Source organism: Megascapheus bottae, chromosome 24 (genome assembly GCF_031878675.1).
Source record: "Megascapheus bottae isolate mThoBot1 chromosome 24, mThoBot2.hap1, whole genome shotgun sequence".
NCBI classification, from domain to species: domain Eukaryota; kingdom Metazoa; phylum Chordata; class Mammalia; order Rodentia; family Geomyidae; genus Megascapheus; species Megascapheus bottae.
Genome location: NC_143532.1, coordinates 1,941,459 through 2,009,943, shown reverse-complemented (window position 1 = coordinate 2,009,943; position 68,485 = coordinate 1,941,459). Strand labels below are relative to the sequence as shown.

General features: G+C 55.7%; 4 protein-coding genes across 7 annotated transcripts in view; 2 read left to right on the top strand and 2 right to left on the bottom strand.

The window, feature by feature from the left end:
* Positions 1 to 1,342, bottom strand: part of Clmb (calcimembrin) — a 9,853-nt gene extending 8,511 nt beyond the window's left edge. Inside the window, exon 1 of one of the 2 annotated variants that reach the window (XM_090357184.1) lies at positions 1,293 to 1,342. The gene's annotated coding sequence lies outside the window, so the exon portion shown is untranslated. Of the gene's footprint in view, positions 1 to 704; positions 1,209 to 1,292 lie in introns of those variants that run through there. The other variant, XM_090357183.1, reaches the window with a different exon arrangement.
* Positions 1,343 to 8,221: 6,879 nt separating this feature from the next.
* Emc8 (ER membrane protein complex subunit 8) lies at positions 8,222 to 19,569 on the bottom strand. Its single transcript, XM_090357182.1, has 5 exons — positions 19,200 to 19,569; positions 12,302 to 12,378; positions 9,576 to 9,645; positions 8,973 to 9,067; positions 8,222 to 8,666 (listed from the first exon to the last, which is right to left on the bottom strand). Exons 1-5 carry the CDS (start codon positions 19,419 to 19,421, stop codon positions 8,507 to 8,509), a joined length of 624 nt encoding a protein of 207 aa, XP_090213308.1. The 5' UTR covers positions 19,422 to 19,569; the 3' UTR covers positions 8,222 to 8,506.
* A 129-nt stretch (positions 19,570 to 19,698) lies between these two features.
* Positions 19,699 to 25,380, top strand: Cox4i1 (cytochrome c oxidase subunit 4I1). Of its 3 annotated transcripts, none has more exons than XM_090357178.1 (5): positions 19,699 to 19,788; positions 20,466 to 20,539; positions 23,834 to 24,001; positions 24,508 to 24,639; positions 25,141 to 25,380. In XM_090357178.1, exons 2-5 carry the CDS (start codon positions 20,467 to 20,469, stop codon positions 25,275 to 25,277), a joined length of 510 nt encoding a protein of 169 aa, XP_090213304.1. In that variant the 5' UTR covers positions 19,699 to 19,788; position 20,466; the 3' UTR covers positions 25,278 to 25,380. The 3 variants fall into 3 exon arrangements, with proteins under 3 accessions (XP_090213304.1, XP_090213305.1, XP_090213306.1); XM_090357179.1 differs by lacking the exon at positions 19,699 to 19,788 and adding an exon at positions 20,231 to 20,325; XM_090357180.1 differs by lacking the exon at positions 19,699 to 19,788 and adding an exon at positions 20,308 to 20,332.
* Positions 25,381 to 61,841: 36,461 nt separating this feature from the next.
* Positions 61,842 to 68,485, top strand: part of Irf8 (interferon regulatory factor 8) — a 16,421-nt gene continuing 9,777 nt past the window's right edge. The window contains exons 1-2 of the mRNA XM_090357177.1: positions 61,842 to 61,904; positions 64,805 to 64,979. Of these exons, the coding sequence (XP_090213303.1) occupies positions 64,806 to 64,979 (174 nt within the window). The 5' untranslated portion in view covers positions 61,842 to 61,904; position 64,805. The remainder of the gene's footprint in view (positions 61,905 to 64,804; positions 64,980 to 68,485) is intronic.

Sequence of the window (68,485 nt, the reverse complement as noted above, 5' to 3'; positions counted from 1 at the left end):
CTGGAGAGGCTGTAGGGATGCAGTTTCTGCCTGTAATCATTCACCACTGGCCCTCAAATCTCACTGGGTCTCCTTGTTTCGATTTGCTGGACCTGGCCACCCTTGCCACAGCCCTCTGTCTGGCATCTCAAGGTGGAGCTTGATGCCCGGCTGGCAGCCAACTGGCCTCAACCTTTCTAGTGCCACCTCCCGGATGGAACCTGGACACCCCAGCAGCACAGGAGAGGCCTGCGTCACTTCACACTCCCCAGTGATGCTTTTTCCCGCCCCCAAACAAGACCTCGTGAAACAACTGGGCAGGGCCAGGGCAAAGTCAGACGAGGGGACTGTGAGCATTTGTGGTGGACCTGAGAGGCAGACCCAGGTCCTCTGGGCCCCAGCCTGTCCAGACACAGCATCTCCCTCCAGGCAGGGACCCACAGGCCCTGAGCCTCTTCCCTCTTTACAGAGGCCCTCGCTCTGTGCAACAGAGTCAGAACTCCTGCAGGTCGGGCCGCAGAGCTGTGCTGGGAGCAGATGCTGGCTTTAAGGTGCTTCTCTGGGACAGAGCAGAGCCACCTGCCACATCAGCTCCAGCCCAGGGGCTGCAGCCTGAGCATGCAGAGCAGCCGGCCCCGCAACAGGGGCCGGGCCAGCACACTGCCTGGGGGTCCCCTGCCCACAGCAACTCCAGGCCTTGGGTGTGGACCCCTGCCCCTCCCTACCTGACAGTCCACAGAAGCAAGGTTCAGGAAGGAGAGGCCCTGTGCGGCTGTGTGCCTGAGTGGTGGCTGGGCTGGGCTGGGGTTCCGGTGATGAATGGGTGAGCACGAGGGGCGGGCCGAGCCCCTTTCTCAGCCTCCTCTCTCACGCTGAGCTTCACACCCAAAGCCACGGCCTGGCCATTCCCCGCTGGGTCGGGACTCAGCCCTGTGGCCGTCACCGTGTTCCGGGTTCAGGGGCAGGGCTGGTGGGGCCCGCAGGGGTGGGAAGGGGCCCCGGACGGCTCCGCACGGCCCCTCGGGGCCTCCGCGTCCTCATCTGCTCGGCGGGCCTCCAGGACGCGGGCCGGGGGCCGGGGTCCCGCTGCCGGCGCGGGGCGGCTCGGGAGCGACGTTCCGGGGGCGCTGGGCGGAGGGGAGGCGGCTCCGGGAGGCCGCCCCGGACGCCGGGCCCAACTTTCCCGGCCCGGCCCGCGGCCGCCAAGTCAGCCAGAAGTTGGGGGAGGCCCGAGCCCACGGCCCCGCCGGGCCACGGCTCCGGGGAAGGCGGGACGGGGTCCCGCGGGGGCCGGGCTGCGCGCGGGCACTCACCGCGTCCTGGGGCGCTCCCGACCGACCGGGCCGCTCTCGGGGCTGCCCGGGCGCTGCTGGCCGCGGGGACCGGGCTCGGGGGGGGGGGCGGGGGGCGCTGCAGGGAGCCTGCAAGAGCCAGCCGCGGGGGTCACGACCCGGCGGCGCTCCCGGGTCCTGGGCGCCGCCGCCGCCGCCGCCGCGCACGCCTCCGGCCCCCGCCCGCCCCGCCCCGCCCCGCCCCACAGAGCCCCGCCCCCGCGCCCAGCCCCGCCCCCGGACCGCGGGGCCCCACTCCGCCCCGCCCACACAACCAGCCCCGCCCCCTCTGCTAGCCCCGCCCGTGCCCGGCTCTGTCCTTGCACCTAGCCCCGCCCAGCCCCGGTAGCCCCGCCCACCCCGGGATCAGCCCTCTCCAGCGGCTCCCTCGGGCCAGGCTCTGGCTGCGGTCCTGGCAGAGCACAGCGGCCTCCAGGGAGGCCCGACTCCCCAGCCCGCCTGTGTCACCTCTCTTGGCTCTCTCTAGGGGGTCCCAGGAGCCGCACACTTAGGTGGCCTTGTCCTGCAGTCCTGGGCTGCCAGCCCGGAGAGCAGGGGAAGGGGGTCACTGCAATGTGGCACCCCTTCAGCCTCTGGTGCAGGGTTCAGATGGCCCTGTGTCCCTGGGGTTCATCACATGCTCTTCACAGGGCTCTACTGCTGACTGCCGGGAATAAACCTGGGGCAAATCAGAGGGTTACCCTCACCCCCCGCACACACTTCGATTTTCCATGACTTTTTGGATTCGCATCACTTCCCAGGTATGGTGCAGAGGCCTTGTGTGTCAGCATGGGCCTCTCTCAGGAGCCCTGCCTCCAGCCCCCCTCCCCCACCAAGCCTCAGACCTCTGCATCCTGTACTTGGGGTACTGCTAGAGGCTTAGACACTGGGCAGACAGAGCATGATCTGCTATGGTAGCCCCTGCAAGGAGACCGGATGAGGAGGCAGGCAAGAGACCTACGGACAGTGGCCCCTGTGGGCAGTTACATCTAGGCACTGGGCTTACATGCCTGGTACCCCGCTCCCTAGCTGGCTTTCCACAGAAGAGAAAAAATAGCTGTGTGGGGTCACCTGCAGGGAGGGGCAGGAAGAGGAAAAGTAGGTACATAAGAACTAGAGGAAGGGCGGTAAAAGAGGAAGAAGATGGAAAGCAGAAGCTGCCACTGAGCAGAGAAAGGAGTCCTGTGTGCAGTAAAGGATAAAAGACACCCTCGTTGCAGGTGCCTCTACTTGCAGGAGAGAAAGCCAGGCCTTGGTAGACGAGTGGATGCCCGGGTCCCTTACCCAGGGCCTGTGTGGCTCAGGGCTCAGTGTGGGGTGTCCAGTCCCTCAACCACTCCCTCCCCACTTGACCTTCTATGCACAGCATGTGGCAGGTGGGGGCAGCTGGGGACAGGCAGCCAGGTTCTTTTCCTCCAGGAGCCCAGGGCCCAGCAGGGCAGTGCCTGAGCTGAATGAGCGACGAGGGACACAAGCAGGAATGAGAGAAAGGGCTGTGGCTGGGCTCCGGCACAGGCTGGGTTTAGGGATGGAGACCTGGGCTGGGAATGTGGCCTAGCATGCATGAAGCCCTGGATTCAATTCCTCAGGACCCAATCCACAGAAAAGGCAGCGAGGGGCACTCTGGCTCGCTCAGGGACAGTACCCAAGCCCTGCGTTCAGTTCTCAGATCTGGCAAAAAGCAAAATCAAAAATAAAGGATGGAGGGCTGGAATGACAGAGGCACCAGTTTGTTATATCCTAGTACTCTCAGGGCGGGAGACACCAGGCACAGCCTCAGGAACTAGGGAGGGGGATGTGTACATGTGTTTGCTTCTGTGTGTGCCTCAGGCCGTCTAGGAACTGCCACCAGACCCCCACCCCCACCGCACCGCTGCCTGTGAGGAAGGGGACCCTATGCTCTGCCACCTCATGAAACCTGGGCCAGGAGGATGTGTCACCCAGCCTAAAAGAAATGAGAAATCCAGCCATCAGTGGCTTCTAAAACAGAGACAACTGCAAACTAGAAGCTAATCGAGCTTACTTAGGAACATCATCCATTTTAGTTCCCGCAGTAATGTCAGCAGAGGTGAAGTTCCGCCTCGCCCTGTGACCACCAAGCACTCCGTAAACCCAGCAAGTTACATACAGCCAAACAGACTTCATAAACCGACTCTACACATTATTTTAGAAAAGAATGTTCCAAGCTAGGGCCTAGGCCACATGCCTGTAATCCCAGCTATTCCGGGAGGCAGTGATAGGGCCCCAGGCAAAAAGGCCTCAAGATTCCGTCTCAACAGCTGAGCGCGAGGGCGAGTCCTAGTCACCCAGCCAGGGAAGAAAGAGCACTTAGGAGGAGCACGCAGGAGCCAGGCCAGCCTGGACAAAAAGTCCCCATCTCAAAAATAACCAGAGCACAGCAGGACAAAGGTGGTTCACATTTTAAATTCTAGATGCGCAGGAGGCTGAGACCTGTACTGTCCTGGTTTGAAGCTAGCCAAGAGACTCCATCTCCAGTTAATTCTGAAAAAACCCAGCTAGAGCTGTGGCTCAAGTGTTAGGACACTGCTCTAAGCAAGCATAAGGCCTTGCGTTTAAACTCTAGTACCACACACACGGTAACACAGTAACATAGTATTGGGCAGTGGGTATGGGTGGTCGTTTTCGTAAGGGCTTTGGGCTTCTGGGCTGGGACTTCGCAAAGCCAGAAATATGGAGGTCCCCACTGGATGGGGTGGAGGTGAGGTGAGTGTGAGAGTGATGGGCAGGAAAAGGGAAGCGGTGGGGAGGATGGCAGTGAGCCTGCAGTCTCCTGGCCTGAGTGGACTGGTACCAGCCCTTCAGCTCAAGGCTACCACTCTGCCCCTGGGCCTGGGCATTGTCCCGGAGCTCTTCTACTCAAAGCTACCACCTTATCTTTGAGCCAGGCCCCAGTTCCCCATTTTCTAGGGGTCAATTGGAGATGAGTCTCAGGTCCTTTTGTGCCCGGGCTGGCTTTGAACCTTGATCCTCAGATCTCAGCCTCCAGAGTAGCTAGGATTACAGGCATGAGCCACCACACCCAGCTAGGTTTGTGATGTCTAATTGGAGATAAGAGTCTCATGAATTTTGTCACTGGGGCTGTGTTTGAATGGTGATCCTCAGAATTCAGTCTCTTGAGTAGCTGGGATTATGGGCCTATGAAGCATATCAAGCCTATGCTTGATATACTTCAGAGCAAAACGTGAGGAAGGAATTCATGAGAGACCGAGGAAGTGGACAGCCTTTTGCAGCTGCGAGCAGGAGAGGCACAGACACCTCTAAGCCGCCGCCGCAGTCCTGAACTTTCACCAAGTGCTGACTTTGTGCTGGACACAAAGGAACCCTCACAATCTCAGTAGAGAAAAAGGTGAGATCAGACCCAGAAAGGGACACTGGCACCCTGTGTGTGGAACCAAGTACATCGTCCAGAGTGACTGGCCGGCTACAGGCTGTAGTCACAATTCGGACTTAGCTGGCTGGGTTTAGAATCTGTCCCCACTCCCTGCAGAATGTCTACCTCCTTGAGGTCACTTCTAAAGTCTGAAGGTGCTGGCTCCTCTGCCCCTGGTGCCAGGCGATCCCTGAGTGGCTGGGGCAGTGCTCTGACTGCTGGCAGGCCACAGCTGGCCCATCCAGCAGGGATGACCTGCACAGGTGGGGGACAGGGCTGCTCTGACTGTGGTGCATGCAGGGAAGCAGCTTACTGACAGGGGCCACAGCCCTGCAGGCAGGTGTCCTTCCTCTGTCTCTCAGCCACAAAGGTACACTTGCACCGTCTGTTCTGGAAGTGAGCAGGCTGGACTGCCTGGCATGCCCAGAGATCCTCCTGGGCACTCTCCATGAGATGAGGAAATCAATTGTGCAGTGTGAATGCCATCCCCCGGGCCACTGCCAGCCAACAGTGGCAAGGAAGTGATCTTTTTTCCTTCTTCTGCCATTTCAATGTCTCCCTTAATTCTGTGGGCAGAGCTGGCCCAGCGGAGGGGAGGGATAGGGAGAGGAGGGCGGGCTGCAGCACACCTGCTACTTTCCAGTCATGGCTTTCATAGTCTTTAAAAAAAATACCACCACAGTGCAGTGCCTGGCTCACGTCTGTTATCCTAGCTACTCAGGAAGCGGAGACTCATCTCCAACGAACCAGCAAAAACCCAGCAGTGAAGCTTCAAGTGGCAGAGTGTCAGCCTTGAGTGAAAAAGCTAAGGGCCAGCAGCCAGGCCTTGAGTTCAAACCTCCGGTCTGGAGTGTGCATGGGTGTACACACACACACACACACACACACACACACACACACACACACACACAAATATGAATCTGAATCTGACTTCTGAAAGAATAGGGATCTCACTGATGAGAGGTTCAGGTACCCTGGACACCAGAGGACAGAGGCTGAAGAGCTACCCACCCCACGTCTTCCAGGACCTCCCCTCCCTCCCCACCCCATGTCCTACCTCTAGGATAGGCTATCAGTGGCTGGCTTGTGTCTCAGGAACTACGGTCAGGCTGGGGACAGTTGTCAGCTCCTCTGGGGTGGCCATCTGTGTTTCCAGTACTCCAGGTCTGCTCCTGGCTGAGTTTCTGTAGATTCTGCCCATTTGTTCTAAATGCCTGGCCTCTGCAGAGAAGGGAAATTATCTCTAAGCTCAAGCCCTGTGCGTGCCCTGTGGCTTTCTGAGGCTTTAATCCCTGGCTTCATACCCCACTGTCTGCCCAACCAGAGGCAGGCAGAGGGCAGAAGTCAGTGAGGTGGCATGGCCCAGATGTGTGGGAGAAGGCCACTCCTAGGTGTTTGTCTGCCTAAGGCATCTTTCCATTTATCCACATTTCTGGTAATCAGCTGTGGTGGCTGAGCTCCGGGTAGCACGCATGAGCATGCAGAGCCAGGCGGTGGCAAGGCTGGGAGTCCACCACACAGACCCAGTAGGCTGGCACAGTTGTGGTGACACATGGTCTCCTGGAGCCATGTGCAGGGGTGAGGTGGGGGGACTGAGGCACTGCTGGAAGCAGGGTTCTTCTTGGAGTCACCGACTCTAAGCAACACCCAAGTCTGTCCCAGTGCTGGTAAACACAGAGGGGAGCCTGGAGGTGTCGCTGGAGTCCTTGAGGCGGGAGCTCGGTGGGGAGCTTGCCAGACATCAGGCACTGCCAGCCTGTTGAATGCTGACTTCCTGCTGCCGTGGGCTCCGGGGGCCTGGAGCCTTGCTCATGGCGTTGAGTATTCTGAAGTGATTTACTGATGGCATCCAGAATTTCTCCAGCCAGCACTAAATACAGCAAGCTAGGCCCTTTACAAGGTCAAGTGCAGACTCTGCTAGCACTTGGCACCTCGCTTTGAAAGCCGAGGACCAAAGAGAACAGGATTCGTGGCCATTCTGAAGCTGGACTAGACCTCATATTTCAAAGGGGAGAAACCTCTAGAACTCTCTGCTCATATTTCAGAATGCGGAGGCAGGTGTCTCCTCTGAGAAGAGACCCTTAGGCTAAGGCTGAGGTGACAACCTGCTCCTGAGGGGCAGCAAGCTCCATCAGAAGCCACCAATCAATGTACACGGGTAAGAGGCACCTTCAGGCTCTGCCTGCCAGAGGCAGTACAAACCTCTCCCCGTAAGTAAGGGTGATACTCAAGGAGCCATTTCTGAAGCTCAGACTTCACCTTTTGTTTGTGTGTGTGTGTGTGGGGGTGTCATGGGGCTTGAACTGGCCTGGGCACTGTCCCTGAGCTCTTCAGCTCAAGGCTACCACCCTACCCTTGAACCAAGCCCCACTTCCCCGTTTGCTAGAAGTTAACTGGAGATAAGAGTCTCAGGTCCTTTTGCACCTGGGTTGGCTTTGAATCTTGATACTCAGATCTCAGCCTCCTGAGCAGCTAGGATTACAGACGTGAGTCACCAAGCCTCAAATGCCAGCTCAGACTTCACTTTTTAAAACAAAGATATGGGGCCAGGAGTTTGGCCTAGTGGATAAAGTGCTTGCCTAGCATGCATGAAGACCCGGGTTCGATTCCTCGGTACCACATACATAGAAAAAAAGCCGGAAGTGGTGCTGAGGCTCAAGTGGTAGAGCTCTAGCCTTGAGAAAGTCCAAGGACAGTGCTCAGGCCCTGAGCTCAAGCCCAGGACTGGCAAAAAAAAATTAAAAAAAAAAATAAAACAAAGATAGATGTAGAAGGCTGAGAGATGCTACTTTGCAGAGATAATGTTTCCTAACACATCAGAAAAACAAGGGATCAAGTCAAAAGCCAGGAACTGGTAGCTTATGTCTGTAATCCTAGCTACTCAGGAAGCTGAGATCTGAGGATCATGGTTCAAAGCCAGCCTGGGTACAAAAGTGGACATTCTTATCTCCAACCAACCACCAGAAAGCCGGAAGTGGAGGTGTGGCTCAAGCGGGGGAGTGCTAGCTAGCTAGGGCTGGCACAAACAACAAAGCAAAACAAAACAAAACCCAAAACAAAAGCAGCTCTTATTTTGAACAAGCTGGGCTGGGAAACCTTCTGCCAGGGGACATCTGCAAATTCTGCCATTCCCAGACCCCACCAAATGGATACAGACAAACCACTGGAAAAGCACGCATGCCCATCCCGCTTCACACAGCAAGGCCTCCCCCTCCCTAGGCTGTATGGTGCTCTAAGGCCCAGCAGCTCAGCACTGTGCTCTGCCAGGCCCTGCTTGCCAGGTGCACTGGTGCTCACCCCACCATGCAGGTCTGTCAGGAGACAGTGTGCAGTTACTCCTGGACACACAATGGCTCTGAGCTCAGGTGGAGTAGGGCATCCTGGCTGCTGGCACCAGTGTAGCCTCTCAGGCACTGCTGGGCACTAGGGCTCCACGTGTGTGCCCCTCCCCCCGGGGTGTGTGGAGAACAACTCAGTCAAGGTTAGAAACACACACACACTCAGTGGAGTATGATTTTTTTTTAATAGTTCATAAGCCTTAAAAAGTATTCTCTCCAGATTATAAAAGGTTAGTTAAAACAGTTTAATAGGAACAATCTTGGACAAGCATAAACAGCTTTGATTTGGAAGATTAGAGTAACCCATGGCTGAGGACCCGCAGGACGGGTGGCCTGTCCCTCTCCCGTGCCCTGTACCCGCAGACCCCATGCCCCGCCTCCAGCGTGGCACACGTGTCAGCCCTCAGCTTCCCGCTTCTGTTCACTCCAGAAGCAGGCATCCCTCTGCCCGCAGTCATGCAGCCGGCCTAGCACAGGTGCAGCACTGCTTTATTGATCTCGGGGTTTGTCCAGTCGTTCCGAATGTCATCCAGGTGGTTATCGAAGTCCACGAGTGTCTCGTAGGACCGGCTGTCCAGCAGGGATGCCGAGATCCTCTGTGCCTCGGGCCAGTCTTCACAGTAGTCACTGCGGGTAGACATGGAGAAGTCAGCCTCTCCACAGCGCCTGGGCTGTGTGGAGGACAGGGCCCGGTACTAGGAAAGACCGGAAGGGGAACCCTCCAAAGGCTGGGCTGGAGAAGGTGGAGGTAGATAGTGGTTACAGATGCCCAGCACGAGCGTGGTGCCCTGGACATGGGGCGGGAAAGCCCGCAGTGCCACCCTCGCTCCCTGAGCTGTTTGAAGTCCATGGCCTGCAGTCCCAGAGGGGGTGGGGAGGATACCCCGGCAGTGCATGCCAGCACATGCCCAGCAGGGTGGGGGCTTCACTCACTGGTGTGGGTCTCTGCACCGCCACCTGTTCTCGTGATGCTCATACACGTGGATCGTGGGTGCTACGCAGTCCATTGTGAACCTGGTGTTGTCTACCTGATCACAGGCGAAGAACATAAGCATGAACACAGCACTGTGCCAAGAGCTGGTGCCTAGATGTGTGTGCACGTTGGAGAACCTTGCTGAGGAAGCATTCAGGCTTCAATGCTTTCCCAGCAGAAGGGAGGAGAGGGGAGGGGAGGGAAGGAGAGGAGAGGAGAGGAGAGGAGAGGAGGCTCCCCAGCCAGCCTTCTCCCTCACTGTTGGAATGGAGATGGCCTGGCCTCTGGTTCATTCCACTGGGGCTCAGAGCTACCTGCAGAGGGTCAGTCCACTCCATTGTTCTGGAGTCAGGTGATCTGGTCTGGCCCCTGAGAATCCGTGTTTCCAAGAGGTTCCCAGGTGACGTAGCAGTACTAGGCCTTCACCCGTGACTGCAATGGCAGCCGGCGGGTGCCATGCAGGATTCAGCAAGGGGCGCCCCACCCCTAAGGCCACAGATTGAGAGGCTGCAGCAGAGTGCCTGTCAGAAAGACAGTGTGAGGGCCACACACAAGTGACTCACCATGATGAGCGCAGGATCACTGAAGCCCTCGGCGATTCTCGATGCCACCTTTTCTGCCACCTGGTTTGGACTGCAGAGAAGGGACAATGAGTTCTATCCGATTCTGGTCAATGTCACCCACTTGTCTCCACATATATAAGCAGTTACCCCACCCAGGAGACTGTGAGGACAGGAAACTGGCATTGTTAGCTTCCCTTACTTTTCAAGTCGGGTCTTGTGCTGACCACTCTCTGAAAGTAACCTTCCCTTCAATTCCGAAGGACTGGGAGTCACAGGTATGAGTCACAAAGTCCTATCTAGCTTTATTTCCCCCGAGACAGGGACTCCTCCTCCCCCATACATGCACCCACACAGCACAGTTTTAAATGTGCACTATTATGAGCTGAACATGCTACAGGGGATGGAGACATAGCTCGCTGGCAGAGCTAGAATGTCTGAGGACATGACTGATACTTAGCACCACAAAGAAAACAAATTACAAAAACAATGATGCTATAGTTGCAAAAAAAGAGGAAAGAAAAAAAAAGTCAGGATATAACAAAAACCACCTAATTTCTCATTATTCTCTTCACTTTCAAAACTGGGAATTTTGAGGGCTGTTCTAAATCTGTAAAATGAATGGTAAAAATGGTGGGCTTCCAGGCAGTGGCCAGCAGACATCCCAGCAGCACGTGTTTCCCTGTTGGTCTGCAGCAAGTCCACGCGACAGGCTACAGGAGTCAGGTGTAGGATGTGCAGTTCCTGAAGGTTGAGCCCATGGCGAATCCTCTTTGCCAGTCAGCACAAAGTCAGGCACCACCACATAACTGTCACCATTTTTTTTTTTTTTTTGGTTGGTTCTGGGATTAGGGGACTTAAACTCTGGGCCAGGGTGTTACCCCTGAGCTCTTCAGCTCAAGTCTACTGCCTTACCCCTTGAGCCACCGAGCTACTTCCAGTTTTCTGATGGTTAACTGGAGAGAAGAGTCTCACAGACTTTAGTGCCGGGGCTGGCTTTGAACCTCGATCCTCAGATCTTAGCCTCTTGAGTAGCTAGGATGACAGGTGTGAGCCACACTGCAGCTGGTTCACAACTGACATCTTATAAAAGCTTATTTTATTGAGGCCAGGGAACTCTGGTGGCACTGGGTGCCATTCTCATGTCACATGTTACATCACCCAGTCTTTTTTGCCACTGAGCTGAGACCTCTTAGTTTGACCACAGAGGCCTACTCACAATTAACTAATTGTAGGTAATGTAAGATTTGAATCCAAGTCTACTTGGCTGCAAGTCTTATGCTATGAGACACTGCTAATCCAGTGAGAACTTGTTCAGCCAGAGGTGGCAAACAGCATTTAAGAATGAAATAGGCATGAATAGGCTTCTAAACCTTCAAGTTACATTGCCTCTAAGTCACTGTCCCTGGCTCCCCTCCTGTGAGTGGCACCTTGGTGGGGCAGGATCTGAGGGTGGGGTGGAAGGGACCTGAAGGACCTCCTACAGCTAATGCTCCCTAGAGCTGGCACCCCACTGGCTGTGCTACACTTGCAAAGGGGAATGCAAGCCTCCTTCCTGAGCAGAGCAGGTGGAGGAGGGACCTAGTCATGGCAAGGCACGGGGAAATTCTGCCAGGCTGAGCAGCACAGAAATGGCATTTGAGTAAGGAAAGGTTCCAGAATGAGCTGGGAGGGAGGTCAGAGTAGTGGGAGGACATGAAGAGATGAGCAGGTGTCCTCCACAGAGAGGAAAGGGAAAGGGAGCCTGTGCAGGCGGACAGTGTGGCTCTATGAAGTGTGGATTTGGGGGCAACAGCCAAGGAGAGGGAGGTGTCCACATTGCTTACATACTCTGAACACTGCTGCACCCCTCCTTCCCAGTGTCCTCCTTCCTCCTCTCCCTTCCCCACTGGAGGCCTGGAGGTGGGAACCCTGTGAGTCCAGGCCGGCTTCATGCAAGCTCCCCAGTGCTTTCAGAGGCTGGGAGTGTGGCCTAGAGATAGAGTGCTCGCCGGGCATGCATGAAGCCAGGCGCAGTGGCGACTCAGGAAGCTGAGGTCTGAGGCTCGAAGTTCAAAGCCAGCCTGGGCACCAAAGAACATGTGACTCTTACCTCTAGAAAACAGGAAGTGGGGCTGTGGCTCAAGGGGAGAGCAGCAGACTTGAGCTGAAGTGCTCAGAGACAGCGCCCAGGCCTAGAGTTCAAGCACCATGACCAAAGAACAAAACAAAACAAAGCAAAACAAGAAACCACCCTTTTTTCTATGGCTATGGGCGGCCCCCTTCCTTAATTCCTCAAATGACCCCGAGTGCCTCCTCTGATGGCCTCTGGGGGATGCAGACAAATGGTAAGCGCCTCAGCTTTCTCAGGGGTGGAAAACCAGTGGAATCTCCAGAGGGAAGAACAGGCAGTCAACTGAGGGCAGCGGAGAGCAAACTTTTGCTGTCCTATCGGTTCTGACACACACTATGTAGGAAGTGTGAGGACAGCAGGGTGGTGGAGAGGTGGCAGAGGCTAGCTGCTGCTCTCACTGGCTGAACCCCTTCCAACTCAACAAAGGAGATGCAAGGACTGCTGCTGAGTCAGGGAAGGAAGACCACCGCTGCATCTTCTCTGGACAGAGGCAGCACAATGAAGATGCCCTCATCACTATACACACACACAGAGGAGAGGAAGGCCAGTTTCATAGGTGGAGCCTGCAGAGGGAACAGGCTGTGCTCTGCATACCCATTAGTTTGTATCCACATACCTGGCATCTTTTACTCGTTCATTAGCTTGGTAATAACCCGCAATCACATAGCTATTATCTTTGCACCATGAGTCAATCTGAAAGAACACAAATGGAGGGGAGAAGATGAATGACTCTCCCTTTAATATCCAGTCTCAATAACCACAGGACCCCACCTCTCACACAGGGACAAGACAGGAGCAAATATCTGATCCTTCTCCCTAGAGTGAAATGGGTACTCAGATGGAAAAATCCATCTAAAATCACAGGTGGAGAAAGGCCTTGGAAGGGCTGGGGTGCTGAATGGGTGAAATGCTATGGGAAACCTGGAGAAAGACTACATGCCCACCTCCCCTTGTAGCACAGAGCCCGTGGGAGCGCCAGGGCTTAGGAATCTTGTGCTGCTCAGGGAAGCCTGGTGCAGGCCCGGGTGCTAAGGCACATGCAGATCCCATTCCGACAAGGAACACCAACAAGGCCATCAGTGTCACAGAACCAAGGGCTCCACTACAAGATCCCAGCACTTCTAGCAAGGCTGCATGAAGTGCCTTCCACACTGGACGTGGGGCAGAAAGGCAGGGGCAGGCAGGGTGCAGGTGCCCACACGCCTGACCCTGGTGCTGTGTTTCTAAATGGAAGCCTGGCGCAGACCTTGAAAACAGTTGTTTTACAATACCATTCTCTCTTCTCATCACATTTAGCGTCCTGCAGGTCTAATGCTATTGTTAAAAACAACAGAAGGCCACCCTGGTTCACCACAATGGAATTCTAATAGACTAATAAATTTCAGTCTCTGTTGAGGAGGAAGCAAAATTGATACTGTTCATTTTTTGGGGGGGGGGTGGACTGGGTGTGGTACGTGGTTAGAAACAGTGTTGACACACAAACCTGGAACTCATGGTTCTCCTCCTTCAGCCTCTTGAGTGTTGGGATTACAGGCAGGCACTATCCAGCTCCATATCTCACTTTTTCTCTTGTGAATTAACTTGTTAAAAATACACCAGCTAAGTGTGGTGATGCACATGCACAATCTAGCAGGCTGGATGAATGACTGATGTAGAAGGATCAGAAATTCCAGGCCAGGGCTGGGAATTTGGCCTAGTGGTAGAGTGTTTGCCTAGCATGCATGAAACCCAGGTTCAATTCCTCGGTAACACATACACAGAAAAGGCCGGATCGAGCCTTGAGAAAGCTCACAGACAAGCCCAGGACTGGCAATAAAAAAAAATAAATAAATAAAATTCCAGGCCAGCCTAGACTGCATAGTGAAACCCTATTTCAAGAACCCCAAAATGAATTCCTGCCCAGATATGCCAGGCTTTGAGTTCAAATTTGAATACAAAGAAGTGGGGGGTGTGTGTGTGTGGTGGGGGGCTTGGCCTGTGTTTACCCCTGGATTGGGTTCAGGCCTCTGACAGTCTCCTGCAATACTAAAAGCAGACATTGCAAGACAGTTACATACAGTCCAAGAGCCCCTGGCTCACAAAAGGATTAGAAAGTTTCTGGTCTCTTAATAACTCCAAAAATTACCATATTGGGTCAAAACCAGGGCTCACGGAACCAATCAGACTTTGGCCACCCACCCCAAAGATCAGGGTTAAACCCCAAATATTTCTAATGGCAGTCCACGGTGACCTTGCTGCAACTACTTCCACACCAGCTGCTTTTCGCCTCTGAAGGGAATATGTTCCAGGAAGTCCTCCTGCTTAGCACGCCTTCTTTCATCCTCCCCTTCAGTTTATCTCCATGTGACATCGAATGGCCTGGTTCTAAACTGGGATTTGGCCTTTCCCTGAACTCAAACCTGCACTTAGCTCACTGGTCTTTCAGCGTAGGGATCAACGCTGTTTCTTTTCCTCAGAATTCAGGGCCTTGCACCTTGCTGCACAGGTTGTGCCTCCAGCCCTGTCTGCTTTGGTTATTTTTTTTTGCCTGGACGAGGCTACTTGTACTTGTAGAGCTGCGATGACATCATTATGTTGAGCCTGCTGGTTAGGACAATCTTGCTCACACCTCTACTTTCCTCTTCCTACCTACATGTCCAGAGTAGCTGGAGTTAGGATGAGAGCTCCTCTGCCCGGCCGAAGCAGGGCTCCCAACACAATATCCTTATGGAGGTGATCCCTGTCTCTGCCCAGCTGGCTTGTTCTTTAGCATGGCTGCCTTTACTCTAATGTGGCTTCCTATTTCCCTTATAAGCACGGTGGCTGGGAGTTTGGCCTAATGGTAGAGCGCTCACCTAGCCTGCACGAAGACCTGGATTCAATTCCTTAGTACCACATGCGAGAAAAGCCAGAAGTGGTGCTGTGGCTCAAGTGTAGAGTTCTAGCCTTAAGAAAGCCCAAGGTCAGTGCCTACGTCCTGAGTTCAGTCCCCAGGACTGGCAAGAAAAAAAAAAAGTATATACATTATAATATTATATATTACAATATAATACATTTTACACACACACACACACACACACACACACGCCTCACAGGTCAGAGGTCTACTATGGCAGGCAGGGCCAGTTTGTAGCATTCATTCCTGCTCATAGCCACGACACTCCTTCTTTCCTCTGCTTCCGTCCCTACCTGCCTGCCTTGCACTCCCTGCCCTCTTGATGACACTGGGCCTCCATGAAAAACCCAAGGTAACTTATCCATCCTAAATACTTAGCTGAATCACACCTGCAGAGTCCCCTTGGGGCCTGGGGGGCCGGGAGAAGGAGTGTCTACTGCAGCCCTGTCATGACGGCTCTGACATTCCCAGTTCCAAGCCGGCTCTGCATCAGTCTCCAGGATGGAAGCTAGCCACAGAGGACTTGTCCCCCTGGTCCACAGACACTGACAGTGTCATCAGATGAGACAGCACCCGACATCCATAATAGCTCCTGTGATATGCAACACACACCTCAGCCTGCATTTTGCCTGTTGAAGACAAACTCAACAGAAAACTAACCTGTCCTGAAGCTTCTAGAAGTCCATGAAGAGGCTGCACCATGATGTAAACAATATGCAAGGCAAGTGTACATCTGAGTGTCTATTTTTGAGTACTTCTTCACTTTCTGGAAAGGACTTCTCATTGCTCTGGCCCATGTTGGCTTGTTCTGGGCTAGGCCTTGTAGGACAGCTCTTTTCAGGTGCCAGGGCCAGACCATTCCCTCCCTCTGGACTGAGTAAAGAAGTCAGCTTCTTTCTGCACACATGCTCACAGTTGGCATGAGTCAGTCACTCTCATGACAGGACTGCCATACTGGGGGAGGCCCGCAGGTAGCCCCAGGCCTCAAAGCAGGGAGCTGCCATCCCACCCAGGACAGCTGACCTTCCCAAGGACGGAAGGGAAGGAGGAAGGGTGGGGGGGGGGAGAGGCATGAAAGCAGAGCTCTGCAGGTAAGTGGGCAGTGAAGGGGCCAGGGCTGGAAAGGACGCATGTGAATGTGCTGAGATGTGCTCCAAGCAGGTCGTGCTAAGGGCAGCGGACTGCCAAGGTGGCACAGCAGGAAGGACTGTCCTGAAACCATGGTGACTGGCCAGCTGCTGAGAAGCCACAGGAGCACAGGGAGCAGAAAGCTGCTCTGCCACACAGAGATCAAGGCAAGGGAGGGAAGCGAGGACAGAAAGGGCTTAGGGGAAACACAGGTTTATGCTAATTTCCCTACTGACATTTTATGGGTTTTTGCTATTAGGAATAATTCCTTCACTATCTACGTCACAGGGGCTAGAAGGGTAAGTAAGATAACAGGCATAAGTACTTAAAAAAATAAAACCACCCAGAAATGCAAGGATTTTTCTTTTAAATGGAAAATTATAACAAAAAAGCATTCAAAGGAATATTGTCTTTTGGTAGGCCGTACATTAAGTCAGTCACTTACCAAAAATAACTCTAAGCTGGGTACTGATGGCTCATGCCTGTAAATCCTAGCTTAGGAGATCTGAAGATCGAGGTTCAAAGCTAGCCCAGGCAAGAAAGTCTGTGAAACTTTTACCTCTAGTTAACTTCCAGAAAAATGGGAGTGGTGCTGTGGCTTAAAATGGTAGAGTGCTAGCCTTGAGCAAGAGCTCAGGGACAATGCCCAGGCACTGGGTTCAATCCACACTACCGACAAAACAAAACAAAAGCCCCAAAAAACTCCAATGTGAATTTCTCTCAGGAAAGAGCCATGAGAATAAGGCCTTTATTATATAGTTGCAGGTATTTAGCTGCTCTGCTAAAAACTGAATTTCCGTGGTTGAACAGTAGCTCCAGATCCTAAGATTTTTCATAGTTTTCAGGTTATAAATAATCAACACAGATTCAAATAGCTTACTTGTAATATATTTTTTCCCCCCAGATGTGGGACTTGAATTCAGGGCCTGTGACCTGTCCTTGGACATTTATTGCTCAAGGCTAGTGCTCTACCACTTGAACCACAGCACCACTTCTGGCTTTTTCTGAGTATATGGTACTGAGGAATTGAACCCAAGACTTCATGCATGCTATGAGAGCACTCTACCACTAGGTTATACTCCTGGCCCCAGGGCCTGGGTTTTTTGTTTCAGGCTAGAGCTTAACTGCTTTGGCCAGAGCTCCTTTTCTGGTGATTGATTGGAAATAAGAGTCACTTGGGCTGGGTCCGGTGGCTCACACCTGTAATCCTACTCAGGAGGCTGAGATCTGAGGATTGAGGTTCAAAGCCAGCCTGGGCACTAAAGTCTGTGAGACTCTTATCTCCAATTAATCACTAGAAAACAGGAAGTGGTGCTGTGGTTCAAGGGGTAAGGCAGTAGTCTTGAGCTGAAGAGCTCAGGGACAACACCCAGGCCCAGAGTTCAAGTCCCACGGCTGACAAAACAACAACAAAAACAAACAAACCATTGTGGTTCTGAGGTCCCAGCCCCCTGAGTAGCTAGGATTACAGGCAATGATCACCAACTCCTGGCTGCATTACAAAATTTCTAGATGAACTTGAATTATGAATTTTCTTTCATAACTTCATTTGTACTGGCTTGGCTTCCTTTTAGTATTTGTCAGTTGCTGAGGCTGGGGCCTGAAGGCCATGTGTGTGGGGTGCCTGAGGTTGGGAGCTAGAGAGCAATGTGACAAGAGAGGGCAGGGATGGGGGTGGGGGCAGAATGAGCCCAGCCTCTCAGCAGGGCAGCTTGGTGTTTAGAGGAGTTGTCTGGGCAGCTTCCCCATCCGCCCAGGTAATTGGTCTGGGAGGCAGCCCTGTTCCTGGGGGAGTTTGTGTACAGTGACTGAAGGCACTAGTTAATAGTCACCATGCTTACTCCTCTCAGGTATTACATTCTCATCCTAAACAGGAACTTAGCTCGTTGGCTGTGTGCAGGCCACTCATGGTAGACGTGACATATAGGTTCCAGTCAGCCCAGCTTTCCTGCAGGAAGTTCTTTCTGTAGGACTTCCCCCCTGTCCCACTGCTACTCTGCATCCACCTTTGCATCTTCTTCCACAGCCCATCTATTAGACTCCTCAGTGTTCCCAGCCCATGTGATTCAAGTCACTGGCGTCACTGGCCTCATCACCTTCCCAGCTCCAGACCCGCTTTCCAACTTCCAGATCAGGGCTGGCCATATGCCAAGTGACCTCCTCATCTCCAGACCCATGCCTTTGCTGTGCTCAAGTGGCACCTCTAAGCTACACACAAGCCAGTAACCTGCTCTGCCCTGCCCCCTGGATCCTCCCCTTCTCTGCACACCTTCCTGCCTCCTACATCTCTCACCACCCCCAGGCTCAAGTCGACTGATCTACAAAGACCTCTCAGAAGCCATCACTCTCAGTTTCTGCCTTGTACATCTGTCCCCTAGCTCTCCAGCCACACCCTTGGGGTCACCAGGGCTGGCCCAGTACCAGCAAGTCCCCTGCCAGGGGCTGCAGAACTGATTTTTCTTTCAAATCTCTCACTGTTCTTTACTCATTTTGGGCACTGAATCTCCATATTGTGCTACAAGCTTGCTGCAATCTCACTGGCTAGTGAGAACTGTATCAGGCCCACAGCCATATCATCTCCACATTTAGTGGAAAGCAGGACAGTCCTCAAAAAACGCAACTGGCAAATACACCTAGTGTGCACTCCACTGACCCAAATGCCCTGAGGTTCCCTCCACAACTGAGCAATCAGATGGAAAGGCCTGGATTCACGTCCCCAGGGATGTATCAGGCATTGCTAGCCCATTTTCCCCCTCCCAAGAACTAAAGCAGTCCAGTTTACAGATACTGCTGGCTTACTGTCTATCCCCAGCCTAGAAATATGAAAAACTTCACCAGATGACCTGTTTAACCTTGACACTCAAAGCATCACCCAGCAACCCCAGGACAGACACACCCTTTGCCTATGACACTTCCCGTTTCCCAAGAATTTACTCTGGTGTCCTAATTAGATTAAGGAATGGGCTTAATTTACTTAGAGTGTGACTCTCCAAGTTCTGATGCCAATTAGCTGTTTTTCTTTTTTAAAACGCACCCCCGTTTATCCTGTTCCGATGGCCAAGCCCTCCCCGCTTCCTTCATCTCCACAGAACTGAGAGTGTCCACCTAGACACCCCAATGTCCAGGGCCGGGAACGAGGCTGAGTGGTAAGAGTGCTTGCTTACCGTGCGTGAGGTCCTAAGTGGCAGAGCGCGAACCGTGAGCAAAGGGAGCCCCGCGGCCGTGTCCAGGCCCTGAACTCAGGCCCCGGGACCGGCTACACAAGCGCTAGACACGGAAAGTCCCAGCGCCAGGCCGCGAGTGCCCGCCGGGCAGAGCACCAGCCCGCTCTCACGCCAGGGAAGCCCTGGGCGCACCACGGGGCCGTGCAGAGCTCGGGCCAGGCCGGGACGAAGGCCGGCACGCTTCCCGAGGGCCGGCGGCCGGCTCTGCTCTCCTGAGGCCGTGCGGGGCCCGGCGGGGCCGGGCTGCGTCCTGGGACGCTGGGGTTCGCTCCGGCCGGGGCGCTTACCAGGGTGAGGGCCACCTCCAGCATGGGCGCCAGGGCCAGCGTGCCGTGGAAGAGCGGGATGCAGTCCACCAAGAGCGTGTGCGGGCCGCCCGGCGGCGCGGGCTCGCGGCGCGGCCTCGGCTTCTCGGCCACCAGCAGCCCGTTGACGGCGCAGTGCGGGTACTTGGCGCCGTGCAGCAGCATCTTGCAGTAGGCCTGGGTGGTGAGCTTCACCCCGGGCATGCTGAGCCGGGCGGGCCGCGCGGCGCCTCCGCACGTCAGCAGGCCGCGGCCCACACACCGGCCGGCCGGTTCCCGCCCGTCCAGAGCCGCCGCCGCCGCCGCCGCCCGCCTCGGCCCGCGCTGGTCGCCGGCCCGCCGGAAAGCGGCCTCGTCAGCGCCGGCCGGAAAGCGGCGCGGCGCGGCGCGGCGTTTCGCGACGGTCGCGGCGCGGCGACGGCGGCCCCGGGCGCGCGCGGGCGGGGCTTCCTCGATCCCGTGATGCTCCGCGCCGCGGGCGGGCGCTTCCGGCCGCGGCCTCGCTCTTCCGGTCGCGGGCAGCCGGGGCGCAGAGGACGGTCGCGGCGGTCGCGGAGGGCGGCTTCTCCAGGTGAGGCGGCTCGGGGGCGGCGGCCGCGGGTCCCCCCGCCCCCCGCGGGCGCTGCCGGCTAGCGGGCGCTGGCAGCCCCCGGGGCCCGCTCACCGCGGCGCCGGCGCGGGGCGGCGGAGCGGCCCGGGCGCCGTGACATTGAGGCCGGGCCGCGGGCTCCGGCGCGAGGGCCGCCCGGCTGCGGCCTCGGAGCCCTTCCCGAGCGCCGGGCCGGCCGTACCCGCCTCGGCGCGGGCGGCGGGCGCGCGGCCGGGGCTGTGACCTTGGGGCGTCGGTCCACGCGGGGCGCCCGCTGCCCGGCTCGTCTCCTCTGCCCCCGGGGCGTCCTGCGCCAGAGCCCGGGGGCACAGGGCCGCCCGTTACCCGCAAGGACTGGAGATGGGCCGGGCCGCATTTGCTCCCCTCGGCCCCGGGAACCGCTCCCCCGGCCGCCCGGCGCCCGCCTGGGCAGCGCAGTGCCCCGCACACGTTATGGCACATCACCGGGCACATCCCGAAACTCCATAAAACCAACGCGGAGGAAAGCCTCAGCCCAGGGTACTTGGTAAACCCAAGTCGGTTACTAGGAATTGAATTTGAACGTTGGGAGGCACAAACAAATGAATCATATTTTATTTACAGAAATCCTCTGGGGCAGAGAAAACACACTCCGAATTCTCTACATTTTTGTCTTTCAGAATGTTGGCTACCAGGGCGCTTAGTCTCATTGGCAGGCGGATGGTTTCCACCTCAGTGTGTGTGCGAGCACATGGTAAGTGACTTTTCTGTTAGGTGGCCCAGGTAATTTCACTTTTTTTTTTCCCTCCTTTTTGCTGGGGGGGGGGCGGTTAAACAGTCTTTTGAACTGGCAGTAGAGGAGTTTAGGAGGAAACATAGTTTCATAGGATGTATCTCTAGAATGGGGTGTGGATAAATCCTATGGAACACTAACTTATCTGGGTCTTTGCTCTCCTCTTTTCCTTTTTTTCTTTCTCCCAAGTTCAAGTCTCTCCTTTCAAGAGGGTGTCCCTGGATTGTCTGACGTTGGTGAGACCACTCCCACCACAGGATTCCCAAGCCTTGGCTTAGCCTTATGGAGGCAATGGAAGCCATGTCATTTCTGGACTAGCTGCTCAGATTTAAGGATATCTCCCCTCCTGATGTATATGTAAATGTTAGCACTGTGTTTGGCATATCATCAGTATAGTTTTATGTTTGTTAAGCAAGCTCCTTGTATGCACACCATTAGGCAGAGCATGGAGACAGTGAGATGTGGATCCTTCCAGGGAGGCATGCAGTGTAGAGGTAAGGGAGATAAGGCAGAATTTAAACTTAGTAAAATGGCTCCACGGTTCAGGGCCAATTTCTGAAAGAAGAGCTACAGACAAAGGTTGGAGAGCAAAGTTTGTATGGTAGAACTTAGCACGAGTAACTCTTCAGCTTGTTCTCAGCACAAGGCATGGAGCAGAATGGAATACCGTTAGTGGCACTCCTGTCACTTGAGACATTCATGGTGACACACTGGAGTGAACAGGGAGCTTAGAGGGCCCCAGTGTTAAAAACGCAAACTAGTTGAAGACAGAAATAACATTCTTCTGTGTGTGTGTGCGTGCGCATACACGTGCACGTACACGTGCATACGTGTGCACGTGCCCCCGAGCATGCATGGGGTTGAACTCCAGTCCTTAAGAGCTCAGCTTTCTTGCTTACAGTAGGCACTCTACCACTTGAGCCATACTTTTAGTCTGGCATTTTGCTGGTTGGAGATGTAGTCCCAAGGAATTACGTTTGAACTGTGATCTCGTAGGTAGCAGCTTTCTACCAGAGTACCTATGATTATAGGCGTGATATTTTGGTGTCTGGCTAGCCTAAGTTTTTTGTTTTTTTTGTTGAGTTAGGATCTTGTGTGGCCCAGTAGCAACAGGCCAGCCTTCTAACCTGGCCCTTCACCTCCCAAGTACTATGATTACAGGTGTGTGTGTGCACACCAGGCTGGGGGTGACTCAAGCAGTAAATCAGAAGAGCAGACAGGGAGAGACAGTAATCCTGCCATTTCACTTCCAGTCTTTTGTGATGAGGTGGACTCTCTAGTGACAGGTATGGCTAGATATATACACTTAGAGCTTGTGCTTTTTTGCTTAAAGTGCAATGTTTCGTGACTGATTTATTTTGGAAGATTGCAATCTTGTGCTTAAGCTGATGGAGACAGAGCATTTCTGAGGGCTCGGCTCCCCCAGACCAATTTGGGACATGTAGAATAGGATTGGGGAAATCCGTTGGTCTTGGGACTGGAAAACCCTAAATAAAAGGGAGTATCCCTTTCTTGTTGCCTGAACTTTAGATCTCTTTGTATAGTACACAGGTATGTACTCATTTTCTAGTAGTGGGACGACAGAAGCAGAAAGGGAAATCTTTACTCAGTTCTCACCTTTTCCGATATTGGTCACCGTTCAGAGTTTACTTTGCTAGGAGTCCTTGGGTAAAAAGCTTCATATCTGCAGTCTGCACGTATGTCATTTACTTAAATTTTTGGAGGGAAGTAGAGCTGTGGCTTAGGTGGTAGAGTGCTAGCTATGAACACAAAAGCTCAGACAGTTCCTCTGCCCCGAGTTCAAGCCCTAGAGCTGGCCAAAAAAGTAAAAAAAAAAGATAATATGGGGCTTGGGAGTGTGGCCTCATAGTAGAGTTCTGGCCTAGCATGCACGAAGACCTGGGTTTGATTCCTCAGTACCACTTACATAGAAAAATCTGGAAATAGTGCTTTGGTTCAAGTGGTAGAGTTCTAGCCTTGAGAAAGACCAAGGATAGTGCTCAGACCCTGAGTTCAAGCCCCAGGACCAGCCCCCACCACCCCCCAAAAAATAACATTTTTTTTGGTGATAGTGGAATATGAACTCGGTATCTTATGCTGCACTTTCTGTCCTTTTCCTTACATTTAGTCAGGGTCTAGGTTTTTGAACCTCTGTCCTCCTAGGTGAGATTGTCCTGTGTACCACCATGCTTTACCACACCCCACCCTACCTGGCCTGATTGACATTTGTTCTTTTTGGTGCAGGTCCTGGGGCTTGGGCTTAGGGCTTGGGCGCTATCCCTTCCCTTTTTCTACTTAAGAGTAGCACTCTACTACTTGAGCCACAGCTCCATTTCTAGCATTTTTGGTGGTTAATTAGAAGTAAGAGTCTCTCTGGACTTTGTTTACAGGTAATCCTAGGTCTCACCCTCCTGAGTACTAAAATTACAGACATGAGCCATTGGTGCCCATCTTGCATTCTTTAAAAGAAAAAGCTGGAGGCTGGTGACTTACGCCTGTAATCCTTGCTACTCTGGAGGTTAAGAGCTGGGGATTGCAGTTTAAGCTAGCCAGGACAGAAAAGTCCCTGTGAGACTCTTGGCTTCAATTAACCACTCTAACACTGGAAATGGCACTGTGGCTCAAGTGGCACTATGCTAGCCCTGAGCACAGAGAGGCTCAGGGACAGCATCCAGGCCCCAAGTTGAAGCCCCACAGCAAAAAGAAAGAAAGAAAGAAAAGTAAAAGCAAACCCGGCCTTGTGTGACTTGGCAAGGGTTCTGAGATCCCTGTGGCCTGCCTCCTGCTGCTGGAGCATTGGAGTAAGTGCATATGTTTTAGTACACCAGCACTGCTGGGGATGTGGGCTTCACCTGCCTTCCCAGATGTCTTGAGCCATCCTAGCGAGCAGAAGGCACTTGGTGAGTACCAGCTGCAGAAATGAGCCGATGGCGTGGTACCTTCCATCTGTGGGGCTGGCAGCTTCGGAGTTCTCTGGGGCGCAGGCAGTCCTCGTCCCTAGCAGGCGCTGCCACATTCTCATATCTGTTTCGGCCCTGAGTGCTGGTTTCTTCTGAGTTGCACGTTCTTGTTCTTGGAGTCCTGTGCCGTGAGACAGGGAACCCTGGGAGCCCTTTCTGACCTCCTGTAACCTGATGGCGGAAAGGCTGCTCCCAGTTCTGTGTCCAGGGCTCATTAGCAGAGCCCCTCGGCAGGTGGGGTTGCTGAGTCAGTGCTTTCCTCTAGCATTTCCCCTGCCGGGTGCTGTGTTCACAGGGAGTGTTGTGAAGAGTGAGGACTACGCCCTCCCCAGCTACGTCGATCGCCGGGACTACCCCTTGCCTGACGTAGCCCACGTCAGGGAGCTGTCGGCCAGCCAGAAGGCTCTGAAGGAGAAAGAGAAGGCAGCCTGGACCGGTCTGAGCAAGGATGAGAAAGTCGAGTGTGGGTATAAGGGCCCTGAACCTGGCGGTATGGGGATGTGTATGGGAGGCTGCATGTTTCCACTCCAGTGGTCTAGAGCTGCTGGGTCTCTGGGTGCCCAGTTCTGGGCTACAGACGCTTCCCCTGGGCACACGTAGTGCTTGGCCATTGGGTTTCAGCAGGGTCAGTGGAGTGCCTGCTGGTGGCCATGCACGGAGAGCACTTACACGGAGCTTGGCATGGGGGTGTGTTGTGTGTGTCCCATCCAGTGCTGTGGTCCTCAGTGTCACAATATGTCCTCAGCTCTGCTGCTCTGGGGAGGAGTGCGTGAGCACTGCAGAGGAGCTGGGTCTGCTGTTCTGGGGAGGAGTGCGTGTGCACTGCAGAGGAGCTGGGTCGCTGCTCTGGGGAGGAGTGCGTGAGCACTGCAGAGGAGCTGGGTCACTGCTCTGGGGAGGAGTGCGTGAGCACTGCAGAGGAGCTGGGTCTGCTGCCTGAAAGCTTGACAGTGTGTTCTTTCTGCCCAGTGTATCGCATTCGGTTCAATGAGAGCTTTGCTGAGATGACCCAAGGCACCAATGAGTGGAAGACGGTTCTGGGTATGGCCCTGTTCTTCATTGGCTTCACTGCGATTATTCTGATCTGGGAGAAGCGCTTTGGTGAGTGGACAGGGAGCAGGAGTGGTGCAGGACAGCTCTGTCCTCAGTGTCCAAAACCACCATGGGGGTTCACACTGTCCTGGAGCCAGGGACCAGGGCCTCCAATCCTAGTCTGTTTCTGGAGGTTAGTTTATAAGCTTGAGCCATCCTTGAGTCACATGTCTACACTGGCTTTTTACAACAACTGGCCAGTTACCAGGACCCAGTCGAGGTTCCAGGCTTGGAGGCTGCTCCTGGGGTGCACGCCCTGTCAGCATCTGAGGGTGCTGGGCCTTTGGTCTCTTGGACCCTGTGGGGTCGTCTCCACTCTCAGGCAGAGCAGGTGATTTCACACCCCTGTACTTGTAGGGTGGGGAGAGGGCCAAGTCTCACGTGATGTGCCCCACTGCTGTCTGCCTGTAGCCTGTGGAGGGCTGGAGTACGAGGTGGTGACATTGGGGGCTGGGGGAGAGAGAGGACTGTTAGGCAGGGACTCAGACAGCGCGTTGTTCTGCCTCGCAGTGTATGGCCCCATCCCACACACCTTTGAGGAAGACTGGGTGGCCATGCAGACCAAGAGGATGCTGGACATGAAGGTCAGCCCCATCCAGGGCTTCGCTTCCAAGTGGGACTACGAGAAGAACGAGTGGAAGAAGTGAGGCCTGCCACCCCAGTGGCCGCCTCCTGCAGCGAGCGGCCCAGCATGCCCACTGGAACCAGGTGTCACAGTCCTGATGCCAATAAATGGCCCTTTACGTGGAACCCTTCCTGACCTGTTCTTTGACTGTGGTGACGAGGTCTCTCCAAGTGTTGCCTTAGTCTTTTGGGGCATGAATGAATCTTGTATCTTAACTTGTATGGCATTACGTAAATACTAAAAATAGAGGCGTCCTTCCAGGTTGGGACAGACTTTTTTTTTTTTTTTTTTTTTTTTTTTGCCAGTCCTGGGCTTGAGCTCAGGGCCTGAGCACTGTCCTTGGACTTTCTCAAGGCTAGAGCTCTACCACTTGAGCCTCAGCACCACTTCTGGCTTTTTTTCTATGTATGTGGTACCGAGGAATCGAACCCGGGTCTTCATGCATGCTAGGCAAGCACTTTAACCACTAGGCCAAACTCCCGGCCCCGGGACAGACTTTTAGACTAATACAACCCACTGTAGCAGCTAGACGAAGTCCCGTGGGCACCCTCGGGGTTTCCCTCCCTGTGAGCCATCCCAGTTGGTTGGAGTGATGCCTGGCAGGCGTGAAGAGCAGCCTGGGCTCTGGGCTCTGCAGAGCACTAAGTGATGGCTTCCGTCACCTTGGGCTGCTGTGTCACCTGGTGGGAAGTTGGGGTTGGGGAGACCAGAAGAAAAAAGGTGCTGCCATCTGAGAGGAGGTTTGGGAGTGGCCCATGGAGATGGCTGTAAGCCATAAAAATGGCAGACCCATGCCCTGATGTGGGACAGAGCTGGATGTGTTCTAGGGGCAGGACTTGGACCAAGGAGGCTGGCAGACTTTAGAAGAGGCGAGGGGTGAGGTTGGAGAGCTCCAGTAGGGGTGGTGTGAGGCAGCAGTGAGATGAGCTCATTCTTCACAGAATGGCATCGTGTCCTTACAAGGGCCCGTCTGGAAGGGACACTGCAGATGTGCCATCCATTGCCAATGGCACCTCACCCTTCCCTTCTGACCTAGGGCCTCTTTACAGCCAGGCAGGGCTTCCCATGCTCCCTCACCACAAGCAGCTTCTTTTTCTGATGTACTGGTATTTGAAGCGGGGGCCTTGTACTTGCCAGGCAGGTGCTCTGCCACTTCAGCCACACCTCAGGACCTTGGTGGTCCTCACGCTCTGTCCAGCCTTGGGAGGTGATAGCACGAGACACCTCACACAGCCTTAAATCTTTGAGAATATGCAAAACAAAACCATCCCCTTCATCCACAGATCTTCCTTTTCCGAACTGAAACCTGGGCACTGACGACACACTACCTTGCTGTTTCTCCTCCTCAGCTGCCCAGAGCCTGGCATTGTACTTTGTTCTGAGTTTGACCTCATTCATATAAGGGAAACTGTACAAAATTAGGCTGTTCCCAGCTTAGTCTACTTTGCATAATGCTTCTGAGTCCATCTACTTCATAAGAATTTCATTCTTTTTGTGTGTGTGGGTCATGGACCCGGCCTGGGCGTTGTCCCTGAGCTCTTCAGCTCAAGGCTACTGCCCTACCCTTGAGCCAAGCCCCATTTCCATTTTCTAGAGGTAAATTGGAGATAAGAGTCTCAGGTCCTTTTTTGCCAGGCTGGCTTTGAACCTTGATCCTCAGATCTCAGCCTCTGAGTAGCTAGGATTATAGGCGTGAGCCACCACACCCAGTGAATTTCATTCTTTTTAAGGCCAGTAATATTGTAGGAAATAGCACATTCCATTTACCTGTCAACAAGCCTCAAGCTGCTTCCACATGGCTGTTAAGAACAAGGAAGCACAGCTGTCAGTCCTGCCTTCATGCTCAGCTTCCTAGGAGTGGAGCTTGCGTGTTGCAGGGCAGATGCACTAAGCCAAGGCGCACAGTGTAGGCCAGGAGTCCTCCTTGGTAAGCTGAGTGCTGACCTCTGATGGGGGTGGTGATTAGGACTTTATCTTTCCATTTTCCTGCTGCAGCCTCCAAATGCATGCTGGTGCCCGGGTAGCCAGCCATGCCCAACTACACAGCACTGTGCTTTACACTGATTTCAGCCCTCAGCTGCTGCCCCATCTATTAAAAAAAATTACAGTACTGAGGTACAACTCATTAAATACAAAGTCTACCTTATAAATTCTGCAATCAGGCCAGGCGCGGTGGCGCATGCCTGTAATCCTAGCTACTCAGGAGGCTGGGATCTGAGGATAGCAGTTCAAAGCTAACCTGGGCACTAAAAATCCATGAGACCTATCTCCAATTAACTACTAGAAAACTGGAAGTGGTGCTGTGGCTCAAGGTGTAAGGCGGTAACCTTGAGCTGAAGAGCTCAGGGACAGCACTCAGGCCTCAAGTTCAAGCACCGTGACCACTAGCTATTTCTGGAACATGTGTCACATGGAAAGGAAATCCTAGTACACTCTTTATTCCTCCTCCCAAGCCCTCTTGTCTGGAACTTGCATATTCTATGTGTGAGGTTGATCCATGAGTAACGTGCTCAGCTCTGCCTTGAAGGCGTGTCTAGTGGGTGTTACCCTGTGTCTGTCCATCCATCAGGTGATGCTCACTGGGAAGATTTCATCTCTATTGCGAACAGAGCCGTCAGCTGCTCTGTCTCATCCGTGGGCAGACAGCTGTGGTGGTGTTGCTGGGCATTCCATCTGGATTGTCCTGCATTCTTGTCCCCTTCCTGTGAAGTTCTGGCCCAGGCACAGAAGCAGAGCGTGAGGCCTAAGATGCTCTTTCCCTGTGGGCATCTTTCCCTCTTGGGCATCTCAGAGGTATCAGGTGGGCGTTTGAGAGGCCCAGGGGAGGCCAGATCCAGAAGTGGAGTTCACCAGAGGAGAGTGATTTGTGTCTGTTTTCTATTACAGGCACAGCTCCTGTCCCAGGGGCCCACGTGCCCTTGAAGGAACTCTACTTTTAGACCAGAGTCTATCCTGGCTGCAAAACCTGGTGTTTGTGTTGACTGCATTCTCTGCCTTCGACAGCAGAGGGCGCTCCAAACCCTAAGTCATCCTGATCATTATGATGGGACTCAGTACCAAGACTGAGCAAGCTGGGGCTGGGCTCGAGGCACTCTCCAGCCTGGACACACCCTTGCAGGAACCTCTTCTTAGTAGAACTCACTTTGCTCACAGCCTGGAGGCAGTCATTGTCACTCTGTCCTCTGTTGAAAATGCACTTGACTACTAATGATTCCTTGCAGTATGCATGGCCTCTGGCATGGTGCTGGCCACAAAAGCAGGATCCACAGATCTTGAGGGCACTGGGCAGAGGTGTCTGTGAAGAAGCACTTGGTGGTGGGCAGGCGTTGTGGTGCCTCCCCAGCATGCGTGGGGCCTGGCGTGGACAGGACTGGTCTGAGCCCAGTTCTACCACATGGTGTGCATTCCTCACTTCCACCCACCTAACATTACAGGAGGCTCAGAGTGGTTTAGTGGCATCTAGGTCACAAGGCCACTGGGACAGCTAGGATTCAACGCTGCCAGTGTCTGGAAAAATGAGCTCTCCCAGCTACGATTGTATCATTTACTCAGATGCCAGGTGGGTGGACAAAATAAATATGGGAGCGGGAAAATAACCCAACCCAGGATGCATTCCACTCAGCAGCCTGTGTGACTCTAAACAGGCGAGGGCCGAGAGCCTGGCAAAGGACACAGCTCTGAGGCCTGGCCGTCTAGGCCTGGAAGGGCCTCACTAGGCACGGGACCCACCTAGGGACAGCAACCACATGGTCAGACGAGGCCTCCATGCCTGGTTGTCCGTGCAACTGTCAGGCTGGCTACAGGACAGCTGGAAATGTCTGGCTGGTGATCAGGATGTGTCCACTGGAAGGTGTTTGCTCGCTCTGGGGGTCTCCAGGGCTTCAGGTCTCCCCAGGTGGTCCTAATGCAGGTTCACGACTGCATTCGTTCCCAGGTGTGAGCCCCCGGGTCACTGGAACACAGGCCTTGTCACCACCCTCAGCAGCTGAATGGGATCTGGGAGAGTGAAAGTTCTAGAGTCCTAGCAGGATAGGGAAGGGGTCAGCAGGCGATCCAAGAGGAGACACAGCCCCCAGAGGGCTGGCAAGGGATGCGGGGAGCCCTGTCTGGGAAGGCTGCCACAGGATGCCCGGTGGGGGTGGGGGTGGGCGCCACTGGTTTGTCCTCAGTGCTGGGAGCTGGCTGTCACATTCCAAGTGAACAGCAGGTGGCGACAGTGCTCCATGTGCCCTGGAGCCCCCTCTACCAGTGGTTCTACCTAGAATCACTGCTGGGCCTAGGAGACTCCTTTAGGTTGTGCTTGACCTTGAAAATCACTGGGATGCCTTCTGCTCTGTGATCCTGCTGTTTAATTACACCACACGCACAGGTCACTATAACAGGACGCCATGCGGGGTGTGTGCGTGCAGGCTGGCAGCACTACATACCAGCAGTGACCCTTCCCTCCCTGCTCACTTGTCCAGAGTCACACGCCTGGGCCGCAGACCTCACAGACCTTCCTCTTGACACACACATCAGAAAGGAGATGGACGCCCCTGAGTGCTGCTCCTGCGGGGAACCTGCGGGGAGGGGGATGCTCGTCCTCAGGCTGGGCTCGGGAAGTTTTCGACCATCCTTCTATGGCGACTTGCTTCTGAGCGCCTGAGCCATCCGTCTGCAAGTGTTCACACTTCTCTGCTGGAAATGCCTGAGACTGTGTTTAAGATGCACTGGAACAGTGGGAGAATGGGAACACAGAGGCAGGTGCCACATGGAAAGTGGAGCAGGGCATGCTGTGGAAATCCAGGCCTGCTAGGATCTAGTCTGCCCGCATCCTGGGCACATGACACATGGCAGGGCTGTGGCCCTGGGGGTCTGAAGACTGGTGAGCCAATCCTTCACGCCGACTACATACAGTCCTGAAGACTGGCCAGCAGAGGCTAAAGCTCAAGCTGTAACACTGGCCTCCACGGGGGACAGAGCTCTGTGAGGCAGTTCCTAGGGGCCTCGGGGCCTTATCTGTCTTCACGTCCTTCTAGTTCACATGAGTACCCAGGGTATGGCCTGGCTCCAGACCCACTGGAATTCAGAGCTGGCTCCAGCTGCAGGGAAGATCCACCTTGGCAGGCCTGACCCAGGGGGAGCCTTCTCCCAGCCTCACCCGCTGGGGGCCTCCTGTCATACGTGGAGGGGCCTGGCGAGCGTAGTGTGTGGGTGGGCTCTTCATGTCTCAGAAGCCACACATGTAAACACCCTATGTTTTCTTGGAGGCATCATTTTCAGTCTCGAACAAAGCTTTGTTTATAAGTAAGACAAACATGGATACACCAAGGAATGGAATGAAAAACACAAGTCAACATTAATGATAAAACACTCAACTTCAAAGAATCTGTCAGAGACGGCTGTGGCTGTTCGTGCAAGGGACAATAATGCCTACTGTGTGCCAGGTACTAGGTCAGGAAATGGAAGTCACAGCTCCTGCTAGGGGAGCTGCTGTCATCACCATTTATACTACCATCACCAACACAGGGACCATCGTCATCACTCCCCTGTACCACCATCGTCACCATCGTCACCACCATCACCAACACCAGGACCATCGTCATCACTCCCCTGTACCACCATTGTCACCATCATCACCATTGTCACCACCCTCCTCCCCACCCCCACACCACCACCACCATCCTCCCCACCACCACCACCCTCCTCACCCCCCACACCACCATCACCATCCTCACCACCACTGTCACCACCACCACCCTCCTCACCCCCCACACCACCATCACCATCACCACCATCTACAACCATTGTCATCACCACCACCACCACCATCCTCACCACCCCACACCATCATCACCACCATAACCATCACCATCACCACCCTCCTCACCCCCCACACCACCACCACCATCCTCACCCTCCATACTACCATCACCATCCTCACCACCACCACCCTCCCCACCCCCCATACCACCACCACCATCATCACCACCACCACCACCATCCTCACCACCCCACACCACCATCACCATCACCATCATCACCATCACCACCATCCTCACCACCCCACACCATCATCACCACCATAACCATCACCATCACCACCATCCTCACCACCCCCACACCACCATAACCATCACCACCATCACCATCGTTGTCACTGCCACCCCCTCATCACCATGACCATCACTATCACCACCATCATGTCTACACTCATGACCATCATCTTCATAAGCTCCAAGATAACCATGTCAGCTGCTGGTGACGGGACCAGCGCAGAGCGGGCACTCAGTATTTACTCGTGGTCACACATTCACACAGTCTGGCTAACATCTATGCTGTGTGAGACCCTAGACAGCCTGTGGTGAGTAGGGAGGGCCTTTGGCGTTTGTTTTCGGTGTTGTGGCTGGCCGCCCGTTTCCATGCCCGCTCTGGCCAGGCAGGGCTTTCCCTTTGGGGAGGATGCCTCTTCATGCCGTCTGGGTCACCTGGAACAGCCGTGAGGCTGCCCAGAGGACTTCCCCAGCCATCAACGCCACGACTTCCTCAAATTTCCCTGTGGCCTTTTTGGAAAACCCCAGGCTGGGATCCCCTCGAGTGTGGAGCAGTTTTTCTGGGCTGTGCAGCAGATGAGGTGAGGTGAGCACCCACTTAGGCAGGATGCTCAGTATACACCAGCTGGGCACAGCAAAGCCTGGGTGCCTTTGGGCTGCTGTAACTAATTGCCCCAATCTGGGTAAGACCTCTTAAAATAGAATTTATTCTTTCACAGACTTGGAGGCCAGAAGTCTAACTCCAGGGGTGCCCAACGCCAGCTTCTCTGAAGGCTGTAGGGAGGCTCCATCCTGGCTCTTTCGCCTTCGGGTGGCTCTGGTATCCCTTGGCTTGTGGCCCCATCACTCCAGTCCCTGCTTTGGGTTTCATGTGGCTCTTGTCTCTCGGCTTAACTTCAGGTTGATCACATCAAAAAGGGCTAGGGCACCACCACTCAACCCACAGCAGATGGCACAGCCTCTCTCAGTATATTTCCACAGTCAAGGCACAGGCTCAACGACGCCTCAGAGCTTCGGAGCCTGCAGCATCAGAATTGCTGTTCTGAGAACAGGGGTATTTGCAGTCTGCTCCTGCTCTACAGCCCTTTTCTTGGAGCACATTTGAATTTCTGGCTGGGACTCACATTTCCCAGGCTCAACCAGGTGTGTGGTGACTTGCTTTCTCTAGGCCTAGGATGGGCCCTCAGGGCCCCCCCATGCACCCCAGTCCTCTGCAAGAGGGATTTGCTCAGAGGACACTTGACCACTCAGGTCCACAGCTGTCCTTCTCAAACCTCCAAGAGCCTCATCAGATTATACTGGAGTATTGGAGGGCCAGTGGCACAGGAGGAACATGTCAGCTGGAATCCCTCCACCTGAGGTTTCCCCCAACGGAGAGCTCTGGGGTCTTTTCCTGCTTGCTTCTGCATGGCCTTGACGTACCTGGCACACGCTGGGTGGACCTGAGGTCTGGGGTCCTGCCCCACGGCTGTCCTCACCTACACATCCAGGACTCATGGGAGATCAGCTGGGAGGGCTGAGAGGGTGGGCTAGAATGGGGCCCACAGACACCAGTAGTAGTTTTTTTGTGAGATGGGGTCTTGCTGTGCTACCCAGGTTAGCAGGAAGCGAGCCTCCCGAGTGGCCAGGCTGGCCGTGGCTGAGGGGCATGGAAGGGCACAGGTCCTCTCGGCTGGGTCTCGGTGGTGGGGAGCAGACCCTATGACCACCACCGTGGAGCCTGTTTGAAGACAGAGGGTGCAGCTGTTCCTCAAATTGAAAAGGCCAGGGAGAGGAGTTTCTTCACAGGCTCTTAAGCAACCCAGAGGGCAGATGCCAAAGCAATCAGAGCCGTGGACAGGCTGGGGGGTCTGCGTGCAGGGGTGCACTTCCGTGCGGTGAGCCCACACAGGCCAGGGCCATATGGAGCGGGAGTTAGCCCGCCTGGGAAAAGCGGAACAGGAAAAGCATGGTAGGTTGAGCAACTCAGAGCCCAGATTGGGGCCAAGGCAACCACAGGCCACGCTCCCCCACCCCCCAGCTGCCTGGCGTTTGTACAGAGGGTGGCTCGCCCCCAGCTGGGCCCTGCTTGCTGCCAAGGTAGGGCTGCGACCACTCAGCCCTCCAGTGAGCCCACAGCGATGGGCCTAAGCCAGTCCCAGTCCCTGAAGAAGGCCCACGGGAGCTCAGGGCGCGGATAGCGCCCAGGGACTGAGCAGACAGATTACACAGGGGCCTGGGCAAACTGACCTCCATTCCTCCCCTTTCCCTTTGCGCCTGTTCCTGTGTGGGTCTAGTCTTCATGGCTGGAGGTCAGCGCTCCACCCTGGTCGCTGGCCTGTTGCTCTCCTAGAACCCCAGTCCTGCCGCTGTGCCAGGACGCTGAGGGCCTGCCCTCCACACAGCCCCCGTTCTGTGACTGGACATTCTACAACCTATGGAAGGCTGTGTCCTGCATCTGTATTCACATGAGCACCACAAGGATGTCAGCACAGCCCCGTGCCTCCCCCATCCACACGGGGCCCAAGGGAACCAGGAGGGTGTTAGGACAGTGTTGGGACGGCCCCATGTCTTTGCTGGGGACTGTCAACCGCACCCTGGACAGAATGGAGTCCTCCACTCAGATGGTCCTCCATGGCCTGTGGAGCTTCCACACATGGCCTCACAGGCATCTGGATTCAGACTGCTGCTTCAGTCACGAGGTTAAAGAATGTGTATTTGTGGGGGAAACTTCAAACATACGGGGTACAACCAATGTCAAGAACTTCAAGTGCCTCCTCAATGCTTGCAACTTAGGTAAAGGCCTCTTTTACCTTGGTGTTAACTATGAAGGCGGTAAAATGCACGCAGCCTGTATTTTACCATTTTGATCAGGCTGGTTCTATGCACAGGGTCGTCTGATGCAGCTCAGGCTGGCCTCAGGCTCGTGATCCATCTGTCTCAGCCTCTCTAGTGCTGGGATTAGACATGCACTACCTCAATGGCTTCTATCACTTTAGTGCCAGCAGACGCAGTTCCCCTCTGTCTTGAGCGGTGCCTAGTCAGGCTGGAGCCGTGCCTAAGGGACTGGCTTGGAGCACTGGGGCCTGGCAGGGAATGGTGCACCTGTAGCGAGCCTGCTCCGTGACTGGGTCTTCCTCCAGAGCTCTACCACACGCATGGCCTGCTTGCTGTACTTTACCAGCCAGGAGGAGCCAAGGCTGGACAGTTTGGACCCAGGGTAGCTACATCAAAGGAGAAAAGCAAGGAGTATGCATGGGGGACAACAGTGGAGGGAAGGAGGGAGACAGGAGGCAGGGAAAGAAGGGAAGGGAAGCTCATTAGACAGACCATTTCCTCCTCACACATCCAAAAGGAGAAGGCCATGCTAGAAGTTCCAGGCTGCGATGACGGACACTGTGTGGTGCCCACCCCTCAGTGCCCACTCTGCTGGCCTGCTGCACCTCACAATACCTCATGGTCGAAGCAGGATGCACAAGCTCCAGCTGGCATGTCTGTACTACCATCAGCAAGAAGAGAAAGAGAGAGACGGTGAAGTCCTTCTGTTTATTCAGAACAGTGGAAGTCATGTACCAACCTCTGCTTCACTTTGTGCCATCTGTGGTGTGGGCACCTTGGGAGTAGACTGCAGTGCTTTTGACTTTTGCTGACATGGGATCCCGTGTCAGGTGGTGGGCAGGGCACAGCTGGAGTTGTCTCTGGACAAGCTAGTGAGACAGTAGCTGGGGACTTGGGGAAACTTACCAGGGAGCAAGGGACATGAGGTGACCAGAGCCCCTCACACCCTAAGCGGCCACTGTTCTGGGTGCTGAACCAACAGTCTCCCAGTGTCTGGTGTCCTCTCATGCTCTGTAGATCCTGGGCCTCACAAAGGGCTGGGCAGTGAGCTACGGTGTGTCTTGTCCCAGTTGGTAGGGGGCAGGGCCTGGATTTGTGCCTGGGCAGCCTCCAATAGGATGTCACTGTCCACCTGACAATCAGGGCAGACATGAAGGTGAGGACTCTGCATGGCCTGACAAGACCCCTGGGGAGGTATGGGCCATCAGCAGTCCTGTGTCCCTCTGTTCCAGCTGCTGGCTGACAGAAGACTGGCACTATAGGATGAATGACTCTGCCAGCTCAGCTGAGGTGAGTAAACACCTGCATGGAGATGCATGCTCTACTTACTGTGAGTCCACCAAGTACCAGCTTGGCCCTGCTCTGGCTTCCTGTGCAGAGCTGTCGGGCAGGGGAGACCCACAGGGAGGCTGGCAAGCCCATTCCGGTCCCCAGGAGGATTCCATGTTGGTCACTAAACAGCAAAGGAATTCCCCTCTCTTGTCTCTGGCCAGGGCAGGCTCCCCTGGTCAGGGACTCTGGGCACGTGGGCTTGGCCACGTCACTGAGCTACCTGCCTGCCTCTGTGCCAGATCACAGTCAGTCACTGGGCTTCACGTTCTAGTCCTCTGGTGGGTCACCTCATCTAGACATGGTGACATGGCGGGAACTACCTCCAAGTGGGTTCACAGTCATCAGTAAAAGGTGAGGACTCCACAAATCTTTCTGGTAGATACAATTTGACCAAAATGGAGAGAAACTGAGTCCTGACTTTCTTCTTGATGATAATGAAGTTTCCATTCAGAACACACTGATTTGGGACGCTCCATCAAAATTGTCAGAATGTGTTTTAATCATTTGGTTATTTTTAGGCCAGGGTCTCATCTTTCTTCCCTCATGGCCTGGCCTGGATTTCACCCCCCCTACTTAGGACAGACACCACCCTGCCCACCTTTTGTGTGTGTGTGTGTGCCTGGTTGCTGTTCCTGAGCTCTTTTGCTCAAGGGTAGAACTCTACCACTCTGAGTCACAGCTCTACTTCCAGCCTTTTTATTTTCTTAATTTAAAAAAAGAGTCTTTCTGGCTTTTTTTTTTTTTTGCTGGAACACGGTCCCTTTCATCTGTGCTTTTTCAATGACTGGATTACAGATGTGCGCTATTAAATCAGTTGATTTCTACATTGCACTCTATGTCTTTAAGTCTTCAGTCCTGGGAATTTTTCTGTTTTTGTTTTTTTGGCTGCCCACAACTCTGTAGCTACAGGTGCTAGTGTCTGTTTTCCAACATGTCTTATCTGGCTCTTTTCTGCTCCTGAGCAACAGGGCTTTGACCCCTAGCTGTAGTCTTTCCCACATTTCCAGCCCAAGGATGTGTTCCTCCAACACCAGAACAAGACACCGCTGCTGGAGGGACCCCAGGGATTCACAGGCTTCTTTAAGCAGCACAGCCATCTCCCTCCCCAGGCTCTCAGAGATGTGTCAGGGCTGGTTCTTCACTCTGCTTTTCCCCATCTGTGGATTTCCAGTCAAACTCAGAGGACAGGGGAGGCTGGTGCTGTGTGTGCCTGCTCCTGACCCCATCCACAGGGTTAACATTCACATTCTGGTGTGGCTTTCCAGGGGTAGAGTGCAAGCAGCACTGGGGGAGGTCATGTGTCTAAAAGGTGTAAGTCCCACGGGTCCTGCTTCCCTCCCGCATGGCCAGCGGTGAGGGGCAGCCATGTCCGGTGCAGGTGTGCTCACTGGATTCAAGTGCTCACAGGCTAGTGGCCAAGCATCATTTCAGCAGTTTGTGTGGGTCCAAGCTTCCCTCTAGCCTCATGGCTCCACTTTCTTTTTGCTTAGGATCTTGCCCTCAGACTTGTCAAGAGAAAAGACGTGTATCTTCCTGGAGCTCACATATTTACACAGTGAAGACAAAGTGTGCACCTAGGAGACCCTGGGGCTGCACATCTCTCCCATTCCTTCCACAAATATTTATCCCAGCCCCTCTGTGAGGAAGACATGCTGGGCCACACACTGCCAGGTCATGGAGTCAGACATAAATTTGCCTCACAGAGCTGCGGCTGAGTCAGAGGAGGGAAGACATTCACAACCAGTGCGAGCCCAGATCACTGGAACTCTAGGAAGCAAACAGGACAACCTCTCCTGCCATAGGACTTGGCTCATCCACTGAGGCAGGACCTCGTGGCCTGCACCAGTGGGTCAAGCTGTTGGCCTCCAGCTGCCTCCGCTGTGCAGTCTCAGTGCTCCATGCAGGAAGATGGTGCTGGAAATTCCAGGACAGTCAGATGAGACTTCCAAAGCATTCATCCCTGGTGCCTGGCAGTGGCCATGGCAATGACTTGACCCATCTGGGACCTACGGGGAAGGGACTGCATATTTAGGCCACAGATGGCCTAAGTTGAGGCCCAGGGCTGGCCCGCTAGAGAGCAGCAGGGAGAACATTCTGGATTCAGGAGAAGGTCTGAGCTGAAGCAAATGCTCTCTGGGGTATGTGAGTCTATGAACAAAGCCTGCCAGAGGGCACCTGGGAATCTTTTCTGTTCCAGAAAATCCATCAGCTGAGTTGTTGGGGGCCTAGACTCCATGCATAGGGTGGAAAGGAGGCCTGTCCCCAGGCCGTGGAGCAGGAAGTGTGCTGTCCTCTGGATGCAGCGGGAAAGAGGAAGATACTGTCACAGCAGGGGTGTGGTGTGGCGTGGCAGGGTGGGCACCAGGCTTGCTGGTGGCTGTGGCCTCATCTTCAACAATCCTCTCTTTTATTTTTAAAGAGGGCCCTGGTGGCAGGGGAGTAGGCAAGGCAGCTTCTTCACCAACACATCTCCATCAATGTGCAATGGGCTGCCAGCCAGCAGTCAAAAAGAAGACGCCATGGCACAGTGCAGTCCACGATAGTGTGCAGAGGGTGGAGGGCAACTAACTCCCCACCCCTGCCCACCTTCGTCCCCTAACAGAGGTACTGAATGTGTGGCCACAGGTGAGGACCTGCTTTGGCTCAGGGCCCCTGGTAGGGGTGGTGGAGCTTGCAGGCCTGGCACAGCACTCTTAGAAAATCGGGAGGATCCTGTTTGGTTGTTTTATCCCTAAGTGGAAGAGGGAAGCTTTTATAAGAAATAACTTTTTCAGTAAATCCAGCATATGTTTTTCAGCCTCTCCGTTTTTTCCTTTTGGAGATTGACATGTCTACATGAAGTTGGCCACAGGAAGGAAGCCCTGCTGGAGAAGCTATTTTCTGCACATCCCTTTATACCCGATTGCACAAGATGCACACATTTAAGTGGAGTGCCCAGGACTTCATGCCCTTGGTGGCAGCTATAATTTGGAAGTCAAATGTTTCAGGAAGGACTCGTGACAACACAGGGAGGAATCAAAGGCATTCTTAAGAGTTGTGAAGAGACTTGCAGACCCGGGAAGTAAACCTGAGGGAGGGTGCCTCCAGGAGATGGATCCTACAAGGGGGTGCTGGCATTTATAGGACCAGAGATAGGCAGAGCTGCCCAGCACTGAGAGGAGGGGAGGCCAGGATGGCGACTTTGAGTGCCCTTACCTTTAAGGTGGGCACTGGGGCTACTGGCTTATGTCCAGTCAACAATGAGGTCTTGCAGAGCAGTGGACTACACTCTCCATGTCTGTTTGTAGATGCCTGGGGACCCACACTGTCCTCAAGCCCTGCCTTGTCAGTATGTGCACTCAGAGGGGGTGAGGTGCCCAGTTTGTTGGCAAGATGAAAATGCCTTCACGACTTGTCCCCATCCAATGCTGCTGTAGCTGGGCTCCTTCCTGTTGCCAGGACCTCACCCTCTCACTGTCACCCTCCACAGCTGTCCCGGTGCACAAGAGGTGCTTGGGCTGGGCGGGGGAGGGTGCTGTGTGAGGACCATCCGCTTGCCTCCAGCCTGGGCCTGGACCTGTGGGGCACCTCAGGGTCTAGAAAACTCGCTGCTAAGAAGACGTGAGAATCCCGGGTAAGGAGTTCGTTGGAGCTGTGCCAGACACAGGTTCACTTGTGGGGGTCATTGGTGGTCCCGCAATGGCTTCCTACTCACTCCTCCACCTGTGAATGTGGCCTTGTCTGAAAACAGAATCCCTGCAACTGCAATTAGGATCTTGGAATGAGACCATCTGGACCTGGAGTCTAGAGGCAAGTTCCCCGTAAGAGGAGAGAGGATGTAGATTGGAGCAATGCAGCCATGGGCTGAGGAACAGCAGACTACAGAAGCCAGAGAAACAAGAATGATGTCCCACAGTGCTCTCAGCGGGGCCAGCACCTTGATACTGGACCCTGGCCTCTAGACCTGAGCAAGACTTTCTGTGGCAGCAGCTCCAGGACACCAGCAGGCTCCATGCTCACGGGTGCCCTGCCGTGCCTGTCACTTCGACCTACGGAGAGCCCATTCTTGTCTCCCCTGCATCTCTGCTAGACTGTGGTATGAGCCGTGGGCATCGGCTCCTATCTCCCTGCCCCTCCTGCCTTTCTCCTGTGTAGGCACAATTCTCACTGTGCACACCCAGGTCTCACCCAGCTCTCTAGTGCTGTAGAAGGTCAAGTTGGAAGGCTGACTTTTCTTCAAATGGAACTTTTCTTTTTCAGTGCTTTTCAAAAAATATAATCTTATTGTTGTTATCATTACACTGTTCAGAGGGGTTACCATTTCATGCCTTCTCTCTTTTGATCCCTTCCTCCACCTGCAGGCAACAGCAAACAATTCTCCAAGCACTGAGGAAGAAATGCTGAAGTTCTCTCTAGCTCCGGGGCAACACACTCAGGTCAGCGTGAGGCTGTGTGGTGGGAGGCCAGGACGAGGAGCTGGGGCAGAGCGCCTGGCTATGTGGAAGGAACCCTCTGGAAAGCCCTTGTTTCCAGGTGGAAACAAGGAAACAAGCCCTTGTTTCCTTTTGGTGGCTGCTCCACTGTTGGTGAAACAGTGACGTGGTCATGGCATGCGAGAGACCTGAGCTGAGAGAAGACATCAGACAGATGCTGAGGAAGGAGAAGTGGAGACAAAGGCACATCCTTCACCGACAGGACCCTGGGTGGCAGAAGCAAGGGCTGGTCCTTCCTCCTTGGCAGGACCTATCCCTGAAGACAGGGTGGCTGCTTCAGAGCTGGGAGTGGCCACACAGGACATCCAGGATATTCCTGCTTTCCTCCATGGCTGTGATCTAACACAGGTAGAGCTTAATGAGTGGCCCTGGCACAAATGACCTCACTGAGGCTTTCTGAGACCAGATTAATCCCCCTGGGGCCCACTGCCTGTCCCGGCAGCACCTCCGACACCAGCCTCCCCTCAAGAGCAAGTCATAAATACATTTTTGCGTGTTGCAGGAGTAGCTAAAGTGCGCAGCACATGGGCCGAGAGGGTATTCATGAGGAGACAGAGCTCACTAGGTTGAAAGGCAGGGATAAATCATAGTCCACAAGGTCAGAAGTTGTTTCCATTCAGATCTAGAGATCCTGGCTGGTTCTAGTTTGGTGGTAGGAAGAACCAGGGCCTGAGAGGTCGGTGCATGTTGTTCCTCCGGCCAAGCGTGTCCTCGTGCTCTCCCAGGCTGCCTCTGCGACTCAGGTGGCCTGAGGAAGGACTCGCACGCTTTCCTGCTGTTGTGCGTCCTGGTGTTTGGGCTCTTGCCTGTTGGTTTCTCTTACGTCCATTGCTGATGAGCTGGAAAAACCTTTCTAGGAATCTCTTACCTCTCAGGTCTCCCAGGGTGCGGGGGGACTGCTCAGGATGCGCGGGTGACAGTATGGGCTGTGCACACCACTGTCTCCTCCACACTGCCCCTCCCCATGGACTCAGCCCTGCCTGGAGACCCTGTGGAATAGCGTGTGTCTCTGCCATTCTCTTCTGGGTCCCTGAAGAAAGATCCGTGTGTCCCAGGTCAGGAGACAGGAGCAGCCTGGGGCAGGTTTGAAGGTTAGGGAGCCTAGGGAAGGGACTCAAATGAGATGGAAACAAAATGACACATACTGGAGGGTCTCGACTGAGAACTTGTACCCCGCAGGTACATGTGCCCAGGCTGCCACAACTAAAGCTGCCACTGATGCCAAGTGGATTGGGGACATCCTACAATACCAAGACACTCACACATGTGACCCAGCCCAGTGAGACAATGTCAAGGCTGGGGGTCCTGGTAAAACTGAAGGCAGCCCGACCATGCTCTACCAGGAAAACATCCTCACTTGGCTTAGATTTCCCAAGTGGAAGATACTTGGTTTTTACTCCCTTGAGCTGTATCTAGGAGTTCAAGAAAGCCTGAGAATGAGGACTTGATGGCAGTGGGTGTAGTGTGAAGAGCAAAAATGTCCTGAAGATCGTCACTAGGGTCACAGCAGGGCAGGAATGGTGGCAATCACTTCTTCCTGAGATGGGGGTAACAGGGTGGCTCTCTCCCCTGGGATGTGCAACTGGGTCACCAAGGGAGAATGGAGACTCCAGGGAAGCTGAAGTTGGAGTTGGTACCTGGTTGTGCTGACAGACCCGTCTATGCCTGATACCCACTACCTTCGGAGGAGATTCCGCTTCTCACCAAGTTGCCCTTGATGAATATGGAAGCTGGGCACCACCAGAAAGCAAAAGATAAAGGTCACGCATTCACAAGTACAGACAGCGGGTTAGCCTGGGATACCCACGAGCGAACACAGCTTGGAAAGTACATGCCTATCACGTGACTGAGAGTCAGCACCCTGCCCAGAGGTGCTCAACTCCTTGAGTAAGAAGAGAAACTGAGAGTCTAAAGTCACGTCCTGGGATAGCCACAGTCAGAATAGGGGTATAGGAGACTCTAGGAAAACACTGAAAATTCTGAAGAATGTTTTGCTTTTACCCACCGTGATGTTTAAGAATCTCTGGCAGAATGAAAGTGATACACAACTTCCTTCTGACACAGGACCGGCCTCTGATTTCTGCTCTAGGTGTCAGCCTTGTGGGGGTAGAATTTATGTGTGATCTGAAGTATGTAACTTGATGAGTTTTGATGTGTATAGAATCCTTAGACAAAAGTTCATTTATATCCCTTTGAGGTTAACCCCTCTCTCCCTCCTTCAACCTCTCATCTCTCCATTCCTATGGTTGGGCCCTTTAAGCATCATCAGGTAAATGGATTTTACGATATGTATGCCCTCTTCTAGGTTCAGCCTCTAAAAATATGATTTTTTTTGGTGGTACTATGGTTTGAACTCAAAATCTCATGCTTGCTAGGTAGGTACAGTGCCCTCAGTTCTTAAGGGGACACATGTAAGAGTCATACTGTTGACTACAGGAATAGCTGATTTCTTTTCCCTCCCTTCCTCCCACTTCCTCCCCTCCCCCCCAGTTCTGGGGCACTATCCTTGGGCTTTCTCAAGCCTAGCACTCTACCTCCCACTTGAGCCACAGTGCCACTTGTGGCTTTTTCTAAGTATGTGGTACCAAGAATTGAACCTAGAGCTTTGTGTATGCTAGGCAAGCATTCTACCACTAGGCAAACTCCTGGCCCCAGCTGATTTCTCTTATTGCTCCAGTTTGCTTAGCCACTTGGCTGCTGGTGGGCACTAGACTGTCTCATTTTTGGAAAACTAGGACTAAAGTTGCCATGTGCTTTTCTTGATAGGTATTAATATGGATATAAAACTTGCCGTTTTCTGGGTTTTATTTGCTTGGGTTAAATACAAGTGGATTGCTGAATCACTTTCAAGGAACCGTGAGCTTGGTTTTCACATGGGCACACCACATGGTACTCTTACCTTCAAGGCAGGAGACGTCCAGTTTCTCTACATTCTTGTCAGCCCTTTCTAGTGACTACATAGGGGTATCTCTCTCACTTTAATTTTGTACTTGTCTAATTGCTAATGATGTCTGTGAGCATTTATATGCTTTATTTGTTGGCATATTTACTTTGGGCTAAAAACAATTTTTCTTGGTGTTTTCAGGGCCTTGAACTGCGGTCATTCCTCTAGACCTTTTTCTCACTAATTCTTTTTGGGAAGGGTCTTGCTTCCTGCCCAATTACATACCTTGGCCACGATCTGCCCTCTTTGGGCTTCTTGTAGCTATATTAAACAGGTGTGTACCATCCCATAAATAGCTCTCAGTGAAGAAGGGTCTGTCATGAACTCTGCTCTTTGGGCTGGCCTTGGTCTATGATCCTCTCACTCTAAGAATCCCAAGCATGTAGGGTTACAGGTGTAAGCCACAGATGAGTCTTGGGACTTGTTTTTATTTTGGAAACAGGTTTTTGCTGTGTAGCTCAGACTAGCCTTGGATAGGACATCCAGACAGCTAAAGAGTGCTAGGGATGGGACATGTGCTGCTGTGCCAAGTGACAGCTCTACGCCTGCAGAGGTCTGTCGTTTAAAGTTGGGTTGCTTCTTCTCTTTGTTGAGTTGCAAGAGTTCTTTATATCTTATGTATACCAGTCCTTGTCAGACATACGCCCTGCACCTGTTTTTGGTGGCCTGCCTTTTCCATCATTGTGATGGGTACATGTGAGAAAGGAGAGTGGTGCCGAGGACACAGCCCTGCTGACCCACCTCAAGGCCTCTCCTGGCCACATTCCCTTGCTAATGAACTTCTTCTGCCCAGGTGTTCTGTCTGAGCACAGGGAGCTCACCCACCTCACAGTCCCCGGGGACCCGGGCACTCACCGTCCTCGGCGTCCCGACGGCCCCGGCACAGGGGTCACCACGCAGAGGCCAGCGCGGCCTGTGGCCTCTTCCGACTTCCCTCTGTCCAAGCATTGGCCGCTGGGCAAGCGCGCCCCGGAGCGGAGCCACCCCAGCCCAGGACCCGTGGAGAAAAGGGGGCTCCCATGCGCGTGGGCCCGGGAGCAGGCCCGGGGAGGAGCGGGAGGGGAGCGCCGGGCCCGTGCAGCCGGGCCGCGGAGAGGAGCAGGGCTTGGAGGGGACGGCGGGGCCGCGGAGGAGACAGAGGGGGCCGCGGAGGGGACGGCGGGGCCGCGGAGGGGACTGCGGGGCCGCGGAGGGGACGGCGGAGGGGACAGAGGGGGCCGCGGAGGGGACGGCGGGGCCGCGGAGGGGACGGCGGAGGGGACAGAGGGGGCCGCGGAGGGGACGGCGGGGCCGCGGAGGGGACGGCGGGGCCGCGGAGGGGACAGACGGGGCCGCGGAGGGGACGGCGGGGGCCGCGGAGGGGACGGAGGGGCCGCGGAGGGGACGGCGGGGCCGCGGAGGGGACGGCGGGGGCCGCGGAGGGGACGGCGGGGGCCGCGGAGGGGACGGCGGGGCCGCGGAGGGGACAGAGGGGGCCGCGGAGGGGACGGCGGGGGCCGCGGAGAGGAGCAGGGCTTGGAGGGGACGGCGGGGCCGCGGAGGGGACGGCGGGGGCCGCGGAGGGGACGGCGGGGGCCGCGGAGGGGACGGCGGGGCCGCGGAGGGGACAGAGGGGGCCGCGGAGGGGACGGCGGGGCCGCGGAGGGGACGGTGGGGGCCGCGGAGGGGACGGCGGGGCCGCGGAGGGGACGGTGGGGGCCGCGGAGGGGACGGCGGGGCCGCGGAGGGGACGGTGGGGGCCGCGGAGGGGACGGCGGGGCCGCGGAGGGGACAGTGGGGCCCGCGGAGGGGACGGCGGGGGCCGCGGAGGGGACAGTGGGGGCCGCGGAGGGGACAGTGGGGGCCGCGGAGGGGACGGCGGGGGCCGCGGAGGGGACGGAGGGGGCCGCGGAGGGGACGGCGGGGGCCACGGAGGGGAAGGCGGGGGCCGCGGAGGGGACAGAGGGGGCCGCGGAGGGGACGGCGGGGGCCGCGGAGGGGACGGCGGGGGCCGCGGAGGGGACGGCGGGGCCGCGGAGGGGACAGAGGGGGCCGCGGAGGGGACGGCGGAGGGGACAGAGGGGGCCGCGGAGGGGACGGCGGGGCCGCGGAGGGGACAGAGGGGGCCGCGGAGGGGACGGCGGGGGCCGCGGAGGGGACGGCGGGGCCGCGGAGGGGACGGTGGGGGCCGCGGAGGGGACGGCGGGGCCGCGGAGGGGACGGTGGGGGCCGCGGAGGGGACGGCGGGGCCGCGGAGGGGACGGTGGGGGCCGCGGAGGGGACGGCGGGGGCCGCGGAGGGGACGGTGGGGGCCGCGGAGGGGACGGCGGGGCCGCGGAGGGTACGGTGGGGGCCGCGGAGGGGACGGCGGGGGCCGCGGAGGGGACAGAGGGGGCCGCGGAGGGGACGGCGGGGGCCGCGGAGGGGACAGTGGGGCCCGCGGAGGGGACGGCGGGGGCCGCGGAGGGGACGGCGGGGGCCGCGGAGGGGACAGAGGGGGCCGCGGAGGGGACAGTGGGGGCCGCGGAGGGGACGGCGGGGGCCGCGGAGGGGACAGAGGGGGCCGCGGAGGGGACGGCGGGGGCCGCGGAGGGGAAGGCGGGGGCCGCGGAGGGGACAGAGGGGGCCGCGGAGGGGACGGCGGGGGCCGCGGAGGGGACGGCGGGGCCGCGGAGGGGACGGCGGGGGCCGCGGAGGGGACGGCGGGGCCGCGGAGGGGACAGAGGGGGCCGCGGAGGGGACAGAGGGGGCCGCGGAGGGGACGGCTGGGCCGCGGAGGGGACGGCGGAGGGGACAGAGGGGGCCGCGGAGGGGACGGCGGGGCCGCGGAGGGGACGGCGGGGGCCGCGGAGGGGACGGCGGGGCCGCGGAGGGGACGGCGGGGCCGCGGCGGGGACGGAGGCGCCGCGGAGGGGACGGCGGGGCCGCGGAGGGGACGGAGGGGCCGCGGAGGGGACGGCGGGGCCGCGGAGGGGACGGCGGAGGGGACAGAGGGGGGCCGCGGAGGGGACGGCAGAGGGGACAGAGGGGGCCGCGGAGGGGACGGCAGAGGGGACAGAGGGGGCCGCGGAGGGGACGGAGGGGACGGCGTGGCCGCGGAGGGGACGGCGGAGGGGACAGAGGGGGCCGCGGAGGGGACGGCAGAGGGGACAGAGGGGGCCGCGGAGGGGACGGAGGGGACGGCGTGGCCGCGGAGGGGACGGCGGAGGGGACAGAGGGGGCCGCGGAGGGGACGGAGGGGCCGCGGAGGGGACGGCGGGGCCGCGGAGGGGACGGCGGAGGGGACAGAGGGGGCCGCGGAGGGGACGGCGGAGGGGACAGAGGGGGCCGCGGTGGGGACGGCGGAGGGGACAGAGGGTGCCGCGGAGGGGACGGCGGGGCCGCGGAGGGGCCGCGGAGGGGACGGCGGAGGGGACAGAGGGGGCCGCGGAGGGGACGGCGGGGCCGCGGAGGGGACGGCGGGGCCGTGGAGGGGACAGAGGGGGCCGCGGAGGGGACGGCGGGGCCGCGGCGGGGACGGAGGGGCCGCGGAGGGGACGGCGGGGCCGCGGAGGGGACGGCGGGGCCGCGGAGGGGACGGAGGGGCCGCGGAGGGGACGGCGGGGGCCGCGGAGGGGACAGAGGGGGCCGCGGAGGGGACGGCGGGGCCGCGGAGGGGACGGCGGAGGGGACAGAGGGGGCCGCGGAGGGGACGGCAGAGGGGACAGAGGGGGCCGCGGAGGGGACGGAGGGGCCGCGGAGGGGACGGCGGAGGGGACAGAGGGGGCCGCGGAGGGGACGGCGGGGCCGCGGAGGGGACGGCGGGGCCGCGGAGGGGACAGAGGGGGCCGCGGAGGGGACGGCGGGGGCCGCGGTGGGGACGGCGGGGCCGCGGCGGGGACGGAGGGGCCGCGGCGGGGACGGAGGGGCCGCGGAGGGGACGGCGGGGCCGCGGAGGGGACGGAGGGGCCGCGGAGGGGACGGCGGGGCCGCGGAGGGGACAGAGGGGGCCGCGGAGGGGACGGCGGGGCCGCGGAGGGGACGGCGGAGGGGACAGAGGGGGCCGCGGAGGGGACGGCAGAGGGGACAGAGGGGGCCGCGGAGGGGACGGAGGGGCCGCGGAGGGGACGGCGGAGGGGACAGAGGGGGCCGCGGAGGGACGGAGGGGCCGCGGAGGGGACGGCGGGGCCGCGGAGGGGACGGAGGGGCCGCGGAGGGGACGGAGGGGCCGCGGAGGGGACGGCGGGGGCCGCGGAGGGGACAGAGGGGGCCGCGGAGGGGACGGCGGGGGCCGCGGAGGGGACAGAGGGGGCCGCGGAGGGGACGGCGGAGGGGACAGAGGGGGCCGCGGAGGGGACGGCGGGGCCGCGGAGGGGACGGCGGGGCCGCGGAGGGGACAGAGGGGGCCGCGGAGGGGACGGCGGGGGCCGCGGTGGGGACGGCGGGGCCGCGGCGGGGGCGGAGGGGCCGCGGAGGGGACGGCGGGGCCGCGGAGGGGACGGAGGGGCCGCGGAGGGGACGGCGGGGCCGCGGAGGGGACGGCGGAGGGGACAGAGGGGGCCGCGGAGGGGACGGCAGAGGGGACAGAGGGGGCCGCGGAGGGGACGGAGGGGCCGCGGAGGGGACGGCGGAGGGGACAGAGGGGGCCGCGGAGGGACGGAGGGGCCGCGGAGGGGACGGCGGGGCCGCGGAGGGGACGGAGGGGCCGCGGAGGGGACGGAGGGGCCGCGGAGGGGACGGCGGGGGCCGCGGAGGGGACAGAGGGGGCCGCGGAGGGGACGGCGGGGCCGCGGAGGGGACAGAGGGGGCCGCGGAGGGGACAGAGGGGGCCGCGGAGGGGACGGCGGGGCTGCGGAGGGGGCCGGGCCGCACGCGGGTCCCCTCGTCCAGAGGGAGCAGTGGCCCCCGAGGGGGGCCGTCCGCGCGGGGCCGTCCTGCCCAGGTGGCTCCCGGCCTCCCCGCCGTGGCGGCACGGCGAAGGCCTCGTGGCGAGGCCCGGCCCGCCACCACGTGGGGGACCGGATGTGGAGACGCTGGGCGGGGCCAGGCTCGCTTCCGGCCCGGGGTCTCCTGGGCTCTTGCGCAGGGCCGGCCTCTTCCCCTGCGCGTGCGTGCGTGCGTGCGTGCGTGCCTGTGCGCAGGCGCGGCGGCGGCCGTGGCCGTGGCCAGGCGGCGGTGGGGGGACGCGCGCGCTCCGCCCTGGCCCAGCCCCACCTCCCTGGACCCCGGGCGAGCCTGGCCTGAGCCTCCTGCGGGTGGCGGTGGTGTTCTTCCAGCCTTGAACTCGGGGTCCCGGGCTTCGGGCACGCGAGGCCGGCCGGCTGTCCGCCGGGTCCTGAACGGCTCGGACCTCGGGATGCCTGCGGGGCGTGGGAGGCCCGGCCCGCGCCATCCCGCGCTCCATCTCGGGCTCCCCGAGCTCCTCGCGCTCCCCAGTGCTCGGAAGGTGGAGCTGGAGGCGCGCTGTGCCTGCCTAACCCTCCCCAGACCGGGTCCGCCGGGTGCGGCCCCTCTCTCCCCTGCGGCCTTGTGCTCTTGGGAAGGTCAGGCCGCCCTTGCTGTCCTCTCCGGGGCCTTTCCAGGAGTGTCCTGTCGCCAGCTCTCCTGACCCCAGCCCGAACTGCAGACGGGAAGGCGCTCGTGTGCCCGCTAGGGCTGGAAGGGTTATAGAAAATTCAGAAAGCGCTCTGCTCCTGGAGGGAATGTTTTTGGGGGCACTGGCTCCGGTGGGAGCAAACGAGAGCACACGCCGCTGACCTACCAGGCCAGTGGGACCGAGGATGGCTTGCATTCTCGTCCAAATGTTCCATCTCAGACACTCATCGTTCATCAATGGAAACTGTTATGAGAGGTAAAGACATAGTAAAGGTACATTCTCTTTTTTTTTTCTCTTTAAGATCAAGAAGAAAAAAACGAGGCCCCAGAGCAAGATACTTAAAAGTAGTTTCATCTCTTACATGTGGGTGAAACCCAGAAAATAAAAGTAAGATTACTTACCATTATTTTCAGAGAGTTAGTCATCATACTTAGAAAAGGGAAGTCTGACACGTAGACAGTGGAAAGAAGGCACTGTTGGTGAGTGATGTAAGGAATGTCTCATGGCAAGAAGGGAGGAGCCAGTCCTAAAGTACTCAGAAATCAATTTCCTTTAAACAATAAAGAGAGCTTAGGCATCGAAATGGACAGTTTTATTCACTATCAAAGCAAACACAAATCAAGTAGAAAAAAAATTACATTAAAAAAATAGACTTTTGGGGTCAGGAGTGTAGCCTAGTGGTAGAGTGCTCGCCTAGCATGCATGAAGCCCTGCGCTCAATTCCTTGGTACCAAGTATATAGAAAAAAGAAAAAACTGGTAGTGGTACTACGGCTCAAGGGGGCAGAGCTCTAGCTTTGAGAAAGCCCAAGGACAGTGCCTAGTTCCTGAGTTCAAGCCTTAGGACTGGCAACCCCCCCCCCTCAACCAAACAGACTTTTATGTTCAAAAGCATGAAAGATGATTTGCTGTTGGGTAGAGAGATCTACTATAAGAATATATTCGCTTATCGTAAATTCTCCATAAATTCAATGCATTTCAAGCAAATTAAAAATATGCTTTTGGTTTTTAAAAAAACATTCTAAAGTTTTTCTAGGACACTAAGAAGATGGCATGAGGTATGTGGGTGTCTGGATGTTTTGGGTATCTTATATAGAAATTATTTTTTAACAGGGTGCCAGTGGTGCACACTTAAACCCCAGCTACTGAAGAGAGTGACTAGAGGACTAAGATTCACCAAGCCAACCTGTGACTCCATCTCCAAAACAACCAGCAAAAGAAAGCAGTAGGGCGGGAGGCATGGTTCAAGTGGTAGAGAGCTAAGTAAGACTGAGGTCCTGAGTTCAAATTTTGATATCGTGCTCCCCCCATCCAAATACTTTTAGACTTGTGTGCAGTAGCACACAGTTCTTCAAGTCCTAAGGGAACTGGAACTGTGTAAACGGAGGGGCACAGCATCAGTATGCCCCAAACTGCTCCTTCTGAATCAGGCCTCCCGCCATTCTTGCCTATGGCACAGACCTGCCCTGCTTCTCAGTCAGCATGACCTTTCAACCAGGCCAGGGAGAGGATTCCTCCAGGCTGGGTCTGCTTTTGTCACTCAGTGCAACGGACTCATTCACGGTACTGCGAATATCTGGAGTTCCTTTTCATTACCAAGTAGCACTCTGTCATATGGACATACCATTCCTGCTTATCTCTTTGATTCACTGGAAAGTATTGAGCTATGTCTGACTTTTCTCAATTATGAATAAAAGTTGCCATAAGCTTTGTGTTCGGATATTGAGTGGACATATGATTTTACTACTCTAGGTGGAAGGGGGAACATCTTTGCCCCCAGTTGGAGGGAGAAAGTCAGTTCTAAACTTTAAGGGAAAAGTAGATGTAGGTTTTAGTAGATGTCCTTTACCATCTTAGAGAAATTGCCTTATGTTTCCAGTTTGCTGAAAGAATTCCCCTCCAAGTCTCCCTCTTGAAAAGTAGATAGGTTTAACCAAGTCCATTTTCCTCCTTTACAGAAACAGTATCCATGTTCTAGTCTTCTACGTGGTGGGTTACAGGAACTTGCTTTCTAATTCCCCTGATCTTCCTTCCCACGGGTGAGCTCTATCTGATGGCAGCAGTGATGTACACAGCCTTGATCCTTGTTCATCCCTGGAGGAGAACCTTCATGTCCATATTTGTGAATGCTGCTGTGTGGGTACGGAACATGACATGTGCCCAATGGGCGGTGTCCGTGGTTCAAGATGCAGCGGGATGACTCGGACACTAACCCTGCTGATGGATGGACTCACCACCGCCAGAGCTGAACAGTTTCTGAAGATGGGGGGAAGCAGGTCACTGGTTGCATGACATGAAGTCTTATCTCTAGCCTGTCGTCCTCGCTCTCTGCTCTCTGGCTGCTGTGAGGTGAGCAGCTGTTTTCCACCACGGCCTTCCACCCCAATGCCCTGCCCCATTACAGACTCTGGAGTGGCTGAGCCACAGGGCCAGGGAATGAAACATCTGAAACTCTGTACCAAAGAAGATCTCATTTCTTTTTTTTTTATTTCTTTAAAAAAATTGCTTAAAATTTAAAAATTTTGCCAGTCCTGGGACTTGAACTCAGGGCCTGGGAACTATCCTTGGGCTTTTCTCCTCAAGGCTAGTGCTTTACCACTTGAGCCAACACACGACTTTGGGCTTTTTCTGTGAGTGTGGTACCAGGGAATCACTTAGCATGGCTTCCTGCATGCTTGGCAAACACTCTACACAAGACCACACGCCTGTCCCTCATTTCTCTTAAGTTGTTAACGTCAGGGAGTTTGTCGCAGCAGGGAGTGCTGATTGATTCAGCAATTTCTGTCCTCCCACCTCCCCCCAATCACTCTAGCTAGAGGGTTATCAATTTTTCTTGCTAGTTTTTAGAGAATCAGCTTTTACTATCATTGATCTTACCTATTTTCAGTTTCACGGAAATAGCTTCCTTTTGCTTGGTTGTTCTCATTTCTGAAGGTGGGAACTTAGGTTGTTTGTTGAAAATGATTTTCCTTCTAACAAAAGCACTGGTTTTACTCGTGTCCCAGAGGGAGTAAGCAGAACACAAGTAAAACAATTGATAAAGTTGTGTTTTCATTTTCATTTTACTAAAAGTATTTTATAACTTCCCTTATGACTTACTTTTTGACCCAGGAGTTATTTAGAAGTGGGTTGTTTTAATTTCCAACTATTTTGGAGGGGGATTTTCTAAATATCGCTCTGTTGCTGATGTAGTTTATTAATTCCACTGTGGTCAGAGCACAAGCTTCATGTGACTCCGGTCGTTTTACATTTGTGAAGAGTTGTTTTGTGACTTAGGGAATGGTGATGGCCCAGTCCGTGGGAACTTGGAAAGAAACAATTTTACTCTCCTTGGATGGAAGGTGTGTGGCTCAAGTATACAGGCATGACTGCGCAGCCATCACTGTATCAACTCTGGAATTCTCTCACCCTCACAAACCAGAAAGGCTGTCTCCATGAAATACTACCCTCCCCTACCTGCCTGGTAACCACATAGCTCTCCTGACTTTTCTCTCAAATCTGAGGCAGTGAGCTCTGTGGCAGTGGCTCCTTTGGCAGTGGATTCACAGTCTGTGCTCTCAGATCTGGTCTCCCACCCCTGCCCCGTGGGGCACAGGATCTTTCCAGGAAAACTTCCTTGTCTTTTTTTGACCTCTAGTCATCTTTGGTCATGTGACTGGGATGCCAGTCTCCCAGGTCGAGCTCCACCTATTCTGGGAAGAGCAGGAAGGAGCCGAGTCCCCACTGGAGCCACGGTCCATGTCCATGGGTCAGCATTTTTGGAGCAAGAGTTCTGAGGACTGAAGAACGTGAAAGGAAATACTGCATGGGTTTCAAACCTGAGCGCCTGGACATGCCTCCACTCACCTCCTCTCCCTCCCATCCTCTCCTCTCCCACCAGCCCAGAACTAGCCCTGGAGGCGTCCTGGGAGGGGCATCCTTGAAGACACCCTGGAAAACCAGCACTGCAAACCAGGAAGGCCGTCACACGAGGAATGAGCACAGTGAATGCATGAGCATGTGACCAGATGACAGTTTTGATGAGGAGTACACAGACGTCCATGGGGACAGTGGGACGTGGGTTCAGGTGTCCTGGGATGACTGCCGAGGGCAAAGCGGTGGACACTGGCGGCAAGGGTCAGCCCTCTGCTCGGCCGTGAGGAACCATTCGTGAGCTGTTCTGTGTTCTTTTCCTCCCAAGTCTGACATGAACAGGTGGCAGCTCTCAGCCCTGGCCAGCTGCACTGCCAGTGTGGCTGCCATGTTGGGGGACCTGCTTCCTCTCTGGTGCCTTGGTCAGTGCCGGCGCCCTGAGGGAATGCTGCCGTGTGAGTTCCTCAGGCTGCAGAACAAACCTCTACAAAGGCAGAAGGTGGGAAGAGCGCCTCTCTGTGGTCTCACGGCCTCCAACCCTGTGTAGCCTCAGCTGGAAATCGTATCTGGGGCTTGAGGGCCGAGCCAAAGCATCAGCCACTCAGGCTCCAGGAAGAGCCTGTGCCAGGTCCATTCAGGCTGGGGGCAGTGCCAGGCTCCCGTGTTGCCCTCTTCCACCAGCCTGAGAAAATTCTGCTTTTACACGCTGGGAGATTAGATGAGACCCAGGACCACTTCCGGCCAGTGAGACCCTGTGGCTCGGTCCACAGCGCTCTAGTCGATTCTCGTGGATGGTGTGCCGGTGTCCTCGTACGGTCAGGACACACCACTGGATTTAGGTCCTTAACTACATCACAGTCTCCGACTTGGGGATGTGCACTTTTCTTTCAGCCAGTCAGCTCGCTGCAGGGTTCCGAACATGCGACACACGCAGGTCAGGAGCTGTGGCAGTCTTGCTGCAGGATTCCTGATCTGGGCTATCACAGCCCTTTGTTTCCATGACGTCTGCTGTCCTCACCCCAGCTGCCTTTTCCTTCTGAGAAGTTTCTGACCAAGATGATGATATGGGCAGGACTGGCAAGTGCATTTTTGCCTCTTAGAAGATAAGGATCTAATCAGCGGGGCAGCGATGGGGGCCACCTGCCTTCTGGCCAGGGCCTTGGGCAGCCTGACCCGCCCACAGTGCCATCTGGGTGGGAGGACACCGCAGACTTGGGGGCAGGCCTCACAGCTCGGTGTGAGGCCACACTGTGGTCCAGTCTCAGCTCCAACTCCCGCCCCTATCCTTGCCACTTCTCCTGGGGCTCTGGAAGCCACCGCTGGGTCAAACACAGTCTGGGGGCTCCACAGCCTTCAAACCACTCTCACCGGCATGACTCATGCCGCCAAGGCGGGTATCCCTGCCGCTCACATGGCCACTTCCTTGCCCCTCCGCTCCCAGCTTCACGTCCCCTCCTCCTGGGCCTCAGAGGCCCCCGCTGTCCTTTCCTCCTTTTCTGTCTGCCTCCCTCGATGGCATCCACACGCCAGGGGCCATGCAGCCTTTGTGTCTTTGGATGACATAATTTTTGAAATTTCCTCAAGTCAAAACCAGAATAGGGAAGTGGGAAGCTCTGGGTAAAGATCATGTCATTGAGTAGCTGAGGAGGCATGGAAAGCAAAATGGGTGATCTCACTGTAACATTCGGTCCTGGTTGGCTTGTTTTTCCTCCATCCCCGGTGTGCCGGTCTCCACCACTGACTGCTGCCGCTGCCGATTTGTGGCTCGCTTCGCTGGGTCCCTTTCGACTGAGAGTTCCCTGGCCTTGGTGGTTGTTGTTAATTGAAGGATTCTATCAACGCTGAGTTTTACATCATATTTCAGATGCGGTGTTTAACAAACAAGTATTCAAGAAGGGAATCTCTTTATGCAATCACTGGCACATAAACTTTAGAACATAAAGTCAAGCTGAGAGTCCGTATGCCATGGCTACCCATCAATCTATCTAATACAACATGATGTCTATAGAGTATGTATCCCATCCTAGAGCCATTGGTCTTTCTGAAGGTCACTGTTCAGGAGGCTTCAGTGCTGTCACATGAAGGAAAGGATATTTGGGTCCCTCGGCCGGAACCAGGGGTCCTATTTCCCTTGTGTTCAGGAGGGTGGTGGGACAGCGTCATCACATGCCGAGGTGGTATGAAGCAGAGGTGTTCTGCCCAGAGTTGTTTGCCAGGAGGGGTTGACAGCCAGGCATGGGCAGCTGGCTGGCTGGAGGAAGCTGCCAGCCAGGGAAGACTGTCTTTTTGGAAACCCCCAAGGTCATGGGGGGAGAGCAGCTATCCACGGGAAACTTTGGTAAATGACACAGTGTGTCCTGTTGTCCCAGGGACAGTGAGAAAGAGACACTCAAAGAGGCTCCCAGGAGACGCCCACCTGCGTGTACCTTAATGTTTGTTTTTGTGTTTTCCAGTACTGGGGCTTGAATTCAAGGCTTCTAGATCTCACTTGGCTTTTGATTCAAGGCTGGTACTCTACCACTTGAGACATACCCCTACTTTCTGTTTTTTGCTGATCAACTGGAGACAAAAGTCTCACTGACTTTTCTGCCCAGGTTGACTCTGAACTGTGATCCTCAGATCTCAGCCTCCTGAGTAGCAGCTAGGATGACAGGCCCGGGCGTCGAACTCCCCTAATGTTCTTGAGGGCAGCCTTCTTTTGAGTCTACCCTGTACAGGGGTGTGACGTGCAGAGCATCCTGCTTTGGGGGCTCTGTCTCTCTCGGTCACTCAGACACAAGGCCTCGGTGACGATGGTGGTCCCCTGGGGGTACCACGTTCCTCATCTGCCCCAGGTGTCCTGTCCAGAACCAAAGCGGGCCTTCTGCCCTTCAGAGGTCCCTAGACTGGCTTACCTGAGTCTCAGGCCTTTCCTCCTCCTCCTGGGAGGCCTGTCCACATGCTGCCCCCCCAGCCATCCCCTGCCAGTCCCATCAGGGGCGAAGCTGAGGAGCAGTGAGTCCTCTCATGTCAGAAAACTCAGGGGTGGGGCTACTCTGGTTTCTAGTTGGGTAGCTCCTGGTTTCCGCCTGAACCTGGGCCCTGTGCTACCCAGACCAGCCTGCTGGCTGCCATGGTCGCTGTCAAAAAGAAAAGAAAGGCAAAAGAAAAAGAAAAAAGAAATTGAGAAAAGAAAGAAGGAAAAGCAAAGTAAGATCTGGGCATTAGTAATCCTAGCTACTCAAGAGGATGAGATCTGAGGATCACAGTTCAAAGCCAGCCTGGGCAGAGAGTTCCTGAGACTCTTAATCTCCAGTGAGCCACCCCCAGACTGGAAGTGGAGCTGTGGCTGAAAGTGGTAGAGTGCTAACTTTGAGCACAAAAGCTCGGGAACAGCATGCTCAGGCCCTGGGAATGAGCCCTATAACTGGAAAAAAAATTACAAAGCAAGAAGGAAAAGTCAGGGGCAGCTATGGCTTCCGTTGCAAGCAGTGCGGTGCCCAGCGGTAGCGCCCTCTCCCCAGGCTCACCACGTGGATGGGGGAAGGATCACAGGTTTCAGCCACTTAAATATTAAAGCACCAAAGGGGTATTCCCAAGCTGTGGGTGCCAGGAGAGACTCAGGGAGCAGAGCTGTGAGAAAAGACCCCAGACAGGATGCCAGGCTCGGTGTGCTCCTGACTCCCCCACGTGGGCCCTGGGCAAGGAAGCTGGCATCCCCTGCACACATGTCCTGCTTGGCTCACAAGCTGCCACATGCTTATTTGCATGAGTGGGTGACAGGGCTAAGAATGAGAGCCCGGAAGGATCTGCAGGCTGCTAAGAAGGAAGTGACTAACTTGTAAAGACATTTCGGCCTGTGCTTCCTTTCCCCAGCCTCCTCGCACCCTGCACCCGTTCTGGGTTGGCTGCTTTTCAGTTTGTAGAACAATTCTGACTGGAGATGTTGTGTCAGTTGTAAGCTTTCAGATCTGAACCACATGGGTTTGACCTTTGCATTTCACAGAGAGGAGAGAGAGGTGCAAATTACAGTTTTCTGCTCTGGATAGCACCTCCCGGTGGTGTGACAGAGATGGGCAGAGAGGCTTCAGCCTCCCCGAGCCCCCTTGTCCCATCCAGTATGGGTAATCTTTTCTCTCTTAGCAAGATTGAGAACCAGATGAGACAGTTTCAAAGCCAGTGCTCTTTTGGAGAGTGAGTCTGGTGCCATCAACTTGTCTCACTGGAGGCTGCTTAGCAATCAGTTTCTCCCACTCGTGGTCTGTGTCGAGTTCGAGAACCCAGAGCCAGCCGCCCAGGGCTTCCTCTGTATCCACGAGCCTGGGGAGCTGGGTCTGCGGGGCAGTCCCCCCACTGCCGCCCCTGCCCTGCCTCCCTCCTCAGCCCAGGTAGTGAGGGAGCAAATGGAGAGAGAAATAACTGCTGACGGTGACTGCCAGCTCTGGCTCAGGAAACACTGAGGGTCTTGTCAGTACCAAAGGAGCTGGCCTCGAGACACAGAATCTTACGTTCAGGGACTTGGACACGATGGGTTGTTTTACGTCCCAGGCGACCCTGCAGCTGTGGCCTCTTGTTTCTCAGGAGAGGCCCCACCCATGCCTTATCTTTTGCAGGAAGATAGTCATATATGGACAGCTCATTTATAAGTAAGTGTATTTAGTAAACCCAAGGACACGCTCGGCCCACTGACACACAGGTGTGGATGGGGCTGGGGAATCAGGCCTAGAACTTGTGACTCTATTGGAAGGGAATTATTGCCACTGCATGAATTTTTGTCTGTGCTAAGCCACCTGCTGACTAGGGGCATGTTTCTTGCAGAGGTCATTGCATGCAGGCCCAGAAAGATTTGCCGTGAATTAATTGAGATTGCTGGCTAAGGAGGGTGGTTCCCATGGGCCTCCCCCCCCCCCAGACCTCCCCAGCCAGAATCCTCATACCTATCCCAGTGTCATTTGGATGAAGTTTGAGCATGCTCATCTAGCCCTGCCTGGTGGTTCCACCTATAATCCCAGCGATACAGGAGGCTCAGAGCAGAAGGCTCCTTTTACTGGCTAGTTCCAGCAAAATGCTTGCAAGATTCCTCATGCCAGTAGATGAGCTGGACATGATGCTGGGCGTTTTCATGCCAGCTGTCGTGGGGAAGTGTAAAATAGACTCACAGTACCTGTATGGGCAAAAGTGGGTTCTTACCTTGAAAATAACCAGTGCAGAAAAGAGCTGAAGGCATGGCTCATGATAGGTCATCTGCCTACCAAGTGTGAAGCGACAAGCCAACCAAAACTCTGACCACTGTTGCCCATTAGAATCTATGTTGTGGATAAAGTAATATATTTTGGCCATAGCCTCAGGTGTTGTAGGCTTTTCGAATCTACATGTAGAAGAGCTGTTCTTTCTTAGGACTGTTCCAAGCACTTTCATTACTAAGAAATATTTTAAAAAATTGTAACTAATTGGAAAAAATGATTGTCTAGTGCAGTTTCCCCCCTTGCATTAATTTTTCTGTACATTTTACTCTCTGGAGGAGGTATCTATCCCATTGCAAGTAACAAACATTCCAAAGGAAGGATTGATGTGCTGGAAGAAAGTGAATTTTTAGGGCATAAATATATGTACCACCATTTTTTACGAGTGGTCTTTGTAGAATAAAGGAGTAGATTAGGGCAGGAAGTATTACCAACTCCTAGATGATTATCTAAGTCCACCTTGAGCAAACAAGGCAATGGATTCAGTCAAAGAGAAACTACTGGTAGGCAGGTGGGGCAAAGTTCATGTCTTCCGGGCAGGTGAGTTACGCCTAGTCTCTGAACAGTTCCGTTTCCAAGGCCCTTGCATCTGCTTCGGTTCATCTCCTTGAAGAAATCTCACTTCCATTGAAAGGAAGTTGCTTACATGAAGACAAGTGCTGTCTGTGCACAGAAATGCACACACACACACACACACACACACACACACACACACACACACGTGTGCATGGCTAGTATCCAATTGCGGTCAGTTGCTCTGTGCTGAGTAATGTCATGACTACTCTGTCCTCCTGTCCACCCATGTCCACCGGCCTATAGGCGGAACTCTGGGGACCTGGCTCAGCGGACCACTGCCGGACTTGCCCAGTCCTGACCCTCAGTGTGTGGGAGGGGCTCTTTTCCACCCCCCATAGCTGTTTCTACAAAGCTCAGACCAAGACTGGGCATGTCCCAGCTCCCACCCACTAGTCCTGGTCAGTTCGCACTTGGCCAGCCCAGCCTTGCCACTAGAGGTGATCCCTGTCGTGACCTCTGGCACGTGCCCGTGTGCCAGCATTTCTCACTCACTGGCTGACTGACCCAGCGTGCCAGTGCTCTGCGGGTGGATGTCTGGCAGTGGGGCTGTCTCTGGGTGATGTGGACCAATGGAACTGTGACCCGGGCTCCTGTGCTTTGCGGGACCTCATGCCCTTCTTTCTCTGGGGACAGTCTGGCAGCAGGAGCGCCGGGCTTACAGGCATATGGACCTCACCTGTGCTTTCTGAAGTGCCTGCGCCCATTTTCCATTTGCACTCCCACAGCCCCTACTCCCACATCTTTTGTAATGTGTGGTATTTTCAGTGTTGGGTTTGTGTGTGTGTGTGTGTGTGTGTGTGTGTGTGTGTGTGTGTGTGTGTGTGTGTGTGTGTATGTGTGTCTCCTGGGGCTTAAACTCAAGGCCTCATACTCTTACTCAGCTTTTCACTCACGGCTGTCACTCTACCCCCTTGGAGAGTCTTGCAGCCTTTTCTGCCTGGTCTGGCTTTGAGCTGTGAACCCCGGATCTCAGCTTTCTGAGTAGCTAGGATGACAGGCTGAGCCACCAGTACCTGCTCAGAAGTCTTTTCTTCTCCTGCCCTGCCTGCTCCCACACGCCTAATGCTATCTTTTGATGAGCAGAAATCTCAGTGAAGAAGTCCAGTCACTTTGTCTGTTCGTTTATGGTCAACATGAGAGCTTTGCTTAGCCAAGCAGGTGTGGTGGCTCATATCTGCCATCCTTGCTACTCAGGATATGGAGATAGGGAGCTCACAGTCCAAACAGGCCCTAGCAAAAGCAAAAGGCAAATCAAAAGTGAAAGGAGTGGGGCGTGGCTCAAGTGGTAGAGCTCAAGGTTTGAATTCAGTCCCCAGCACAGCAAAACCAAACATGAACAAAACATAAGAGCGATTCGGAGATGCCTTTGCTGGACTCACCCACTCATCACAGGCAGGAGAAAAGCTTGCAGTCCTGCCTCCACGTTGTATGAGCCTCTGCCTTATGAAGCTGTTCTCTCTGCAACTACTTTGCAATTACCCGGGCGTCCAGGAAGGACCACAGGACGAGGGATGACACCTATGCCAAGGGACCCAACACAGCCTCTGAGCACAGCAGAACTTCCTCAGGACCAGCTCCCTCCAGGCAACGGTCTGGTTTATCCTGACAATAAAGACAGCGGACAACCTCTGCTCACCTCTCTCCCCTGCCTTATGCTGAGTCTGTCTATGCACATGCCTCATGTCTGTCCCCTGACAATGGCTAATGAAAGATTGAAGGGCTGTCTTCCCAGGGCACGCCTGTGCCATGCAATAAGCCAATCTCTGTCCTTTACCAAGGGGCCAACTGAGTTCAAAACTCAATACCGTAAAATCAACCAAACAACCAAACAAGAATCAAATCACCCCAGCTCTGTAGGACCTGCTGAACACAGCAGTTTTCCTTCTGGGATCTTGGCACATGGCAGGCAGAGCTGGGCATGGGAGCAGCCACTAGGGGAAAAGGCAGGGTCCAGATCTCAGTGATCTTCCCTAGTTGGGGATTCTTGGGGGCCAGGGGGTTTAGCACCTCTTGCTCTCCTGGAAGGACCCGTGCTTGGCCCCTTGCAGGGGCTGGCCTTCATGTGGACCATTCCACATCTTTCTCCGTGAGCTTCACTCTGTGTCGAGCACTGCGTGTCCTCCTAGATAGCCACTGATGGACGGGGGCCCCGTTGAACATGTGGCTCCCTGATCACCATTCCAGGCCAGCTGTCTCCACCTTGAGTGTCAGCAGAGCCCACAAGGAGGCCTGCTGCCATCAACACAGGGAAAACACAGGCTCCCACTGCCAGCTCGCACAGCGTGACCCACATCTTTATTTAAGAGGAGGGTGGGGGGAGGTCCGATCTGGGGCCGGAGGATCTGCACAGGCTCACGGGCAGGTGTGCGATGCAGGTGTGCCAGCAGGCAGTTTTCAGAACCTCTGTGGTCTGAGAGGCCTGATTTCCAGACATTCCACCCACCCCGCATTGTGGCAAGCATTGAAAGTATCCTCACACTATCTAAGTGCTCCTTTAAAAATGTGAGCTTTGAAACATGGTTGTCACTTGAAATCATTCGGTACTGGGGAACTCATTTACTTCGTGATATGGCTACACATTGGGCTGGGAGTGTGGCCTAGCCGTACAGTGCTTGCCTAGCATGCGCGGAGATGAACCACATACACAGAACAAAGGTGGAAGTGGTGCTGAGGCTCACGTGGTAGAGCTCCAGCCTTGAGAAAGTCCAAGGACAGTGCTCAGACCCTGAGCTCAAGCCAGGGACTGACAAAAATAAAAAGATTGCTGTGCGTTCCCGGCAGTCATGGTCATTAGGAAAGTCTTATCCAGTAATCAAAGTAAGGATAACGGTCGGTCGTGGTGGCTCACGCCTGTCATCCTAGCACCTTAGGAGGCTGAGATCTGAGGACCAAGGTTCAAAGCCAGCCAGGGCACCAAAGAACCCGAGACTCTTGTTTCCAATTACCCACTAGAAAACGTGGGGCTGTGGCTCGAGGGCAGGGCGGTAGCCTTGAGCTGAAGAGCTCAGGGACCGCGCCCAGGCCAGAATCCAAGCCCCGTACCCCCCCCCCCCCCCAAATGATGATGACGATGATGAGGGTCCTGGCAGCTCATGCCTGCGCTCCCAGCCCTCGAGAGGTGGAGCCGGACACGGCCGGTGCAAGGCCAGCCTGGCTGCGCAGGGCGCCCACCTGCGGGGGACGGCGGGCTCCCGCGGGGAGTGCGGTCTGCGGTCGGTGCTGAACGTTGTATTAGGGGCCAATAAAGGGCTTTCCCGTCTGGGTGCGCACGGAGCAGAGGCCGGGGGCCCCGTAAGGCTGGCCATAAAAGTCGATTGGCCACAATCGCGGCTGCCGGGGTGGAACCCGGAAAACAGGTCTTCTTCCCGCCAGCGCCGGAGCGGCCGGGCCCCGGGGCCCCCGGGTGACCGGGCGGGGACAGGCGCGCCCGGGACCCCGGGACCCCGGGGACAGGGGCGCCCGGGACGCCGCCACCCCCGCCGGCCGCAGCCCTCCGGGAAGCCCTGCGGGAACCCCCCACCCCGCCGCCCCCGGCCTCCCGCCACCTCCGCCTCCACCCGCGACCCCAGCCACGCCGCGCCGCCGCCGAGGCTGCAAAGTGATTTCTCGGAAAGCCGAGCGCTTAGAAGAAGGCGGATCCGGCGGGCCACGCTGATTGGGCGGCGCGCCCGCCGCTCCCTCGCGTCATTGGCCGGCACGGCTGTCGCTCCGCGCGCAGCCCCGCCCCCGCCCCCGCCCCACCCTTATAGCCGCGCGCCGGCGCCGAGCCAGCGCGGACCCGCTCGGCCGAGGCGCGGGGGGCTTGGGGACGCGGGGCGGCGGCGGGGCTGCGGGCCGGCGGCGCGGCAGGTAGGACGAGGGGGGCGCGGGCTGCGGGGGGCGCGGCCTAGGGTCCGGGACGCCCGCCCATGAGCCTCCTCTGGTTTCAGCTCCCTGTCTCCTGTCCCAGGCTGTCCCTGTCCCCAGAGGCTGGCTGGCTCTGTCCCCAGAGGCTGGCATCTGTCCCTGTCCTCTTAGGCTGGCTGGCTCTGTCCCCAGATGCTGGCTGTCACTGTCCCCAGAGGCTGGCGTCTGTCCCTGTCCCCTTAGGCTGGCTTGCCACTGTCCCCAGAGGCTGGCATCTGTCCCTGTCCCCCTAGGCTGGCGGTCCCTGGCCCCAGAGGCCCAGTGCTGCCCCTGTCCTCAGGGGTCAGCGCGCCCCTGTCCCGGGAGGCCTCCTGGGTCTCCCCTCTCCCGCCAGGTTCTCCTGCCTGGCCAAGGCCGCCTGCAGGTGCCGAAGCTTGTGTGGGCCATCGTGCCAGATCAGAGAAAGGACAATCAAGTCTGTGGGTTGCATTGCAGGACCGGCTTCCCCCGGCGAGCACGTTCCTTCCCCTGCCTAGAGGGAGGAACCTGGGGACTGAATGTTCCAGAATCATATAAACCTCAGCCTCCGTTTGAAAACCACAGATAAGAGCTGGTGGTGAGGCTGGGCATGGGCCTGCCCTGTCTGCCATGCGGTAGTTTCCCTGGTGGAGTTTGTTTCACAGGGATCCGGGGTGGCAGAATGGGCAGCCAGCTGTGCTTCTTCTTCTGGTGGTGCTGTTAGCCTGGCTGAGATGCCGGTGGTGTGGGGTGAGGCCGGCTGCCTGCCATGCATGCTGGCACGGCTCAGGAAGGCCGGGGCAGCCTGGAATCCGAGCCGGGGCTCCCATTCAGGGCTGCAGGTTAGCTATCGGAGGACTTGGCTGGTGGAAGGGTTACCTCAAAAGCGAGAAGAGGAAGCTGTAAACCTGTGACTGCACGAATTATTTTTTCCTGGCCGGGCAATGGGTAGATTTAATTTCTGAGCGTTAAGAAGTCTGTAATGGTCTCTGTCTTCAGGCTGTCGGCAGGGGAATTCAGACGTGGCTGTCCACGTGCTGAGGTCTGTCTCATCCCCTCAGTGGCTTTTGTAGAGTGGGGTAACGGTGCCTCTGTGCTGGAGGCTGGGGGTCCAGGTCTGACACTGTGCCCTCGCTGCCCTGGACGGCTGTGCCTCTGTAGGCTTTTGAATAAGAAGGGACTGGGTTAGACAGATCTGATGCCTTTGTCAGCTCTCAGGTTCTGATTCATGGTTCTTCGCAATGCTGTGTCTTTCTGTCTCTCCATTTTTCTTCTCTAGATGACTGCAGCAGTTGTCTTCTACAATTGTGGGGTGATGAGCCTCTCAGGGATCCTAGTGAGAAAGCCGGATTCTCTTTCTAGAATTTGCTCTTAATGTTGGGACTGTAGTCTAAGAGGTCTTGGAGGGTGAGTAAAAGCAATCTGAGTGACATAGTGGTATTCCTGCTAGGCCTGCAGATTCTCCCCTCACTGACAGATTCCTGCCATGTGTCTCCCAGTCTAGACCTCATGCTAGAGAGCCTGTACCCCGCTTCCTCAGAATGGATCGTAGTTGTTTTCAGGGGTTCTTTTTTCCCTCACTTTTTCGTATATATAACCTAACAGTCTCAGTCGCTGGTTCTCTCAAGGGTTCAGGCGAGTCTCTAAGTCTGGCTGGATAACAGACACTGCTGGGCTCTGGGGATCACGGTTCTTTCACCCCCTTTTAAAGCCCATACGTGGGAAGTGAGGTTATAGGGTAGAAAAATTCTAAAATTAGCTCAGAGAGAGCCCCTCCTTCTCCCTGGAGTCCAGTGTCATTCTCTTGCCCCCACAAGCACCTGTGGGTGGCTGGGTGGGGCTGGACAGGACAGGACATTGATGGTTTTGCTTCATGCTTCACGCACTGGCACGCCTCTGGATGTGGACGTGTTCTTGGGGACGTTCTGTCTTGTAATTGCTGATTGCTTCAAACATGTCTGAAGAGGTCACAGTTTGGTGGGAAGAATAGAAATATAGAAATGCTTTTTTTTTTTTTTTGTGGGCGTCTGTCCATTGCCTGGGGGATTTCCAGTGGTGTTCTTGTAAATGCTGGCTGTGCATCCTTGTCTGCTGGTGGGAACGTCCAAAGATGCCTTTGGGTGTCCCAGGTCAGGAGGTCTTAGCTTGAGCCCCTGGGAGAGCAGAGCTGTGTAACTGGCTTGGTGCCGTAGCCATGACCCCTCCCCCTCCTGCTGTCCTCACGTGGTCATGAGTGTTCGGAGCACTTGGGGTCCTCTCTGGCGCCACCTCTCACAGATACACACACCAGGTGTGTACCTGGACTCTTGCTGCAGTGCCCATAAGGGAGGTGCCCCCCACATGCCAGGGTACAGTGACTGGCAGGGGTGCCCGCTGAGAAGGGACTTGCTTGGTCACTGTTCCAGCAGGGGTGAGCAGCCTGGTGATCTGGGGGTGGTATGTGTGTGGGGGGATTGTTAACTTCCTCTTTCTTGGTGACCTGAGCAGGCGTGGTATTCTGTCCGGGCACGTCGGCCCCTGGACATCAGGCACGGAGCTGGTTCTTACGGTGATAAAGTGACTTTTCAGTGTGTCACTGCTCTGAGTGGCTGTGTGTGTCTGGCCAGGAGGCCTGGGGAAGGCTGGCAGTCACAGCCGGGTCAGGCAGCCATGGCTCCGCATGGGACACAGGCAGCTGCAGGTCCCAAGGGCTTCCAGGTTTTGTTGGGGCTCGGTGAGTGTGTGCGAGTGCATGTGGGGGGGACAGGATTATCTCCCCCGGTGAGTGGCCCAGGTTTCCTGGGCTGTGCGGGGCCCCCCGCTGGCCCCTATGTCCTGACAAGCCTGTGACCCCAGTTCTTGGGTTGCTTGGACTCGTGGACATCTCTTGCCTTTCTCTTTGCAAGGATGTGTGACCGGAATGGCGGCCGGCGGCTCCGACAGTGGCTGATCGAACAAATAGACAGCTCCATGTACCCAGGGCTGATCTGGGAAAACGATGAGAAAAGCATGTTCCGGATCCCGTGGAAGCACGCCGGCAAGCAGGATTACAACCAGGAGGTGGACGCCTCCATCTTCAAGGTGAGCACCCCAGCCCTCAAGCCCAGGGTCCCGATGGACTCAGACACGGCTCTGACGCCGCCATGGCATAGGCTAGGCGGCTCTGTCTGTCCTGTTGTTCCATCCCTGGGGGATCTGCGGTAACTGGAGGTGGAGGAGGCCGGGGCACCTGCCCGCCTGCTCTGCCTGCTTCTCCCCTGGGGGCGGGGGAGTCGTCAGAGCCATCACTTCTTTCAGACCTGTGACTTCTGCCTGCCGTGGCTGGAAGTTGCTCCCTCTCTCTTGAGAGTAAGAAGTGCCCCGTCATGGTGGGCCCAGTGCTTCAGCTCTTCCCCTGGGGGCTAGTAATGGCCAGCATGGACCGACAGAAGGCTCTGCACCACTCCTGACCACACATGCTGCTCTGTTTCCTCCAATGTTATTCCATGTGGTCGGGTCCATGCCCTCCTCATCCTGTAAGGGCACTGAGAGGCTTGAGCAGGGTAGCCCAGGTCAGCATGGAGCCAGCATGCAGACACAGGTGCCCCACTGAGAGCCCAGCTCCTGCCCTCACACCACAGGTAGTGTAAGTCTACAGTGGTCCGACCTGGAGCCTGCCTGTGAGCCAGGGCTGTCAGCTGTTGGGTGGAGACTTAGGGAGAGGGATAAACACCAGGGGGCAGCTGAGCTGTCAGGGACCTGAAACCGACCCAAGACTGCAAGCAGGGAACACCAGGTCTATAGGACCCCATTACACGGCCAGGTTCTAAGCACAGGTGACCCCACATGTGAGTAGGAGTGTCAGAGTATCATATCTCGACTTAGAGCCCAGTGTCAAGGTCATGTGTGGCTTTAGATGCATCCCAGCCCCTGAGGCCACTGCCTGACCTTGCCCCATGTTAGCATGGGTAGCTGTCTGGCTTGCAGACCTACAGGTTAAAAGAGCTTGTGGGAATGTTTTGCCCCTCATTCCTTCCCTCTCTGACCTGGATCGGGTTTGCAAGGCCAGTGCCTACTTTCCCCTCCACTATGGGTCCCTGTCCTTTGCCGGTAGCTGCCTTTTGCTTTAGGTAGCAGGGTGACTTTCTCTTCAGAGTGACTCTATAAACAGCATGCGGGGTCATCAGAGAGCTCAGGATTCTAGATCCTAGGTAGCTCTTCATCCTCCACGTGCGACGTCCAGCGACAGATAGATCTTTGTGGTGGGGGCTGCCATGTGTCCCAAGGGTATTTTGTGGCAGGCCTAGCTTCTACCTGTGACCTGCTACCAGCAAGTCCGCCACCACAACAGCCAAGACATCCCTAGGGCACCAGCCTCGAGCTGAGCAGAGCCAGGACTACCGGGTGCAGGCTGTTGGAGCACCATGGAGCGGTGCTGGAGCTGGGTCAGGGCCAGCAGGGTGAGCAGGGAGCAGCGGGTGGTCTGCACTGCCCCCATGCCGCCTGAGTTCCCAGGAAGGAAACCAGGCCCCAGATTTGTGCATCTTATGCAATCCTCTTCATGACCGTTTCAGCAGCGTCGATTCCCGACGTTTCTGTGAGTTACGCAGTCTCTCTGTGTGGCAATCTGAAGGAAGTCCACAATCTCAGTGGGAATGGGGGTGGGTGGGGACGTGGGAGGCCAGCAGGAGGCTGATGGGCGAAGCCAGGGACACACTGCCAGGCAGGGACCTGCCTGGAGCTTTTCTGAGCCATGCCGTGTGGCATGCTTGCTTGGGGTCCTTGAGGAAGGGCACCTCTGCACCCTATCATGCGAGCACCTTTGCTGTTGGAACAGGTCAGCAGTGAGGTCTTGGGCATCCTCTGTTTTCCTAGAGAACTGGCTTTCCTCAGTCATTCAGAGCAAACCTTTCGTGATGAAGGGCTGAGCTGTGGCTCCGGGGCGGAACGCCTGCCAGCATGCCACAGGACTTGACCCCAGCATGGGAGAACAAAGAGAAGTGAAGACACCAAAAGGGCATCTGAAGCCTGGCACCAGTGGCTCACACCTATAATCGTAGCTACTCAGGAGCCCGAGGGAGGCCTGAGAATGAAGGTTCAGAGCCTTCAGTATAGTCAGGAAAGTCTGTGAGACTCTTGTCTCCAGTTAACCAGCAAGAAGCTGTCGAGGCCAGGTTAGAATCTGAGTGACGCAGCGGTTCTCAAAGTGGGGGACACTTGGTCCTGTCTACGGACCGCCAGGGGTACATGGTGGGCTGAGCCCGGGAGCACTGTAAGCAGCCCCAGCCTGGAGAGTGGATTCAAGCATCACAAGTGCCGAGGTAGAGAAACCCTGATTTCAAGTAATTTCAGGTGGCCATATAATCCCAGCTACTCAGGAAGTGGGAGGCAAGAGCCCTTAAAAGTTCAGGGCCAACCTGGACTGCAGAACAGTGCAGGCAAAAGGGGGTCGGAGCATGACTGGAGTTCTTTACTTTTCAATTTCTTTTTTTATTGTAATTAATAGAAGGGTTCCATTATATTCACCAGATAGAAGGCACATTACTTCACACACATTGGTACCCCTTCTCATGTTTTTGTCCCCATTTCCCTTCCTCACCCCCTCCCTTCATCTTGTTTTCCCCCTTCCCTATCCTATTTCAAATAAACAAATAAACATATATACATTATACCAGATAACAAGATAAGATACTGTAACCGTAGGAGAATAACCAAGGGACAACAAAAGAGATGAGAAATAACATGTGACTGGAGTTCTTCTCTGGCATGTTTGAGGCCCTGGGTTCAATTCTTAGTATGTCCAGAAAATGAAAAAAATCAGCAGCACAGGAAGTTACTTGTAACTAGATGAGATCTGGTCATGTGTGGATGTGTACATATGCACCTACACGTGTGTGTATTTGGGATGATAACAACAGCAACACACAGATCTGTTCAGGAGTGATTTCCTGGCGTGGAGTTTCTGTCCGCATGGGGAAGGAAGTGACCGCTTATGCACATGGATAGGAATGTTCTTTCAGTTTCTTTCCCCGGAGCATAGATGCAAACTTGGCATCAACAGAGTAGAGAGCATTGGCCTGGACTGTAAACGTCTGTTTCTGAGGAAAAAGAAGCCAGGTTCTTTCAAAAGAGGTGACTCATGGGGTGGGGGTCTCCTGACCGCCCAAATTGGAGTCCTGGGCCAGCTCTGGGCCCAGGTGAACTGGGGGGTGGCCTAGGGCTGAGGTTGGGTGGGTCTCCAGCTGACAGGGTGGAGTCAGGGCAGCGGGGCCCAGTCCAGGGGGCACTTCCTGTGGGAGTGCCAGGAAGACAGGGAGGACACCACTGATTTAGTCTGAAAACGCAGTCAGCGTTCACCTTGCATTGGTGATCAGCTAACCCAGGGGGCTCAGAATATGCCAGGTCACAGTGTTTGTTTGAAAATTCTTGCCCCATTCTCTATGAGCTCTAGCTTTGAATTTCTGGTCCTGGCTCAGAGTCTGAGGCCTGGAGAGGCCAGCACACATGGATATTTTAAAAAGGAGAAAGTGTCTCATGGTGTCTTACAGGACCTTGGGGGTAGGAGGGCAAGGCCAAAATTGGGTAAAAATGCAAAACAAAATTTCCTT

Coding starts and splice junctions, on each gene's coding strand:
- Emc8 (XM_090357182.1), bottom strand. CDS start 19,421: ATGCCCGGGGTGAAGCTCACCACCCAGGCCTACTGCAAGATGCTGCTG. Junction 12,379..19,199: donor TGGAGGTGGCCCTCACCCTG/GTAAGCGCCCCG, acceptor GTGTTCTTTCAG/ATTGACTCATGGTGCAAAGA. Junction 8,667..8,972: donor CGGTGCAGAGACCCACACCA/GTGAGTGAAGCC, acceptor GTCTACCCGCAG/TGACTACTGTGAAGACTGGC.
- Cox4i1 (XM_090357178.1), top strand. CDS start 20,467: ATGTTGGCTACCAGGGCGCTTAGTCTCATTGGCAGGCGGATGGTTTCC. Junction 20,540..23,833: donor AGTGTGTGTGCGAGCACATG/GTAAGTGACTTT, acceptor CTGTGTTCACAG/GGAGTGTTGTGAAGAGTGAG. Junction 24,640..25,140: donor GATCTGGGAGAAGCGCTTTG/GTGAGTGGACAG, acceptor TCTGCCTCGCAG/TGTATGGCCCCATCCCACAC.